Below are 72,089 nucleotides of genomic sequence, written 5' to 3'. Positions count from 1 at the left end.
ACATGAAGGAGCAACGCCAAGAGGAGCTCCATGAAGAATCATCTCAAAGTGAGACGGAAGAAGGTTGGACCGATAGCACTTCAGAAGAAGAAAGTAGCGGCAGCATTACTGAAGAGGAGTCTTCCATCGAAGTCATGGGGGTAAGGTTTAAGCCAAGCAACCAAGAGACCTCTTGTCAAGGCTTGGAGGAGGTAGGTCCTCAAGAGAACGAAGGTGATCAAGATGAAGGGATGCTGGAAGGTATGCTATCAACAACACTTACAAAGGATGAAAGAGAGGAGTTCAAATGTGTGCTAAGGAAGTTTCCTAGGCTTTTTGCTAAAGACTACACCGATGTGCGTGGAGTAGATGCTGTTCAACACAAAATTGAGTTGAAGCCAGAGGCCACACCTAAGGCTCAGAAGCTACGAAGGCTAGGAGTCATCAAGGAGCAGGCTTTACTCAAGGAGGTAAGAAAGCTTCTAGCAGCAGGGTTCATTTATCCAGTGGAGAATTCAGAGTGGTCTCTCTGTTGTTGTCACTCCTAAGAAGAACGGCAAGTGGAGGGTGTGTGTGGATTACCGTCCCCTCAATGAGGCAACAAAGAGAGATCACTTTCCCCTCCCATTCTAGGATGAGATACTAAATGAGGTAGCTGGTCATGAGAAGTACACTGTGTGCGATGGTTACTCAGGTTACTTTCAAATAGGGATTGCACTGGAGGATCAATTGAAAACAACCTTTATCACTCCTTGGGGTTGTTATGCTTTTAGAGTCATGCCATTTGGTCTGACAAATGCTCCTGCAACATTCCAACGTTTCATGAATATGGTGTTTCAAGCATTCTTTGGAAAGTCAATTAGGGTGTTCATTGATGATTTCTGTATTTATAGCTCAAAATCATTGCATCTACAAAGGGTAGAAGAAGGTTTAAAGAAGCTCTACGACATGGGAGGTCAACTCAACCCCGACAAGTGCCATATAGGTGAGGATGAAGTAATCTTGCTTGGTCATAAAGTTTCTTACAAAGGCATTGAAGTGGATCCTTCGAAGGCAAAGGCTCTTATTGAGCTACCATCACCCAAGAGTCTTAAGGAGGTCATCTCATTCATTCAAAAGGTGAAGTATATGTCACGCTTCATTCACTTAGCCTCGGAGTTACTTCACCCTTTGCAAAAGTTGACACAACAAGTAGAATTTGCATGGTCTGATGAGCTTGAAGAGTACTTTTGTAACATTAAAGTCATTTTGTCAGAGCTACCAACACTCATGCCTCCTTGTTGGGAGTACACATTCTTTGTTAGCTCTAGTGCTGGGAAAGAAACAATTGGTGCTGTGTTGCTACAACAAGATCCCCACAGTACAAGGATGCGACCTATCTACTTTGCTAGTAGGGTCATGAATGCTTTGGAGAGAGACTACACAGAAGCAGAACTCATGATGCTTTCTCTCATGTTTGCGGTGAGAAAGTTTAGATCCTACCTGCTACCAAAACCTTTTGTAATTCTCACTGCAGAAAATTTGTTCCCTTGGGTGTCATCTCAAATGAATCTTAGTACTAGGATCTCAAAGTGGATTATGGAGTTGCAAGAGTTTCAATACTCTTTCAAGGTAGAAGATAGTGTGCGTGCACAATTGGCAGGGATTCTCACTTATAGGGTGCACGAAAAGGAGATTAAGGTGCCTGAAGTAAAGACCCTACCATTGCCACCACCAAAAAGTATTCCTAATGCTTTTACTTTGTTCTTTGATGGAGCTTTTCGTCGAGCCACAGGAAAAGCAGGGGGAGGGCTAGTGTTGCTCAACCCAAGTGGAGAGGTGGTCATGAAAGAGAAGTTCAATCTACCAAGTTCAGCTAGCAACAATGAAGCAGAATATGACACTCTACTTCATGGTTTGAAGATGTGCATTGGCCAAGGGATACAACGCCTCATGGTAAAGGGAGATGCACTTCTCATTGTTAAACAGATTTTAGGCATTTGGGCATGCAAGAATGAGAGCTTACGGACAAAAGTTCATGCCATTCGTAGATTGTTTAATCAATTTGAAGAAGTCCAACTATATCATATTCCTAGGAAACAGAATGAAGATGCTGATTTACTTGCACAACAAGCCGTTGCATGTGTAAAGGAAGAAGTGCAGGTCATCATGGTGGCGGCTGCTGTGAAGCAACCGAGATACCAGGGATTGGAGTCATTGGCTCCCATCATTGGCTACATTTTGGAGGGTGAGTTTCCACCAGACTTCACAAAAGCTCAGAAGAGGAGACTCATGAAGAAGGCAAGCGTATATCTCTTCCTAGAAGGCTCCCTCTATCAAAGAGGGAAGGATCAAGCGTGCAGACGAGTACCAACTATCACGGAAATTCCAGCCATTCTAAAAGGTTTGCATGAAGAGGCATGTGGTGGTCATTTTGCCCAAGAATTAACTGTGAAGAAGATTTTGCTTTCGGGGTATGTTTGGCCAAGTTTGCATGTGGATGTTCAACATTGGTGTAAAAGTTGTCACACTTGTCAGATAAATGGAAATAGAAGGTTGGTGCATGGCCCGAGGCAAATAGTGCTTGCAAATGGACCCTTTGAAAAGTGGGGCATTGATGCTATGGGTCCTCTGCCTAGGACAAAAAATGGTAAACTCTACATTCTAGTGGCTGTAGACTATATGACTAGGTGGGTGGAAGCACAAAGTGTGGAAAAGGTAAATGAGAAGACAGTGAGCAAATTCGTCTACACTCACATTTGTTGTAGATTTGGCACACCTTTGGAGATTGTTTCTGATAATGGTCCAGGGTTTAGAAAAGGATTGCTCACAGAAGTTTGTGAAGAGCTTCACATTCTACATCGTCATAGCACACCATACTACCCACAGTCAAATGGTTTGGTGGAGAAGGCTAATGGTGTCATTGCAGGAATCATTAGAAAGATGGTGCAAAACAAGACAAAATTATGGGATGACTTCTTGGATGGTGCCTTGTGGGCGTATCGAACCACATATAGGGAAGCCACGGAGTTCACACCATTTCACTTGGTCTATGGTCAAGATGCTTTACAGCCAATTGAGCTAAACATTCCAACAATGCGACTTCATGGAAAATCAGCACAAGATGATCAAGAGGTATGGATGGATCGACTTCTTACGTTAGTGGAGCTTGAGTGGAAAAGAGAAGCAGCATACGAGTGCTACAAGAGGAAAGCCACACAAGCGAAAGAAACGCACGACAAGAAACTGAAGGACAAAGGCATCAAGGAAGGAGAGCTTGTGCTAAGGTATGACAATCGACTTGACAATCGTTTTGATGCCAAGTTTGAAACAAGATGGCAAGGGCCATACATAGTCAAGAAGGCTTTCAATTCAAGTTACTATCAGCTTATGGACTTGAATGGTAAAGAGCACTCCAGGAAAGTAAACGGGTATCGCTTGAAGCCCTATTTGAGTCGCCTTCTACCAAAGGATCTACCAAAGATCTGTCCAAAGGCCGCTGTCTTATGTAAGTATTGTTACATGAAGCATGAGTGTAACTCCATCCAAAATTCTGAGGGGCTAAACAATGAAGATCTCGTCAAGGACTCTGAAGCACTCTCTTTGGAAAAGATGCTCTATGATGGTACATAAATATACCATCATCCAGGGGGAGGGCTAATGATAGCCGTTTTTTCGGCTCTTTGTAATTGCCACAGTGAGTTACCTCACCCTACCAAAATCACCCAAACACTGTGGCTATCCCTACCATTTCACTGTACATAGGCGTGCGTGAGTCACGGGACTTTTCCCATATCTTCTTAAAAACCCTCAGCTAGCTAGTCACTGGGCTAGGTGAGCCAAAAAAAATATAAAAAATAAAAAAATAAAAGTATATTATGGCCTCTTTGTGTGTAAATATTTCATTGTATATATGGCCTAAATATAGGGATTTTTTATAATTATTTTGGTATTTTATTTAAATATTTCTACTTAGGTGTGTGTTTTATTAAACCTATGTACACCTTCTTTCATCCTCTTACACCATAATTTTATTTTTTTGCCAATATGTACATACTCTAACCTCATATTTTTCCTTTATACAAATCACTCCCACATTTTCACCCTCACCCTCGTGAAAACAAAAAATTGATTTCTACTCATTGGTTACTTTTATTATATTATTTACTTGCATACATTTTCCTCTTTCACCCAAAATAATTCAAGGAGGGACCATATCATATGATTCCAATATCTTTCCATATCCATAACTCCTCCATATTTTTATTATTATTTTTACTCATTATTCTAACACCATGTGCTCATTGAGCTAAAGTCCATGAATAGTCCATACACTAGTCCCACCATGTATATATTTCTTATTTCACCAATAATCCTCCTCCATGCATGGGTCAAGGGCAACTTGAATGCTTTGTATTATAATATGACAAAGGAGGGGCTCACTCTTGGATGCATTGTACAAATTCAACAAAGGAGGGGACCACTAAAAGACTTTTGCAGGCCTAAAAAACAGGCTTTTTGGTGAGAATTTTGGCACCTATCTCCACTCCGAATTTGGAGCAGTGGTCAAAAGAGAAAATGTAGCCCACGCTCTGAATAATCACCCCAAATTTTTTCATGATTTTTGGAGCTACCAGCTGTGAGCTATGATTTTTTTAGTGGACCCCAGTTTTCCCATGCTATGCAGCCACACTCTCTCTTCCACTTTATCATTTTCCTCTTTCACACACACTTCTCCACTCATCATCCCCATCTCTCTCACCACTCCTCTCTGCACACTACTCACCTTCTCCTCAACCTTGAAGAATAAGAGAAACCATGGTGAACTCATACCTCCCACACACAATTCCATTCCAAAATTGACCACCTAGTCTCATTTTTCCTCCTCCAAATTACCCATATCTATCAAAAAACCACAAAATTCAGCCTCTTCTCTTAAAAGACAGCATCATGGTGGTTGATTACTCAGCTTCAATTACCTTGTCTCTCAAGGAAGGTCAAGAGTGGAGAAAAAATGTACCGTCAAAGCTAGTGGACCGTCAACAAGCGTCAAAATTGGCCCTACTCAAGACACTTGGAGCATCAACCTTGTAAGAAATCCACCTTTTCTTACCTCTTAAGAGTTTTTCTTCCTTATTTGTATCCTACATGGATACTCCCATTGTAAATATTCAATTCCGTTTGTAAATTAATACTAACTCCACTAACACTAACCCACTATGAAAAGTCCTATCACCTCCATTTCTCTCCTCTCTCTTTCCCCACCAACTTCTTGATAATTCCAAGCAAAAGAAATTAGATAAATTGCTGAAAATCTAACCCAACCATGGTTAGAGGAGTAACCCTAGTCTTCAAAATTGCTATAAAAGGAGGGTGTAGCTAGCATAAAAGGGGGGAGCCATAAGCAAGAGCACTATGCTATAGCTTGAGAAGCCAAGTTCAACCTCTCTAGAAGGAGCTATTGAGTGGAAGCTCATTGTCTTATGCATGTGCATGTGTTGTAATAGGGGATTAGCAAGGGAAATCTATGCCATTGTAAGAGAGAGAGTGATCATTCAATTGAGAGTAGGAAATCTATCATTTCTCCTACTAGTGTAAGCCCAACATTCGCTGAATCAAGGAGGGTGGATTTGGACTAAGCTTGGATACTTTGTCTCCCTTCCAACGTGAAGTAATGGACAACAATGATGTGTAAGTGTCTTGGTGTTTTTTTTGGTTAAGTTCTTGATAGCTTGTCTCTGGTGTTGTCATCAATCTAGCCATAAATCCCACATACTATAAGAGGGCGACAGGGTGGAGAGGACTCCCCTGGCCTTAAGACAGTGATTGGGGTGGCTTTTCTTGTGATGTGTTGTGGTGAAATTTACGCAAGCTATGTTGAACAAGTACTAATCTCACTTTGATTTGTCATGACAGATTTGTAAGAAGGTATTAATGCAACAAGCACCCCCTCCCCCTTTCTCTCTCTTTCTTAAATATATAGTTGTGTTTGCTTGATCATTGCCGATACGTTTCAAAGCAGCCCGAGCACTATCTCTCTCTCTCTCTCTCTCTCTCTCTCTCTCTCTCTCTCTCTCTCTCTCTCTCTCTCATGTTTTAGTGTGTGAGAGTATTCCATTGGTGTTAGGGTTAGTGTAAATTCCTTGCTTGTTTGTGGGTTGCTCTAATGATTCTCCTCTTTTGCGTCCTAGTTCGCTCTTAAACTAGGTGGTGCCCCTTGTGTAGTTGGGATTTGGCGGTGGGTTTGTTGTTTTGGTTTGTGTTGTGTTGTGCCCCAGCCCCATTGAGCAGCACGGGAGCCTTGAAGGGTGTCTAGAGTCCACTCTTCTTGTTGCCCGCCCCGGACCGCCTCAATGCCATACTGCCAATGGAATTTATATTACCAACACTAAGGGCAGATAAGGATCTTGAGTGGACTGGACATGAACTATCAGAGAGGCTCAAATATTTAGAAAATCTGGACGAGCAAAGGTTAACAGCTCTAGCTCACATCTATGCACCAAAGCAAAAACAAAAACAGTTTTTAGATTCCCATCTAGTCACAAAAATCTTCAAAAAAGGGGACTTAGTTTTAGTCACTCCCTTAAACAGCACATTCCCAAGTTTAAGAAAAAGGAAAATGAACCGTTTATCATTGAATACATATCTGCAAGTGTAGCAGTTAATTTGTCTACCCTAGATGGTGAACCATTGTCTAATTGGATTAGTGGATGCCGTTAGAAGTACAATTTGCCACTAACCAATGAATTGCTAGAAAAGATGCATGCAGCAAAACAGAGAAAGATGAAACAATAGCAGGTCATTGATGAAGCACAAGAGAAAGCTCGGCTTCGAGCACTTAAAAGGAAAGCTACTCTCAACAATCAAAAAATACTTATTCCCATCAACACTTTGGAACTAGATGAACGACTATGGGAAATAAAGAAGGATGCAGTGTCAATGGATGATGAATGGTTAGATGGAATGGACCTTTGCATCAAATTACAGCTGAACAATAATAGTACAAATGCATTGGTCGATTCAGGAGCTCGAGTAAATGCAATTTGTTATTCCACATACAAGAAAGCAATGGATTAGTCTTTGACATCAGGAATATCGGCTATTAAAGGATGCAGCAAGAACCCAACACCGGCATTGGGAGTAGTCAACTTAAATGTGATAGTACATGGGTGTTCATGCCCTGATCATTTTGTATGCTTACCTGATGAACACATGAATGAAACAATGATTCTTGGAATTTCATGGATGCGGACGTACAATGCACTGAGCATTTTGTATGCTTACCTGATGAACACATGAATGAAACAATGATTCTTGGAATTTCATGGATGCGGACGTAAAATGCAATACCAGATTGGAATACCAATCAACTCAAGCTATCACCTAAAGGTGGACAACTCATTGTTCCAATTGCACCAAGCAAAGAGGAATGGAAAAGAAATTACCAGCAGAACAAACCACAAAGCAATCAATCTTCTCCATCCTACAGACAAGAAGATGCTACAAGTAGCATGCAAGGAGTCAGGCATATCTAGGTACCAAAAACACAACTTAAGGACAAGCCTTTTCAAATTTGGGTGCCCAAAACATCCTCTATTGTACCAAAGATGGTTCCAAGGTTCATAACACAAAGAAGAGAATCTTCGAGTAGGGAACCTAAAACAAGATGGATTTAGAGGAAAAAGGAGCACTTATCTTCTCCATAAACTGTAAAACCGATGAAGAAGTGGAGCGTTAAGTCTCAAAACACTCAACCCCCAACATTTCATAATAGAAAAACCAAGATACCAATGAAGATTTAAAGCTCAAAAACCATCATTATTGATATCGAAAGCTCAGGAAGTCAGCATGCCAAAGAATCCTGATGGTAGAATAAAGCAAAGAGCACACAAGCTACAAGATTAGCTCTTTGGAAGCCAGCAACAAAAAACCTTGACCTCAGAAACCCTTGAGTTAATTACTCAAGACCCAACTCTTGCACAACATAATGGTTTGAATTGCATTGATCTTCAAAGCATGGTAGAGCCAACCAAGTCTATGCATAGACACGATTGTTCAACCCATGCACACAGTCGTCCGAGAGTACGCCATCGACAGGAGGGGTGGAAGGGAACCATGTAATTAAGGGCAATGTTTGAAGAGGGAGGAAAAAGTTGGATGTTAACATGTGATTTTTTTGCAAGATTACCTAATAATGCCCTTACAAAATCATCAACAGGGGAAATTTAACTGATAACATCTCCCTGATGAGTGTAAAGATAGTATATATAATATCAAAAAATAGTCTTTTTTGTTATTTTTATCGTATTAAGACTATAAAATGGAGAAGTCCACCAAAAAACAATAAAGCAATGTTTTTCAATGGATTTCTCTAATTATTGAATTTTTACTTTGCTTTTTTAGAGCATTTGATTATTTTCTTTGATTTTTTCAATAAACAAATCAAAAATTAATAATAAATAGCAAATGAGCTCAGATGAAGAAATTGAAGATACACTGATGATCAGAATGACAAGGTGTACATGCAGAAAAAATTTCAATTGAATCGACAGATAGAAGCGGGAAGACTAAATTAGGTTGCCAAAGCCTAGTTTTGCAAATTCTTGCAGAATGGGCTTACGGAATCCGATTGAAGAAATTTTTGAGTGTAACATAGATTTCACGACCTAGTTGGACTCACAGGGGAATTTGGGAAAAAATAGTTTGAGAAGTCCGAGTAGAGATATCCAAGGTAGGCCAAAATCACCTCATTTCCACTAGTCACTATTGGAGGAGAGAGCTTTCTGCCTTCTTCGCACACGGTTTTCGGAGTCTACAATCGTCCGTTTACAATGCCTTCTCACACGAGACATGAGGGGTAAGTTCTAAGCTTATCAATGAAAAATTCTATATGGCCGGGTAGCAAGTCTAGGCTCAGGAAAAAAACCTAGAAACCCAGTTGTGCACGAAGTCCTACGACACAAAATTGACCATAGAGGCCTGTCAGCTCACCCAAATTGGACGAGACTTGAATTGTAGCATGTCCCTATATAATAGAACACTTCTATATCACCAGATGACCATTTGGCAGGGGTTGGGGGGTCCCAAGTAGATAATCTAGGTTTTTGCCATATACTAGAATTGGATTCTAACTCCATAGGCATCTTATAGACTGGGTCTATACACAATGTACCTAGATGGTTTCATGGAAACAGCCAAGGCAAGCTCTCAAAGAGTAGAAAACATCTCAAAGGCTACACAACATCAAATTTGACATATGAAGTCAAACTGACTCCAAAGGGGTCAAAACTGGATGGGTAGCATCAGGATTATGTAGTGGACAAGTCCATAGCTTCAAAAGTGACTAACCAACTCCACATGCCATCTAGTCACAAAAATTGGAATTTCAGAGTCAACAAGAGCACGAAGGGATCCTGACACGACTGAGCATTACCAAATTCATTTTAGGACTTGTTTTAGATGTACTAAATATGTTTAGGTCATCAAATTGTCAATTCTTGCAAAACAAACGACTGTTGTAAATAATCGCGATTATTTTCTTTTTTGCTTGTTTGGCTTGGAATTGATCTTCTCACTTCATCCATCACTTGTACACATCCATTACATGCCACATGTCAAGTATGAGCCAAAATGATAAAGAAAAACTTTGGAATTGTCAAAAAAATCACCAAAGTCTTTTCAACCCAATTTTTGAGTTATCTGTCACATTTTTTGATCCAAATCACCCCATATTTCATACACTGACTCTACATCATGCCTAGAACCAAATTGCAACAAAAAATGTACAAATTGATGAAAAGTTAATAATCACAATTATTTACTTTTTTGCCAAAATGGACACAATTTGCAACTTTGACCTTATAGGACCCAAAATCATGATGTCCCAAGACCACTAATCAAGTTTGAGCAAGTTTGGATCTCAAAAACTCAAAATCGCTCTTGATCTACTGTCTGAGAGTCTGAAAGCCTAAATCTGACACCATTTCCACCCAATGCACTCAAATGAGCCCACACTTTACTCAAAGAACCTAAATGCCATATGTTTCAAGCCTATGAAATCAAAAATGCAAAAATTTAGAAAAAATCCCAGCTGTAAATAATCGCTATTATTTACTTGTGTTGCAATTTTTGCCTGAACTATATGATTTTGATCTCTACATGTTTTTATGCATCTATGCATGCTCCAAAATTGTTTTGAAGAAAAATGGACATCATTTGTCAGCAATTCAGAATCAGGGCATTTCAGAGCGGAATTGCAGAATTCTCTAACTTTGACACTATATTCACTTAACAGGAGCAATGCAAGCGGCAGAGAAGGCAAAGAAAAGGGTGTCCTAGAAAGAAAAGTTGCAAGAGATGCCACCATACCAATTAGATACAAGCTCAGTTAAGACAGCAAAGGCAACTTACTTGTCTAAAGAACAACTCGAAGAAAACAACACAACAGTTTTCACTAGCAGATTCAAGAGAAAAGAAGGACACCAAGTTGAATTGCAAATGCTATCGAAGGAGGTATATGATGTAGTGGCAAAGCCAGACACCAAGGAAGCCAACATAAGTCTAGGCCTAAGAGATTTCTACGACCAAGAACCATGCAGCATGGATTTCCAAAAGACATATGAATTACTATCCTCAATCAAGGAAGATGGGTCGACCCAAATCACTGATTAATCAAGGAAAAAAGTTGAAGTGGTAAACACTAAAGAGATAGTGGCCAAGGCACTGAATCTGCCAACAGAAGGTATGATGATGCGGGCCATGCGGGCCAGAGATAGAAAGATAGCAAGTACTTTTACCGAAGATACTGCTGCTACCACGTTTTTCGATCTCATCCAAAGGCAAGTGGAGAAACCAGCTCACCTATACCATCAACATTTCCACTTCCTATCAAATAGATTGCCACGGTACACAACTCCAAACCATGCGATTACGCCTACCTTCACTCAAGTATTAAAGTTGACAACCATGCATGCAATTGATCATGTGTAGTATGTGCTTACAACACTGAAAGGCACAAAGAAAGAAGGCAAGATCACAGCAATTCATACACGGCACAAAGACCCTTCTCAGAGTTGTCCTGACGTTAACTAACCATGGCTAGGGAACTGAACTGTATCTGGGCACTCCATAAGTGCTGACAAGAATAGCATATCATGCTATTGGAATGGCCGGCAATTTGCCACCAGCCCCAGATCAGAACACCTGGATTGTGTCAGCTCAACCTTCTCCAAGAACCACTCGATCAACAAAGAGAGTGTACAAGTCAGATGAGGTATCTGTAGAAAGTTCCCATGAAGCTCATAGTAGTGAAAGCTCGGACAACAAAGAAAGAAAAGCAAGGATTGAAGAAAGAGATATAAGGGGACCAAGAACCAAGAACCCTGCAAGGAAAGTAACAAAGGATCCCAAAGATTTCCTTGAGCGGATGTATACGGAAGTAGAAGCCTTAAAGCTGAAGGAATCTCAAGAAGATAACAGGAAATCAAAGGAAGAAGCGGCCGAGCAACAGAGACAAGTGGAAGTTGTTGAACAAAGTGAGTCACATCATGACCACAAGGAGATGTCTCCAAGACCCACTTCACCAACTACAGAACAAGAAGACGAGCCCGTGCTGAGTCCAAGGTCTTCACCAAAAGATAAGTCCAATGAAGACAATGAAGCAAAAGAAAAGAAGAGCCTGAACAACAGGCAGAAGCAAGTTTTGAAGAGCCAAAGGGAACAAAAAAGACTAAAGCTGGACATTCTACAACAACACAACCAAAATCAGCCAAGGCATCTGTAAAGCCTCAAGGAGGAGAAGTAGAACCACCTCCACGGCCACAAGCAGAAGCTACAACACCAACAAAAGATCCACAACGTGAAACGGTCCAAACCTCTCAACAACCCTAGGTCAAGCCTGAAGATTGGGAAACAAATGATGAAGTTATCATGCAAGTGAATGAATATGCCAAGCAAATGCAGCTAATGATAGATAAGATGCGAACAACAGCACTTAGCCGCAGTGCTAAGGCTAAAGAGCTAGAGCTAGTCATTGATGCTCTACAAAGAGAGCTGGATGACCAAATGAACATCATTGTAGATCTTCAAAGATAGATCAAAGAGATGAAAAATGAAGCATAACAACACCAGATTGTAAGGAGAAGCAGCAAGAAGAGATGGAAGACCTACGAGAGCTTCTGACTAAATTATCCGATGTATGAAAAAGCAAAGATCAACAACTGACAAAAGTAACCAATGAACTTCAAACCACTACTCTGTCAGTACAAAAGATCAAGTGCAACGCGATGTAGCTAATGCTTCTTTGCAGTACTCTGAGCAACGGATCAATGATCAAGCACCATTTTTAAGACAAATAAGAGAAAACCCTGTTGTCGCCTCAATCAACGGAACAAATGAAGTCTAAAAGAGTTTAGAAAAGAGTAACAAGGACCTTGAGCCAAAGCTGAAGCTTGAACAATTGCAAAGACGAGACCTTGCATTGATGAGGGTCAAAAGAGAAGAGTAATTGCTCAAAGAAATAAAAGAATTGAAGAGAGTCAATCAGCTGTTAAGAGAGGGACAAACTGAAACTCAAGATGAGGTAGGAACCTCTGAACAACCAACCATTGATATACCTCAGTCTCTTTTACTAATATGGAAACACAACCATCAAAAGGGCTAGCAGGAGAGTTGGATTTTCAAGTACCACTCACTGAAGCCGAGCAAGTGCCCATGGTCCATCTTTCTAAAGCTGAGGAAGAATTTCACTTCACCAAGAGTGAGCCAAAACACCTCCAACCTACCTAGCCACACATAGGTTGAGGCCGTTTCGCCTCCCTCCATGAACTCGAGCTCTGAAAGGATCCCAAATACCAGTAGGTGGTAGGGTATCAACACCAACCATACCAGTTTAAAAGTGCCATGCCTCCTCGATACCCAGCATTGGGTGTTTAGACAAATCCAAGGCAAGATCCCCGACGCGTTAGCCATATAGGTCATTCAATCCCTGACGCACTAACCATGTAGATGAGACTAACAAAAAAAAGAAGACCTAGGAAACACTCTCGATCCAGCAAAGCCCCAGGTCAACGACCCTTTTATCTAAGGCTAAGCGATGTACATGATCATAGTCTTGTAGTGACATTTCCATGAGAAACATAACACATGATTCCAATCACAATAGCATCTTCTATATGCACAAACAATCTTTTCCAAGCAGACAAACTATATAGGGTCTCTAGTCTTATATGTCAACCATAAACCATCCAATTCACTTCATGATCCAATCCCAAAACCATAAACCATAACCCAATCACATCACATGGGTGAGCACTCCACCCAAATCGGGGTGAGGCACAACCAATCTTGCATAACTACTTCAGAACATAACATGGCTGTAAAAATTTTGACAACATTTTGACAGCATAACCATATCCAAAAAAAAATATCCAAGAGCCACAACGGATTCCACAATCAAAATCATAATTATAATCCATGAGGGATCTCAGCCCTTTACCATAAACCATATTCACACTCAACCAACTCCCGCACTTGGAGTTTGACATATCCACTGCCACCAAACCAAGACCACAGAGATGGCCCTTAAGACATGAACCTTTTATGCATAAAATAAGTCTAACCAGCAACTAAACATGATATCAAAATCCAATTTTGACAACATCCAATCATGCATAATCGATGCATCATACTTGCACTTCATCCCTCTAGCACATAGAGCTAGTTTTGACCTAGAAAGGTGGGAAGCAATTATACACATACACATGAGGCATACAAATCTATCCGTGAGGTTCCATACATCATATGATATCATTCCATCAACATAAACATGATGCAAAACAACTCCAAATTTTATGTCGGCCATAAACCATAACTCCATATATATGCAAAAAAATAACTTTTTGCCATTTTTGGGTGCATACATAACATGAAAATGAAAGTGTTTGACCTCAAACCAATGCATCAAGCTCAGATCCATAATATAAACTAACACCTTATAACATCAAACAGTAACATCTCATGAAACAAACAGTAAAACAAAAAGAAAGCCACTTTATTCACATCTCCCTGTACGGTTCAGATTGACTAACCATATACCCTCACATAAGTTTATGGACATCTAATACTTGTTGAAATAAAATCACCAAAATAAACCATAAATCATACATAAACAGCTTGGTCAACTCACAACGCCATATGGTACTCCCCCTTGGTAGCACCCCTACACGCCTAGGTGAAACTGATTATGGAATAGTTAATAACCTGCATTCTCGAAGTGATAACGAAGACTTAAATAAATTTATCAAATATTTTAAATTGGTTAAGTGGGTTTTCTCATTCAGTGAATCTATTTAGTGGTCCTCCAAGGAGAGTGGGGTCCAAAAATTTGAGTAAGTGTAGTAGGCAGCAAGCTGTGACCAAAACTCTTAGCTCGTGTGTGATTTTCACATGACACCCAAGAGAATTTTTTTTCTAAATGATGTGTTTTATCTCCAGTTTATAGGGTTTGGGCTGATTCATAATGTTTTGTGAGTTACAACCAAAGCAGTGTTCCTATCGCTTACGTGACGTGAAACGAAAAGCGCTTTTTATGTACACACGTGACCATAAACACATTGTGTGCATAAATCAGCATGTTTAACATGATGAAATAATTATGGAGAAAATTCATACACACTTGGAAAGTCCATACATGCACTCGTATATGAAAAAGCAACCATCGAGAGGGTATCTACTCAGAAAAACGACATAGAGAGAGACGTGTTGGATATGGAGTTTAGAGCTTCTCACCATGCTTTAGAATTAATTAGGGGTGTTCAAAAAGCTTCTTGCTTTGCCGCAAGAGAGCGGTGATAAGATCTACATAGAGGTTTTCACCACGAGAGATTTCGGAGAACGCGTACACTGTGAAACGAGAGAGGAGATAGTAAGCAAGTAGAGAGAGAGTATTCTTCTTCTTCTTCTTCTTCTTTCCATAAATGAGAGAGAAGATCTTATGAAGATGGTGATGAAGAGATTACACCACTCTATATAATAGGTATGTATTGCCTTACGGTAGTAGACACAATTGACGACACTGAAAACTGAGCAGTCCCTGCCAATTTACAAGCACTCCAGCAAGCTAGAGTGATGCCCAAGCCAAAAACTAGCGCTACCTCTTCTGTCTGGATTAGTTGCAAGCTTTTGGGCACTTTACTAAAAACATGGCATAACTTTTAACAGTCAACTCTCCCACTTACCATTCAATGTTTACAGTAAAATTGACTAATTGAATAGTATCCGGGCAACTAACGAAACCGTGACTAGACTACGTCGCATCGTGATGCCCCAACATAATTATGATTTTTTCGTACTGCCCCGGCGTATTTATGGTATTTCTTTCTATCAAAATAATTACCGTAAAAATCTCGTTTAATCTTGTATTTTCTCCAGGTGGACGTTTTTAAATCTGACGGAGACTAGAAATAATATTTTATGATTAGGTCATCTTAAAAAGTACATTGCTTTCAAAAATGCCAAAAAGCACGAAAAGCTAAAAATAGCATAAAAAATCATTTTAAAAAAGTAAAATTTTCTAAAATAGAGCCACAGGTTTCCCTCGTCTCACTGAAATAACAAAGCAGACTCGTTTTTCACTAAAAATCATGAAAAGCTAAAAATAGCGTAAAAATCACTCGAAAAGCAAATTTTACAAAATTGAACCATATCTTCCCTAAAACTCGTAGATTAAGGATCCGTCCCTATTTTTTTGTAAAAAAGCACCTAAAGGCATGCAAAAGCTTTAAAAAACATTTTTTTCTAAAACTGAACCAATCGTCCGTCTAACCTATTGGTTCACAAAAACGACCTTGCTTGTCACTTTAGAACCTTACAATACTGTCAAACAAGCATTTTTAAATCAAAATCTGGTAAAAAGGACATTGAAATCTATTTTTCTTATTTTTAAAAGAGACCCAAAATTTAAGGATCTTATATTTTTGTTCAGACCCTTCTGGTTTGGGAGCATACTGGCATTGAGGTGTAACATGGTCGTATTTGCCACAAGTATAGCAATTTAGACTCCTTTTACCAAAGTTAGCTCTTCCTCTATCTTGGACGGTATCCCTGCATACCTGCCTCTGGCCCCTCCAACACTCATGTTGATCTCATTTTTCTTGGAGCCACTTGCCCCTTCATTCTTTACTGGTTATGGATTCTTCAGTGCGATCATAGATAAGTCCTTGCCTTTCTTGAAGCGATGAATCCTTATCCCACAATTGTTCCACACATGTCCAAAAGCTTTACGATCAACAATTTGCTTGGATATTTCTTCCAGGTTCTTTGTTTTACTCTAAGATTTATCATTCCAGTCAATGTCCGATGAACTACAACTAGAGGTAGTCTCAGACTCTTCAGTAGTCATCTCAAACCACTGGAATTTCTTCTGCTCTTATGTCCCTTTTTCCTTTTTTTATGTTGTTCCAATTTTAAAGCTCGTTGTACCAAATCATTGAATTTCTTTGTTGGGGCCGAAACCTCTTGTTCCCTTAGATTTTTACTTTTGAATCCGCTAAATAACATAGATCTTATTCACTTTTCGGATGGAGGTTCATGTAGCTATCTGGTCATATCTTTAACCTTCTCGACGTAGCATCAAACTTACAATTTCTCTTGTTTTATTTTGTACAGTTCGCACAAAATATTTTCATCTCCTCTATTATCTCGATATTCAAGCTCTAATGCTTGGATCAGCTTATTGTATGTTCGGAGTTGGTAGGCCGAATAATGGTAGTACCATTTTTGAGTTGCGTCCTTCAATGTTTGAGGAAAGTAGTTCCCCCATTCATCTTTATCAATGTTTTTGAGCTCTGCATACTCTTGGAAGGCTTGAATCTAAACAACTACATCATTTTTCTTAAACATTGGAAAAGTGATTTTTAAATCAGTAGATCTTTCATGGTGTATAGCCTTGTCTTTCAAATTTGAGCTATGCTCCCTGGATTTCTTGCTATATTGATCAGTGTCTGTTTCCACTAGTCAAAATCGTCCATTTCAAGTATTATATCTAGGTCTAGTTTCCCTCAGACTTCTTGTGTCTTGACATGTGACTCCCTCTGTTACCTTCACTCTCATCAGTGTGCTTTTTGGTTCTATAACCCTTGACCTTCTTCCGAGACTCAATAGATCAAGAGAGTCTTGTTGCCCTCTTCAATTGTCGACGCCTGGACCCTTTCAAGTGTTGAAAGTCCTCCTACTTCCTAGTCTCCTACTGATCCAAGTTCACATCAATTTTATTACCAACCTCTATGTCAATGTCAAAGCCTTGCTCTGACTCTCCTACATTGGGTTGACACAATTTTGGTTCTCCATGAATCTAGTTGATGGCCTTCTGTTGCCACGGTAACTCATCTTGGTGGCATGAATGCAAGCAAGTAACCCAAAACCAACTGGAAGAGTGATTCACTTGTCAAGAGAAATTTGACTCAAGCCATTTTGATCACCACAAATATAGAATGAGGTGGTCTCTTTACACAGTTATTTCAGGTTGCATTAGAGTAGTTAAGTCAGTTGAGACAAGAAGACTTCAGACAACAAATCAGACAAAGATACTGATACTAAAATGGAAATGACAATAGTAATTGAAATGGAAATGACACATAGACTAGAACTGGAACTGAAACTAGATTATATTCAGATAAGTACCACTGGAGAAAAGTACATTATGAGCCAAAGGATTGGTCTGATCTTATAGGCAAAAGAGTAGAAGAGCACTGTACAATAGCGTGTCACTTCTTAAGTCTTTTACCTCCACAAATCATAGCCCATCAAGTGAAGTAATGGCCCCTATTTATAGGTGTCGATCATGTTGGGTCTCTGACTGACTGCCCATTGTGCAGTTACTACAGTACTGGCTCAGTAATTACGAGTTTAGTCCCCCAGTCAGAATTCTTGCCTACGGACTATCTCATTGTACTTTCTTTAAGGCTCTACTTTCCTACTAACACCTTTGGTAAGGGAACATAAAGGTTTTTTACTTTTTTTTTGTGGGCACTCTTTAAGGGGAGGCCTTTAATGTAGAACCCATTTGTGGCTCTCCCTCTCTTGCAAGTTGTTTGGTTAGGCTATCCTTAAGGAGAGGGTAGTTGAGAAAGCTAGTTATCTCCATGTTTTCTTGTATGGAAACTCACTCTTTGCCGATCTCTTCTTTGTACAGCTCGCTCCACCCATAAAGGAAGCCCTAGAATTCCTCCTTTGATCACATGTGATATCCACATTTCATTAGCCCTCAATGTCTATATAAAGCACACAATTGAATTGAGTGATGGCCTTTTGCATTACCTCCATTGTGAAAAGTTTTTTAACTTCATTGAGCATGAGAAGTGATCGCTAGCATGGAATATCCACCCTGCACCTACACTTTCTATCAAGTGAAGAGCACTACATCTAGCATATCTGCTGAGAATAACATCCCCACCTAGTACACTATGATGCAATAACATGCTCCATCTCCAAATCTCATCATGAACTTTCTTCCTCTTGACAATGGAGCAAAAGCTAGCAATGCACATATAGGAACATTTATCTAGAAGAATGCCCTCATGCTACATTTTTTTCTTACACTCTTGAGCTTGTGGGACTCTTCCATTTTGTGCTCATCTTGCAAAGGAGCCTCAGTCTCATGTTTTTGAAGGATGCGTGCTCCTCCCTCCAATTGTCTTTGTAAAGATCAATATAAAAGAAATACACCAAGGGATGCCTAGTTAGGGGCCATTTCACCTAGTAGTGGAACTTCACCACCCCGTCTCTCATCTCAAGTGTAAAGTAATTTTCAAGTGCCACAAGTCTTAAAAGTCATTTTTAGTTGTTATTTGTTGTCAGCGCATGGTGCTTTTCTACTTACATTGGTATCTACTCATTTGCACCAGGCTAAGATCATGATAGTTACGATTGGCCAAGACACCATCAAAAATCCAACACCTATTCAAGAATCCAATTGTGACAGTGGGGATTCACTTATTCAAAGCAGTTTAAAGCATTTTTTCCCTTTCCCAATTGGCAGTGCAGCCTGCAATCAATATAGTACATGGGATGATACAACAATTATTGTGTATGTCCTGTAATGCTTATGCTTTTTGACGCTCACCACACAATGCATGTGGCCCTGTCCATACAAAGTATTTTGTGTGGTCAAATCAAAAATCTGGACCCAAAATGACGAATCAGATCAAATTGAAAGTGTCCCACTGAAACTATCTCGTAGGGTGGTAGACTTTGTCTTTCACCCAAAACCTTATTTTAATCTTTAGGACACATAGAAACTTTGCAAATAAAAACCTGTAGTAATGGGAATTGACACTTCAAACACACATGGCTTGGAAGCTAGAGCACTACCAAGAAGAAGCTGACACATATTGGCTCCAGAGACTCGCGTCCCTTTTGACATTTGTTTATTTTTAGTGTGAAGAAATGATCCGATCACTTTTACCTAGCTCCCATCAAGCTGTTTGGACCTGTCCATGGTTGTAATTGTAGGTTTTTGACCCAATTTTGCTAGCATAAAGATGCAAAATCCCTTTAGGTCAAAAGTACATGTGAGGTCCCTGCCCCTTTTTGAGAGGAGCGGAGTACCTTTGATAGGTCTCCAATCCTGAAAAAGAAAAACCAACGGACATTGCCTTAGCTACTACGTAGCCACAGGCATGAATCGTTAGTTAAGGATTGGTCCTATCTCGCTATGAGGAGCGTGACCACCATAACCCTATCTAAAAACTATCTATAATCAATTATACCTAAAAGTATAATCTTAGAGTGACCAACCTGTGCGCTTTTTTCCCCATGTTTCAGAAGCACAGCCGCCAAGGTTTGTCTCTTTTAAGATTTATGACTTCAAAAAATAATTTCTAGTCTGGAAAGTTACCCGACTCATCGGGTCCACCCGTCCATAGAATGATACCGTCGGGGTATCATTCTCCCACTTTCCACACCACACTCACCCTTCTTTTGTTATCTAATTACTACCACACTGTTTAAACATACATGTTCCTTTACTTTATTTATGATACTGGTTCGTTAAAACAGCCCTTCAAACAGTATTACAAACAATAGTCAAACAAGAAGTTGTCCAATTTTAAACCAACAACCCTTGGATTAGGTTCACTCAAGAATCTCTACTGGTGCTATTATGTCCGATCAGTATATACATTATTTATAAAAACCCTTGTCCTCATGAGCGTCCCATACCGCTCGACAAGTACTCGTTGTGCTAATCTAGACGTACTCCCGCCACAGCAACAACGGTGCCAATCTGGGCGTCATCCTCACGCCACGGCAAAACAAAACTGTAGTATCCAGTTGGGCCAATCTGGTTGTACTCCCACCACAGCATCAGCGGTGCCATCCTGGGCGTCATCTCACGCCTCGGCAACTGCCACATAATGCCAGCGCTAATAAGTAGAGAGACTTGAGAGAAACCATACCGAAGTTTTTGGACAAACATTCTTTCCTATAGCAACCAGTTTAACTGGACATTCTTTCCTACTTTTCAAACATATGCCGAGTTTCTTGGGGTTAAGCCCCTTGGTTTCGGTCCGTGTTTTCTTTTCATAAGGTAAATAATATATTCCTATGGTCTCGCATATGCAATGATGCATAACTTGAAACTGCAATACTAACCTGTACCATAGCTCCGATTGGTCCGATTGGTGGAGACATAACATGTTCCATAGGAGTTCCACCGTTACTTGTACCGGCTTCATGATCATTAGTGCCTTGGGTTCGAGCACGCTTTGGAGCCATTTTTTTGTACTACACTTATGTTATACACTTAGAACTTTAAATTGGTCAATTTCCCTAGTAATCTCTTGTTTCCAAAGAGAGTCTGTAATTTGAACCCTCGCCAACTCGGATTCACACTTAGTGTTGTTCTTCTATATCTAATTTCTATACATCACATATTTGCTAATCATAATTAATCAAAAATTAAGTGTGTAAACTACGAGTGAAAGTTTAGGACTGCATTACTTTTATGCATGACATTTCTAATCCAATTCTAACTTCCATTTCTATACTTCAACTAAATCAATTTTTAGTATTATTCAAAATTCTACTTAATCTAATTGTTGACAATAAAATTGTTGAATGATAATTTCATCATGTATAATAAGAATATGATGAGTTCTCTTATGTATTAACTTTCAATTAACTATGCATAAGTTAATGGTGAAGATGTACTAACTAGAGAGAGTAGGTATACTTAGAGAGATTAGAGTAAGAGAAAACATACACACGCATCTTTTCTAAAGTTAATTGAATCTTACTAATCCATTAGAAAGATTAGAGTAAAAGAGAACACACACACATCCTTTTCTAAGAGAAAACATACACACACATCTTTTCTAAAGTTAATTGAATCTTACTAATCTATTAGAGAGATTAGAGTAAGAGATAGCACACACACACACACATATCCTTCTTAAAACTAATTGAATTTTACTAATCTATTAGAAAATTAGAGTAAGAGATAGCAAACACACATCATTCTTGAAGTTAATTGAATCTTACTAATCTATTAGAGAAATTAGAGTAAGAGATAGCACGCACACACACATATCCTTCTTAAAACTAATTGAATTTTACTAATCTATTAGAAAAATTAGAGTAAGAGATAGCAAACACACATCATTCTTGAAGTTAATTGAATCTTACTAATCTATTAGAGAAATTAGAGTAAGAGATAGCACGCACACACATAGCTAATTGAATCTTACTAATCTATTAGAGAGATTAGAGTAAGAGATAGCACACATACACACATATCCTTCTTAAAACTAATTGAATCTTACTAATCTATTAGAGAGATTAGAGTAAGAGATATCACACACACACACACACACATATCCTTCTTAAAACTAATTGAATCTGTTAGAGAAATTAGAGTAAGAGATAGCACGCATACACACATATCCTTCTTAAAACTAATTGAATCTTACTAATCTATTAGAGAGATTAGAGTAGGATATAGCACACATACATCATTCCTAAAGTTAATTGAATGCTCAATTAATACTCACCTTATTAGTCCACTAGAGTTTTTGCTCTCTTAGTGGTTTGTGGACGCCTTCTCTCTAAGAGAAGTGGCAGCACTTCGTGAGCACTATAGAGTCAATCTCTATGTCTAAAGTGTGAGCATGGATGCTCTATTTATAGCAAAAAAGAAAACGTCCAACTTTTTTTTTCCCAAAAAAAAAATTTTTTTTAATTTTTTTTTTCTAAAAATCATACCCGCGTTTTTGGTACCCTTGTGGTACCCATCAGCTTGACCAATTTGTCATTATCATCAAAAGATAAGGCCACACAGCCCCCCCTCATTAAGATTAGTCAAGACTAGCCTCTCCTTTTCATGTGACAGTGTGTCCCACTTTGTCCCCTCCTATGTGAGTCCAGGTGAGTCCATGTGCCTTCATTTGTCATCCCTGTGTATTCTTTTGTCTTTATAATTATTTTATTTATTTCCTTAATGATAATTTACTTTACATTTTTAAGTTAAACTTTAGAGTCTTATATTAACTTTACAGTAGCAAAAGAAAATTCTACAATCAGTAAATAAGTCTTGCAATAAGTTAGTTAATGATTCATATAGCTAAACATGTCATAATTTTGTAGCGTAAATTTTAAATTCTAAGTTTTCTCGGCCTATGATTCATAATTTGAACTCGAATATCTTAAACAATGAGTGATGGTTAAAAAAAATTCAAATGCGTAATAGAACTTGTGTGAAATTCGAAAGTAGAGACCTTACAGTACACGTCTAGGACGCTTTTCGCCGCATTCTGGAAGCTTTATAGTGAGTTGCAGGTCAATTTCAACGTGCTATAATATTTTGTTTTTCCACTGTTAGGTGTCTACAGTCTTGTACACACATCCCAAGGCCTTTCTAAGGATCCCTTGGCGATTTCTTTCAGTTTAGGTGTGAAACCCTAAACCTGCAGAAAAACACAGCAGACTGTAATTCTCTCTTTTGGACCGTTTCAAGCAAAGCGAGCACGTCTACGTGTGTCTCAGATGCTTTCACATGCAAGGGACAATTCCCCTTCAAATTGGATGAGTTTTCACACAAAAAAACCTCCCATTTTGCAATCATTCGCGATGGGACTGCGCGTACTTGTGGGGGATTAGCAATTAGTTAATCTGGTACCTGTTCAGAAGGCTCTTGTCTTGGCAAATGCGCATAAACATTCAGAATTGTGCATGGTCAATTGAGTAGCCCATCTAGTGGGGCCTTACCATATGTGCCAAAGGGGAGAAAGAGATACGCAAGAGAAAATCATCTCGTTGCATAAGACAAGGGGAGAAGGCAAGCTTTCCATTAAAGCTATGATCACATGCACCCACTACTCATCCACTCACTGTAAGTCATAGTGAGATGCACATTGGCCTCCTCTCTCAATTTGGGCGCCCCCTCTTGCTGATGCTTTTGGAAAATTACTCTAGAGCCGCCATGTGTCCCTTATGCCTCTTTTGAGTTAATTTCCTCGTACCCACCAACTTATAAGTGTAGCAAAGGGGGCCTAAATGACTTTGAGCTGAGCCTAGAACCCTTTTACTGCTCGGATTCCAGTGCCGACTGGCCTGACCATCTTGTGACGACCTACCCTTCCTAATTGCGGTGAAACTCTCGATCGTCGTTCATTTCACATTGGCCACACAATGTCCGGCCATTTGTGACTTCAAAAAGAGGGTCCCAAAAATTAAATACAAATCATTGGAAAGAAACCAAAAAATAAGGTTAGCATTTGCCACGTCCTCGTGATAGTAATTAGCAGTTTCCACATCCTTGTGACATACCCCCCTCTTGAAATAAAAAACGTCCTTGATTGCATGCCATATACATGCCATTGATGATCTTGTGTTGTTAGCACGCTTTTATCATCGCATGTACCCACAAGAAAGTTCATAACACATAGATACAAATGACTTAATGAAACCTTCATGCTCTTTTCATTTCCATCTGTGATAGAAGTCATCATAATACCTTTAACACTTGAAGAGCAATGCACACTTCTTGCATTGAATCCGTATGTACATTTGATATGCTAGCTCCATCATTACCCCTCCTTTGAACATGTTGGGTTGGGGCATACATAGGCTGTAACCCAAAGGCCTCAAGGTAAAGCTGCAATACATTTGGTGACTCTGAGAGTTCATGCTCTTTCATCCACTTTGCATCCATAAGTGGATAGTTCTTGAACTTTATCAAATAACGTCTTGCAACCCGTCCCTTAACTTTTCTTTCTTTATGTGCCAAAATCTGCTCAAGTACCAAGATCTCATCAAGTTCATTGACTTTTGGTTGATCTTCTTGTGGCATATCTTCTGGTACATCACAAAGGGTCTTAGAAGACTCATGTGCAACGCATTATGAATCTTCCAAGTGTCATGCAATTTTAGCCTATAAGCAACATCGTTGATCTTATCCCCAGGGGACTCACTCTCTATAGAAAAGGACATGCCACCTACGAGCGTAGAGTCTTGGAGAACCCCCTATTTACGACTCATGTGAAGTAAAAATGACCCCATTTTTACACTTATACGACATGTAGCTACTAAAATTACTTTTCCCCTAACTTATATATAAGGTTTGGTATAACTTCTCACCTTCAAGTTTAAAAAAACCAAACTTCACGTTGTACAAGTTACAATTTTAAAGTCAATGCCTTAATCATATTGGCTTGTATTGTCTTTATAGGGGCATGCAATCGGGTAACCACATGCAATTCACTAGCAAAAAAATTGTCTTATTTACCATCAAAAAGGCCCGATTCATATGTCCATACGTATGTTATAAATCTCTGCCACTATCCTAAACACCCTATTCCCCCTTGAAGTATATATCCCAACCCTTCTCCCTTATTTTTAGTAATGAAGGAGAAATTATTAGGGGGCTACCCCTAACTTATATGCTTATCTAAACTCCCAAAGAAACCCCTTTCTTTGCACTTATGTGGTACGATAATTTTCTCATTGTGAATCCCCCGGGATCTTATCGAGTACTTGAAAAGGCCCATAGTAACGCATATTGAGCTTCAAAAACAGCCTTTCCTTGCCCTTCATCTTCTTTAACCTTGTCTTTTCAAATCGTAAAAGTACCTAATTACCAGGTGAAAACAAAAATTTACGATGGTGACAATTAGCAGCCCTTTTCTGCTTTGCTTGAGTCTTCTCCAAGGCAACTTTGATTTTCTTATATATTTCATCCATGTTTTCAACATATCGATCTGCCTCAAAGATCTTGTCCTTTGTATGCAAAATGGGAGGAATCTTTTTGCCACCTTTAACAATCTTAAAAGATGCCTTGCATGTAGACAAATGCACCATATTGTTGTACACTTACTCAAGCATAGGTAAATAACGTTCCACTTGCCCTTATTATCTGACACATAACATTTCAGCATATCCAAGACAGTAGAATTAGCCTCTTTTGATTTTCCATCTATTTGTGGGTGAAACGCATTCGAGAACTTGAGTGTAGTGCTGATGTTATCAATCCTCTCCAAAAAAAACTTTTCATTTGAGGATCCCGATCATTGACAATTGACTGTGGCATACCATGGTACTTAAACACATTGTACATGAACAACCATGCCATCTGGTCAGATTTTATCTTCTTCCTGACATGAATGAAATGGGCTTGTTTGTTGAACGTGCAAATAATGGTTCATATTCCATCATTCCCTGTCGGCGTTCTTGGAAGCAATGCTTTCACATGACTTATCCGGAATCGGCAATGGGCGTAATAACCCTGGTGCCTTTTTCTCGTCAAACTTGACCTTCTGAAAAATCACGCATGCTCGCACAAACGCATCCACATATCTCCTCAAATTAGGACAATAAAAGAATGTCTCTACCGCTTTCAATGTCGCATCAATTCCATGATGCCCTACATATGGCGGGACATGACTTTCTACCATGACCTTATGTCGCAATGGCCTAGTAACACAAAGTCTACCATGCATCATCATAAAAGTGTCTCTGAGGAGGTAGTGCTCATGACGTTGCCCATCTTGCAACTGTTCAAAGATCCTTGAAAAATCTTCATGAGTATCTTATTTTTCCTTCATGTCATCAAGCTCATGATGATAAGAAATCGATACAACTAAAATTTGTGGCTTTCTTATAATGCATCATCCACAACATTCTTCTTGCCTTCCACCTGTATAATCTGAAAGTGGAACATAGAAATAATGTTTGCCCATCACATATGGTTTTCGGATAGCTTTGACTGTGTCAACAAGTATTGCAAGGTTTCATGATATGTCTGGACAACAAAATCAGCACCTAATAGGTAGTGATTCCACCAGCTAGAGAGCGCATGAATGCTGACCAATAGCTCTTTCTCATAGATTTGCATAGTATTTTCTGGCCCCTGCAAGATTTTTCTCTCGTAAGCTACTACCCAACCATCTTGCATCAGCAATGCTCCAATGCTATTGCCACATGCGTCACATTGGACTACAAATGACTTCTTCAGATCTGGTAGAACAATCATGGGGTCTGAAGTCAACTTTTCCTTTAAGAGATTGAAAGCTGAAATCTCTTTTTGGATCATCTGAAAGTGACCTCTTTCTTTTGCAAAGCATGAGAGGTGAAGCTATCTCTACAAAATTCCTGATAAACCTTCTATAGTATGAACATAATCCCAAGAAGTTTCGTACATCGTGCACATTCTTCAAGTCTAGCCATGTCTTAATAGCTTCAACCTTTGTGGGATCAAGAAGTTTCATACATCATGCACAGTCTTCAAGTCTAGCCATGTCTTAATAGCTTTAACCTTTGTGGGACCCATTTGGACACCATCCTTTGACACTGTGTCCAAGAAAGTGGATCTCTTCCAATAAGAATTCACTTTTCTTAGGATTGACAAGTAGGTTGTGATTGAGTAACTCTTCAAACACAATGACCAAGTGATACCTATACTCCTCTTCATTCTTTGAATAGACTATCATGTCATCAAAGAATGTGCCAACAAACTTTTGATGCGAGCGGAAAATCATGTCCATCATCCTATTGAACATAGCACGAGCATTTGTTAGACCAAATGGCATCACTAGGAACTCATAGAGACCAAATGTCATCCTAAACGCTGTTACCATATACATGTGGTAGTGATGTGTGTGAACACACTAGCCGGGGCATTTTTTCCCTCTTTAGGAGGTTTTTTTCCCCGTGCATCGTATATACGCCCATCACTCTAGGGCTATCTATCTTTCCATTGCACACTAAGTAACACACTCTCTATTGTGTGCCTTGAGCTTCCTTCGTCTTCTCCAAGCTGTGTGTGTTTCTCTGCAACCCTAATTCCAACAATTGGTATCAGAGCAGGTCACGTCCTCCCGGGCTTAATCACTTTCTCCGATTTCAGTGAGCTTTGGCGAGCGTTCGCAGGTCGACACATATTTTGGGAGAGCTCAAAGAGCTTGGTTTGCTCAGAATTTTGATTTGGGCTCATTTCGGCCTCCGTTTCCACTGCGGGCAGTACTGCACAGGCTATTTCGTCATTTTGTGCAGATTTTCTATCAGTGCCGTTTTCTGCATAACAGGTGCCTTATAGTCTTCTACGGTTTGTGCTATATAGCACAAGTTGTTCCCGCTCCATTTCTCTTATTTTCGGGCAGTTTTCACATCAGGTGCAGCATTTACCATGGCTGACAACAACAACACAGATGTGTTCAAGATGTTTGCTGCTGAGGACAGGTTGGATGGGGACAACTACCCTATGTGGGCTTATATGATGCAACATGTTCTTGTATCAAAAGGTGTCTGGAACATTGTGCAGGGCATTGATGTACGTCCTGGTTCTGAAGATGTAGGCGATGTTGAGGATGTTGCAGGTCTTGCTGCAAGGATTGCAGCTGTTAGAGTTGTTTTGCCTACGGCAGAACAAGCTCGTTGGGATGTTAAGGATGCGCAGGCTCATGCATTGATTGCGTTGTCTATGAAGTGCACCATTATTCCTCACATCCGTTCAGCAAAATCTGCAAAACAGGCTTGGGATATTCTAGCAGGTCTTTATGCAAGCCGCAATGAAGCTAAAATTACTTTGCTGCGTAAAGAGCTAGAGTCGAAGATTATGCATGAGGAAGATGATATGGACACTTTCCTTGCTAGTGTCAAGGATATCAATGAGCAACTCATTTCTGCAGGTGAAGTCATTTCGGACAGTTCCCTTGTGCAGACTGTTCTTGATGCCTTACCAGATTCCTACCAGACTTTTGCTAGTACTTGGAGACTGATGACCCAAGGAAATCCTGAAGTTGTCAAGTTTGATGCATTATGCACATTGCTGTTGCAAGAGTCACTTTCTAGAAAAAACAGGACTAGGCAGCGTGCAGTTGAACAGGCTTTTATTGCTTCTCAAAGAAAGGGTGGTAACAGTAATGCAGCCACTTCTTATGGTTCTGCTGCGAGTGGCAAAAATTCTGTTCCTAATGCTTCTGCTGGCAGCACTTCGTCTGGCAATTCTGGTGATAAGGGCAAAAAGAAGATGCGTTGCCATTATTGTAAAGCCAATGATCACTTGATCAAGTCGTGTCCTAAGTTGAAGGCCAAAGAGGCTAAGAAGAAAGAGGGTGGTTCCACTGCAAATGCTGGTTCCACTACAAATGCAGCCATTGTTGAGTCTTCTGTGAAAGGAGATTGTGATGCTGATGTTGATGCAGAATGGGCTTTTAGCGCAGAGTGCACTTACAATCCTGCTGTCCATGATGCATGCTTGTCAATTGCTGCAGATTCACATGTGTGGTATTTTGACAGTGGTGCTACAAAGCACATTACCTCACATCGTGAATTGTTTACCTCTCTCGAGTCTGTCCCTCATGGGAATTCAGTCACTTGTGCCAACAACGCCTCTTATCCAGTTCAGGGAGTTGGAAAGATTGTGCTCACTGCTGCTAATGGCAGTTCCTTCACACTTGTTGATGCACTTTATGTACCTGGGATCAAGAAGAATCTCTTGTCTGTATCCGCACTTGCTAGACTTGGACTTGTAGTCAAATTTGTGGATGACAGATGTACAGTTCATGATCTCAGTTTTGGTGATGAAATTGTTGCATCTGGGCTTTTGTGCCGTGGGCTGTATAAGCTCACTTTGTATGACAAGTGTGGACAAAATTTTGCAAATGCTGTTGCAGATTCAAGGGCTATTTCAGATGCAAAACTTTGGCATGCACGTTTTGGTCATCTGAATTTTGCCAGTTTGCTGCGTTTGCAGAAATCTGATATGGTTGCTTCTTTGCCGCCTCTTGAAGCACCTGTCAAACATGTTTGTGAAGGCTGTATTCTGGGTAAAATGCAGCGTTCTAAGTTTCCAAAGGATGGTTCAGTTAGGGCCACATGCAGGTTGCAGCTTGTGCATAGTGATGTTTGTGGGCCCATGCAAACTCCGTCCTTGGGCAATTACCTGTACTTCGTGACTTTCATTGATGATTACTCCAGGCATGCATGGGTATATCCGCTTAAAGCGAAGTCCGAAGTTTTTATGTGCTTCAAACAATTTTTGGCTATGGCTGAAAATGTATCAAAATGTACTATGGGCACCCTCCGTTCCGATCGAGGGGGGGAGTATATGTCTCATGAATTTAATGCATTTCTGGCTAGTCGTGGGATAAAACACCAATGTACAGTGCCTTATACACCTCAGCAAAATGGTGTTGCTGAGAGGAAAAACAGGTCACTAACGGAAATGGCACGATGTATGGTCAAAAGTCAAGCTTTGCCGCATTCTTTTTGGCTTGAGGCCATCATGTGTGCCACTTATGTACTTAGCAGGTGTCCTACGAAAGCTTTGCAGTCTATTACTCCATATGAAGCATGGCATGATAGAAAACCTTCTATTGAGCACATGCGTGTTTTTGGCTGTTTGGCATATGCTTTGGTGCCACAAGTGCAGCGCAGAAAATTGGATGATAAGGCTGTCAAATGTATTTTTGTTGGTTATAGTGCTGAAAGCAAAGGTTACAGGTTGTATCATTCGCAAACAAAACGTATTCTGGTTTCACGGGATGTAGTGTTTGTGGAAGACTCTGTTCAGCCCTTGCTGTCATGTACTAGAGACAGTAATGTAAGCTCACAGGACATTTATGACACTTTGTTGCCTCTTTTCAGTGGTGGAAATACGAATGTAAGTTCCAATGAGGCAAATGTACAGCCTATGGGGGTTTCTGAAAATGTTTTAGAACAGCCTATTACTGATGCAGATGTACATGATGTACTTGATGAGGAAAGGGCTGAAAATGAGCAGGCTAGAGGTATGCCAAAATGGCTGGTGCACACTTTGCGTGACAGTAAATTGGATGCACCTTTATCTACTCGTACTCGTTCAGGCTCTTGCCATGAATCTTATGCATCAGATTGTTATGCTTTGGCTGTGTCTAGTTTACATGATGTTGAGGAGCCTCTGTCTTTTGATGAAGCACAGAATTCAGAAAATTGGATTGCTGCCATGAAATCAAAATATGATGCACTTATAGAGAATAACACATGGACTTTATGTGATTTGCCTCCTGGCAAAAAGGCCATTGGTACGAAGTGGGTTTACAAGTTGAAACGCAAGCCAGATGGTGAGATCGATCGCCATAAGGCTCGACTTGTTGCAAAGGGTTATGCACAACAAAAAGGCATAGATTATGAAGAGACTTTTGCTCCCACTTGTCGTATGACTACTGTGCGTTTTCTATGTGCATTGGCAGCTCATTTTGGTTGGGATGTACATCAATCAGACATTGTTACTGCTTTCTTGAATGGTGACATATTTGAGGAAGTTTATGTAACGCAGCCTCGCGGTTTTGTCATAAAAGGACAAGAGGACAAAGTGTGCAAATGTAAGAAGGCTTTGTATGGGTTGAAGCAATCTCCTCGTGCTTGGTATGAGAAAGCTGACACTCATTTGGTTAAACGAGGCTTTCGTAACAGTCCAACAGAAAGCACATTGTATGTAAAGCGTGAGGATGATGTATTTCTCATTGTGGTTCTTTATGTTGATGATTTGCTGATCACTGGACCAAATGAGAGACATATTGCTGAATTTAAGGCTGATTTGAATGCTACTTTCAAGATTAAAGATTTGGGGCTGTTGCATCATTACTTGGGTATACAGTTTAAGCAGTGTGATGGTGGTATTGCCTTGTGTCAGAAAAGTTACATAGAGACATTGCTATGTAAGTTTGGACTTGAGGATTGCAAACCTATTGCCACTCCCATGGAAACAGGTTTGAAGTTGAGTCTACATGATGTTGGCGATCCTGCTGATGTCACTCTTTACCAAACTGCTATTGGCTGCCTCATTTATGTATGCAACACGAGGCCAGATATTCAGTTTGCAGTCTCGCAGGTCAGCAGATTTATGCATAGCCCAGGGTCTAAGCATTGGCAGGCTGTCAAGAGGATTTTCCGCTACCTTAGTGGCACTTTACATCTTGGCTTGTTTTATCCCAAGGGGGGATCATTGCCGCCAGACTTACATGCTTTTTCGGACTCAGATTGGGCTGGTTGTTTTGACACGCGAGTGTCCACAAGTGGTTTTTGTTTCATGCTTGGCAGTTCATGTATATCATGGTAGCAAGAAGCAACCTACTGTGGCCACTTCGAGTTGTGAGGCTGAGTACAGGGCAGTCTTCACAGCTACGGTTGAGTGTGTATGGCTCAGACGCCTTATGGCTGACTTGGGTGTTGGACAGGACACTGCCAACACTATCTACACTGACAGTCAGAGCGCATTGGCAGTTGCGAGGAACCCAGTTTTTCATGCTCGCACAAAGCACATTGAGGTGCATTACCACTATGTCAGGGAGAGGCTCTCAACAGGAGAGATCAGCTTGGCTTATGTGCCAACACAGGACAACCTTGCAGATCTTTTCACAAAGGCATTGTCTCGTGAGAAGCTTGAAGCTTTCCGCAAAGCTTTGGGCTTACTCCCCTTTGTGGACTGATCCTGTCCTCAAGGCATGGCACTTCCCTTTACTCATGTGCCAGCTCTCGTTCATCGCATCACTCCAGGGGGGATTTGCTACCATATACATGTGGTAGTGATGTGTGTGAACACAATAGGACCGCCGGGGCATTTTTTCCCTCTTTAGGAGGTTTTTTCCCCCGTGCATTGTATATACGCCCATCACTCTACGGCTATCTATCTTTCCATTGCACACTAAGTAACACACTCTCTATTGTGTGCCTTGAGCTTCCTTCGTCTTCTCCAAGCTGTGTGTGTTTCTGTGCAACCCTAATTCCAACAAACGCAATCTTGTGCACATCCTCTGGCCTTATACAAATTTGATGGTACCCACTCTTAAGGTCCATCCTCTTGAAAATTGCAACACCCTCTAAACGGTTAAGAATATCATCAATCCTTGGGATAGGAAACATGTTCTTGATGGTATTCTTATTCAACGCATGGTAGTCAATACACATGCACCAAGAGCCAGCCTTCTTCTGCACTAGGAGCACTGGGAGCTAAAGAACTAGGTTGAATCAGTCCCTTCTCTAAAAGCTCCTCAACCTCCCTTCTCTAAAAGATCCTCAACATGGCCCATAACCTCTTTATGTCGAGCCGCACTAACCTTGTAGGAAGGTCTGTTTGGTGAGCCTTGGCATAAATCTATCGTATGGTCTTCAGGCCTCTCGGGCAGCAATTCTGACGGTAATGAATCAGAAAAACAGTCATTAAACTCTAGCAAAAATGTTGACCTTTCTTTATCTAACACAGATAAATATGACTGACAAGTATCTGAAACATCACCCGCAAAATCAAGTACGCAGAAAGATGATTCTTAATTATAGAAGTAATAGCCGAAGTAGATACAATAGGGACAGACTCCCCTTTGTTGAGCTTTACATCCAAAACATGAGTTTTGCCCCTATGCTGAAGGGTGATCTTTTTGTCACAAACATCCAGCATGCCATGTGTCTGGAACATCTACGGAATTCCCAACAGTGCATCGCACCCTTGAAATGGCATGATATAGAACTCTTCTATGTTCACATATGACTAAATATGCAGACGAAGCTTTCCAGTGATGGACGTAACACACTCTGAGTGGTCAGGACATGCCAACCCTGCCTTTGTCATGTTTCCCATCTCTTCAGCTCGGATGCCCAGCTTCATAGCTAACTCTGGTGAAATAAAGTTCGCTTTGGCACCTAGATCAAAGAAAATAAGTGTCGTCTGATCTCTGACTTTACCCCATGTTCTGCATAACTCGCTAGCATCCGTGCTTGGCCTGTCACCCACTATGTCTAGCACTAAACCTATCGTGGTCTTGGGCTTATTCCCTTTCTTGTCCTCTTTATCATCTAAGTCAGTTGGTCTTTTCCTTTGTGGATAATCTGAGTAAAGTGATCCGGTTGCTCACATATAAAGAATTTATTCTTACCCATCAAGACCTTTTCCTCGAGCGACTTACACACAAAAGGCCTCCTTTTCTGTTTCTTTGCTTGCGCTTTAGAAGTTCCGGTTGAGTCCTTATCCTTGTTGACCTTTTTTGACCCTGTGATGCTTCAAGAGCTGTTTTCACAAATGGCTTCTTTGTTGAATTTTTCTTTTGCTGGCCCCCTTTCACGTTGCCTGGAAACCCACTTTCCTCTCCCTTCAACAAGGCAAGTCCAACGTTGGCAACTTCTATAAGCTGAGTGAGTAGCCACTTTGTTCTTTATACAGTAATCTTGAAGCCCTTTAGACAGCCCACAACAATACTTCTCAATCTGCTCTATCAATGGCACAAATTTGTAGGAGGTTATTGAGAGAAACACTTCACAAAACCTTCGATTGTACTCCTATAGGCTCTTGCAAGTAGCCGCAGTGAGTGGGTACCAATCTGTAATGACATCGGCTTCATATTCATTTGACAGCCACACATATGCGAACATTTTCTTGAAGTATTCCCATTTGGCGGGTGCCTATCCTTGCATCAACAATGTCGTCCACCATGTAAGCACATTGTGATGCTGTATAGAAAAACCAGCCATGCCAAAATTTCCCTGTGGCATCCCAAACTAGCCATGATTGCTCTGAAAGCCTTGCTGCATGCCAATATTACCATACATGGGGTTTGGCATTATGCCTTGCATACCCCCAAACACTATTAATAGTATATATTGTTGCATTCCAAGCGCATAACTAGCCATACATTGAAACACAGATCCAGTCCGAAACACACAGGATGTACCGTGGGTGGTGGAAAAACTAGATGTATATCCTGGAAAGTGGTTTTCTGTCCATTTAATGCAACATGTTGACTTTGAAAGGTGGCAAGTTGAACTAGCAAAACCTATGGAATTGGCGTCCTAACCACCTGTTCATGGACGAAAGGACCTTGTCTTGGAGCCCCCGACTCCACAATGTGCAAGTGCTCCCTATCCTATTGTGGCACATGAAGTACCTGGGCTTGAGCTTCATCGGACTCTATTGGTTGTGTGAGTTGCCTTGTCTGCTATGGCATTGGTGACGTTTGCAAAAACTCCATAAACCTTAGGTCCTACAGCCGTCGAGAAAACACTTTCACAACGGCAACCAACTGAGTCATGGATGCATCATCTTCAAGTTGCCTAGTCATAAAGCCTTGCACTGGTGGAGCATTCACATCAACAAGAGGTACAGACAGACGCGGCCGTGAACTCTCGCCAACCTCAAACACTGTAAGAGTTGTCTGTCTGTCTTGTGAAGAGGAACCCTCTTTCATGATGCCTTTCCCTTTGTCGACCATAGTGTAATCCCGCGTTCATGTATTGTGTGTCTTCACTGCAAACCAACCAAGGCTCACTTCTTGAGGAAAAAGTGATTCTATCGACGACAGAACCATGAAAACCGGCCCGTAGGACAATTCACCCGAAACCTTATTTTAAACTTTAGGACACAGAGAAACTTTGCAAATAAAAACCTGTAAAGATAATTGACACTTCAAACACACACGGTTTGGAAGCTAGAGCGCTACCAAGTAGACACTGACACCTATTGGCCCCAAAGACTGGCGCCCCTTTCAATATTTCTTTATTCTTAGTGTAGAAAAACGATCCGATCACTTTCACCTTAACTCCCATCAAGCTGTCCAAATCCGTCTATGACTATAATTGCAAGTTTTTGACCCAATTTCACCAACGTAATGGTGCAAAATCCCTATAAGTCAAAAGTGCACGCCTAGGATGCTTTTCCCTGCATTCTAGAAGCTTTGCGGTGAGTTACAGGTCAATTTCAATGTGCTGTAATTTTTTGTTTTGCAATTGTTAGGTGCCTACAATTTTGTACACGCATCGCAAGGCCTTTCCGAAGCTCCCTTGGCGATTCCTTGCAATTTAGGTACAAAATCCTAAACCTGCACAAAAAAAACACAACAAGCTGTAATTCTCTCTTTTGGACCGTTTCGAGCAAAGCAAACATATCAACGCGTGTCTCAAATGATTCCGCACGCAATGGGACAGTTCCCCTTCGAATCGGACGAGTTTTCACATGAGAAAACTCTCTGATTACGCAATGCTTCGCGATGGAAGTATGTGTACCTGTGGGGGATTAGCTCTTGCCTTGGCAAACGTGCATAAATCCTCAGAACTATACATGGTCAACTTGAGTAGCCCATCTAGTGGGGCATTACCATATATGCCAAAGGGGAGAGAGAGAGACACCCAAGAGCAAGTCATCGCGTTGCATGAGACAAGGGGAGAAGGCAAGCTTTCCATTAAAGCTATGATCACCTGCACCCACTATTCATCCACACACTGTAAGTCACAGTGAGTTGCAAATCAGCCTCCTCTCTCCATTTGGACACCCCCTCTTGCTAATGCTTCTGGCAAATCGCTCTGGAGCCGCCATGTGTCCCTTATGTCTCTTTTAAGTTAATTTCCGAGTACCCACTGACTTATAAGTGTAGCGAGGGGGCCCAAATGACTTTGAGCTGAGCCTAGACACCCTTTTACTACTCGGATTCCAGTGTCGACTAGTCCGCCGACCATCTTGTGACGACCTACCCTTCCTTATTGCAGGTGAAACTCTAGACCGTCGACGTTTCACACAAGCCACGCAATGTCCGGCCATTTGTGACTTGAAAAAGAGGGTCTTAAAAATTAAATAAAAATCATCGAAAAGAAACCAACAACTAAGGTTAGCAATTGCCACGTCCTCGTGACAATAATTAGCAGTTGCCATGTCCTTGTGACACCCGCCATGCATCCACAAGACAACATTAGGAGAAGAGAGCAGCTTCTCTAGGCCACTTCAGGCCTGCCCATGACACCACACTTTGCATACTTGCTGATGAGACGCGTACCTTGCATACATGTCCACAAGAGCAGTCCCTGTCTTGCTATCCTTGGGTTGCATTCGCTTAAAGTTAAGACATTGTGAGCAGTCAATAGGACTGGATTAGATTCTCTAATCCTCATCACAAATGATCAACTATTGGAGTTAATTCTAACCTGATACTATTGATCAGCCTCATCTACAACTATCTGCATATAAATTTTCCAATGAGACAAATGTTTAAGCTTCGCTTTGGTTTAAACAAAGGGCATTTTCAAAAGCCCACATACCAAGATCTACATTACCCAACTTCTTACAAGAACTTAATACACTGCTCCATGTCACCAGGTTAGGATGAAATGGCATCTGCTCCAATAGCATCTGGACTTTTTCAAGCTGACCAGCACGCCCCAGAAGATCCACCATGCAGTTAAAATGTTCAATTGTAAAGAAAACCACTCGCTCCCTATTGAGAACTTCAAAGCACTGCTGACATTCATATATAAGGCCAGAATGATTACATACTGTAAGGACACTAACAACAGTGGTCGCATTTGGTACCACACCATCTTGTCTCATCCTCTTAAGCATATCCGAAACATGGTCACTCTCTCCTTGACTCGCATAGCCTGCGACAAGAACATTCCACGATACACAATCTTTATGCGGAAGATCATCAAACACTTCCCTAGCTTCAACAAGGGAGCCACACTTTGCATACATATCTACTAACGTGTTCGAAATAAAGAGGTCCACCTCTAGTTCCTCTTCACTTATGCAAGTATGCAATCCTCTGCCGTTGTCTAAGCTCCCTAAGCTGCTACATGCCTTCAAGCAAGACACATAAGTAACTTCATCGGGAAGCAAGCCTTGTATCTGCATTTGTTGTAAGCAATTGAGGGCTTCCTCCACATCTCCATGCTCAACATAACCACATATCAGCATGTTCCATGAAACCACATTTTGCTTTGTGACTGCATTACATAAGCTGCGTGCTTCTGCATGCAAGCCACACTTGGCATATAAGTCTACCAATAAATCAACAACAGTACCATCCCTTTCAAAGCCCCTTTTGATGATTTCACAATGCACATCCTGGCCAAAACTTACAGCGCTGGAAGTGCCACAGGCCTTCAAAATTGAGCCAAATGTGATAATGTCAGGTACAACACCATCAATACTGATACTTTCGATGCAATCAAATGCTTCCCCTTTGTATCCATGTTCAGCATAGCCCCAGAGGAGAGCATTGTAAGAGAGATCATCTTTGACAGATAATGCCTCAAATGCGACCTGGGCATCCAAAAGGAAGCCACACTTGGCATACATATCCACAACACTGCTGCCAAGAGAAAGATATTGATCAAGACCTTCCTTGGTCATCCTGGCATGTAAGGCTTGGCCCTTGGAGATCGCTTTTATACTGCCAGATGCTTTCAAGCAGCAAATATAAGTAGCAGTATTTGGAGAAATGCTGTTTGATTGCATGTCCTCAAAAATCTCCAATGCATCTGCACCAAACCCATTCTCACAGAAACCATCTATTCGAGCAGTCCATGAGGCTACATCACGCACTGGCAATCTATCAAATGAATGACATGCTTCTACAAGCAAACCACATTTGGCAAGCATATCTACCAAAGTGTTTCCCACAAACAAGTCAGAATCATATCCTTTTTTGACAATCTCTGCATGTAATTCTTGGCCCCGGATTGTGTTGCCTATGAGGGAACACGCTCTCAAGCTGCACATCAAAGAAACGTCATCTGGAGACACACAATCCTGCTCCATATGTTGCAAACACATAAGAGCCTCATCAGCAGCCTCATGTTCAATAAACCCTGCAATTAAGGCATTCCAAGAAATTACATCTCGAGAAGGCAATTCTTCTAGTACATCTAATGCTTCAAGGAATAATCCAGCTTGTGCATAAAAATCAATCAAAGAATTGCCAACAAACAGATCTAATTCAAACCCATCTGTGACAATCTGTAAGTGCACATCGTGACCTCTTGCTTGGTCATTATAGTTGATAACAGCCTTTAAACCACCAATATATGTCATAGCATCCTGACATAATCCTTTGCACTGCATTTGATCTAAACAAGATAATGCCTTTTCATTAAACCCATGCTCTGCATACCCTATAAGGAGAGCAGTCCATGCCACCACAGTCTTTTCTGGTAGCTTCTTGAATACATCTTCTGCCTCTATCAGAGCTCCACATTTCATATACATGTCCACCAAACTGTTACCAGCAAAAACTGCAATGTCCAACCCTCGCTTGACCATCTCGGTGTGTATGCATTGGCCCCTCTTGATATCTCCAGCAGAGCCACAGGATTTCAAGCTGCAGACATATGTTACTGGATCTGGTGATAAACCCTCAAGTTGCATTTGGTCTAATAAATTAAGTAGCTCCTGGCCAGGCTTTGTATCTGCATAGGCTGCAATAAGAGCATTCCAAGAGTATTCATTTCGGCCCAGAATTCTTTTGAACACTGCCTCAGCTTCTGGAACAAAACCACACTTTCCATAAAAATACACCAGTGTGCTTCCAATGTAAAGATCCGTTTCAAACCCATAGTTTACTATATCAGCATACACTTTATGACCAATCTGTAAAGCCCGTGCGCTTCCAAAGCCTTTCAAGATGCACAAATAAGTAACAGCATTTGGAGATGTGCCTTCTAACTGCATTTTTTCTAGGCATCTGAGTGCTTCCATGCATGCACCATGTTCCGCATACCCTGCAATCAAGGCCGTCCATGCGACAACATCGCGATCTAGCAAGCTTTCAAACTCCTTCCTAGCTTGCTTGGTGAAACCACATTTTGCATACATGTCCACCAAAGCAGTGCCAACAAGAGGGTCTGCATGAAGCCCCTCTTTGACAACCAAAACATGTACTTTTTGGCCTTCATCTATGCTTCTTAGCCTCGCGCAAGACCTCAGCAATTCCTGCAGGGTATGTCTCTGCATCGAAAACAGCGGGAGGAAACTACATATGGGCAGAATGATACATGTCTTTTGTCAGCCATGGCCATGGACTGCGCTTTTTCGTTGTCAGCCATGGCCATTGATGCACCTACACAAGCGTCGTCTGTATAAGTGCATTGCGCAACCCTGTCCTATGTAGCGGAGTGTGAGTGTGCAAGACATCAGCACGGTTGTATCCCACTCAGCGGACGCAAGCGTCCTAGTAGACGGGTTCGTTGCTCTCACGTGTCTAAATTTTTTGGGAGAAAGGCAGAATTTGAATAACTGAAAAGTAAAAAAGAACGTACAAAGACCCTCCCCCTCACGAAGGGGGAAGGTGGCCCCAATTTACAAGATTAAATCATATCCAATGCATCTTTCATTCGACATCTTGTGGCTGAATAAAACTTGGCGATCTTCACCCTCCATTGCTACCACCTGGTGGAATTTTGCATATCAGTTATTACAGACTTGTCATAGTCAAATGCTTCAAAAGTTTCCTTGCAAAGAGCCTCAATTGCTTTCTTAAGCTCAAAGTAGAGAAAGTGAGGGTGTTGAGGGGGGGGACAATTGTACACAATAGCATTCCTGTTGAGCCAGCTAATCCATAAAATTATTCCAATCCATACATTCCAGAGAGGAACATCAAAATCTTTACAGTTTCCTAGCAAAAGATCTTTGGCCTCAATAGGCATTAGTTTGCAAAGAATTCCACATTTCTGAACCTTGGTCAGAATTGCCTTACTGACTCTACACGTGAAAAAGAGATAGGGGATGTCTTCTACATCCTGTGTACATCTTAAGCATGTCCCGTCAGTGATTCCCACCTTGAGAGCTTTGCTGCCACACCATACCCCCTAATGCACAATTAACCATAGAAGGGCACCACGCTTGACTGCAATTGGGTAAGACCAAACACATAGAAATCTGTAAGTCCAATGTTTGCAGCTCCACTGTTGCTTTCATTTCTTGTTGAGAATTTTCTTTAACCCATCCTCTACTCCAGTCTTTGGCTTGAATTGTTGATGTGTTTGCCTAGAAATCCTACTAGTTTCAGCTTTGTGGAGACCACCTTTAGGAAGACGGTGTAGATGAGCTAGGGCCTCATGCAATCTTGCCAAGCACCATAAATTCTCCTCTTTGATGTTGAACCCATCCCCAAGCATCTGAACATATTTCATACAGCAATGGGGCAATTGGGTAGCTCTGTCTAATAAATCTCAATAGAGAAATAGAGTCAGCCAATTCACCATTAACTATACTTTTGGCAAAGGCATTCGCGAATAAAATTTGAATGAATTTTATAAGCCTCTTGCCAAAACCAATGTCATACATAGATTAAAAAATAAAGTCCCAGTCAATTCTGTCATCAGCCTGTCAAAATCAATTTTAAAAGAAATAGCTCAGTATCCTTTGCATGCTCAATGGACTCCCACAAAGTGATTATGGCACCCAGTATATATCTCCCCTTTATAAAGCCCTTTTGTTCAGGTAGAATGATAGAGTGCATAATGGGACTTAGTCTTCTTGCTAGGGCTAGGGCAAAGACCTTATAAAAAAGAGTCAGGCAGGTAATTGGTCTCCAATTACCTAAGTCCTCCTTGACCCCCCTTTTTATGGATTAGTTTGATAACACCATTATCAATAGAGGAAGGTAGAGCTCTTATTGCCAAGGCTTCTTTCCATACTTGCATAAGGTGAGGGATAAGGAAATCTTTATATTGTTGATAGAATTCATTTGGTAGACCATCCAACCCAAGAGATTTGCCAGGCTTCAAAGCATCTATAGTTCTTCCCATCTCCCCTCAATGAGAGGTTGGTCCATTTTTTTTTAATCATGGATGGTTGTACCATCCTTTTTCGAATTTTGGCTATTGTAGCTCTAGCTGTGGTTGAACAACCCCTCTTTTGAGGGGAGATGAGAAATGTCACTATAGTAGGCCCTAGTAGCCTCAACATTTTCCTTGTGAGATTTGACAATTTCCCCATTATGGTTTTCTAAAAAGGGGATAAAGTCTTTGATTTTTTTTCTCTTGAGAAGCTTAAACATATTTTTGTCAAGAGAGTCTATTTTCGCTACCAAGAAATCCTTGGTCCACTATAGAGAAGCCTTTCTAGCTAGCAGCTCTTCTTTTTTGAGTTCTTCTTTTAACTCTAAAAGGGCAGGGGAAGGAGGACAATTAGGTTGGACATTAGTCTCTAATTTAGAGAAAAAAAATTTATCATCATCCTTTTGTGATGTCTTATAGCCCTAGCCCTAGCCCTATTTTTAAAGTTTGTACGAGACTTTTGAGTGTCCTTCACAACTTGGTCCCACGTTTTGAAGGCTAAAGTGTGAGAGCTAAAGACACTATCAAATATTTCTTTTACCTTTAACTTTACACATTTAATGGAGAGCAAAGACGGGTCTATGTGAGGCCATCCAGCCTTGTACATGTGTGCCTCTTTAATGAACTCAAACATATAAGTAGGTGAGTCATCAAACATAACCATAGACTTCTTTCCAACAATGAAATTGCCAAAAGTCCCGCATAATATCAGAGTTCATATAAATTCTATCCAATCTTGCAGTTCTATAGAAATCACCTTGCTATTTATTGGTCCATATAAGACATGTGCCTTGAGAGATGTTGTAAGATCCACAATTTTTGGGTCTCTTCTAAAAATAAGAAAAATGGCTTTCAATATCTATTTTGCCAAATTTTTACTTAAGATGCTTGATTGACTGTATTGGAAAGTTCTAAAGTAAAAAGCAAGGTCGTTTCCATATTCTAGTAGGTTAGATAAACGTTTGGTACAGGTTTGAAAAAATCCGTTATTTTTAGCTTTTTCATGCTTTTTATGCTTTTAAGTGCTTTTTTTGCAAAAAGCAAGGTCGGATGCTTAATCTACGTGTTCCAGGGAAGCTATAGTTCAATTTTGTAAAAATTTGAGTGCTTTTCACACTATTTATAACTTTTCATGATTTTTAGTGCTTTTTAGTGAAAAGTGAGCCTGCTTTCTTATTCTAGTGGACAAGGGGAACCCGTGGTTCAAATTTAGATTTTTCTTTTTTTTGCTTTTAACGCTATTTTATGATTTTCGTGCTTTTTGGCATTTTTGAAAAACAATGTGTTTTTTATGATGACCTAAACATAAAAATATTGGCCAAGCGAGATTTTTACAGGAATTATTTTTTATAAAAAGTGGTACCATAAATACGCCTAGGTAGTACGGAAAAGTCATAATTATGCTGGGACATTACGGTACGGCATAGTCTAGCTACAATTTTCATTAGTTGGCCAGATACTGCTCACATGGTCAATTTTTCGGTCGAAATTGAATGGTAAGTGGGAGAGTTGACCACCAAAAGAAAAGGCTTGTTTTTAGCAAAGTTTCTAAAAGCTTGCAACTATTCCTGGCTCAAAAACTAGTGCTAGTTTTCTGCTTGGGACACACTCTAGCTAGCTGCAGAGCCTATAAATTCACCTACAAGCCTCAGTTTTCCTCCGGAAGCTTTCGTAGCAAATACCTCTACGTAGATCTCATCACCGCCCTCTTGCGGCAAAGCAAGAAGCCTTTCAACAGCCCCTAATTGATTCTAAAGCACGATGAAAAGCTTTAAACGCCATAGCCATCATCTCTCTCTCTCTCTCTCTCTCTCTCTCTCTCTCTCTCTCTCTCTCTCTCTCTCTCTCTCTCTCTATGTCGTTTTTCTGAGAAGTCACCCGTTCGGTGATTGTTTTTTCGCATACAATTGCATGTATGGATCAACCAAGTACATACGAAGTTGCCCCATGATTATTTTGTCATGTTTAACACGTCGATTTATGCACATGATCCGTTTATGATCATGTGCGTGCATAAAAAGTGCTTTTTATTTCACGTCATAGAGACGGTAGGGACACTATTGTGGTCATAAATCACAAACCATTATGAATCAGCCTGAACCCTATATGCCAGAGATAAAACAAATCATTTAAAACATTTTTTTCTCTAAGGTGTCATGTGAAAAACACGCACGAGCTAATAGATATGGTCAAAAAATAGTTTGCTGCCTACTAAACCAAATTTTTTAGATTCCAGACTCCTTGGAGAACCACTATATAGATTCACCGGATGGGCAAACCCACTTAAACAATTGTAAAGCTTGATGATACTTGATGATAAATGAATTTAGGTCTCCATTATCACTTCGGAAATGCGAGTTATTAATCACTCTATAACCGGTTTTACCTACATGTATAGGGGTGCTACCTGGGGGGGGGTACCATATGACGTTGTGAGTTGACAGAGCTGTTTTTATACGTTTTATGGTTTGTTTTGGTGAGTTGATCTCAACTATTAGATGGCCATAAACTTATGTGAGAGTATATGGTTAAACATCCCGAACCACATAGGCAAATATGATTAAAGCGACTTTCTTTTGGGGTTACTGTTTATTGTGTGAGCACCATATGGTCAAAGTGATGTGATAGAGTTATAGTCTATATTATGGAGCTGAACTTTATGCATTGGTTTGAGGTCAAATACTTTCATTTGCATATTTTGCATTCTCCCAAAAATATTTAAAAATTGTTTTTTGCATATGTGTGAAGTTATGGTTTACGGTTGACCTAAAGGTCGTAGCTGTTTTGCATCATGTTTATGGTTATGGAATGTTATCATATGATATATGGAAACTCATGTATGGATGTGGATGCCTCATATGCATGGTGATGACTGGTTTTCACCTTGCTAGGTCAAAACTAGCTCTATGTGCTAGAGAGGTGAAGTGCAAATGTGATGCATCAACTTTGCATGGTTGGATGTTGTCCAAATTGGATTTTTATATCATGATTAGTTGCTGGTCAGACTCTTTTTATGCATGAAATAATCACTTCTTAAGAGTCATGTAACGTTTAATGGCCTAATAACTTATGTGTAGCAGAAATTAGCATGAACATAGTGGGCATTTCATTAGAATGGATTCCTAATGAGAATTACAAGAGTGCTTGGGTGGAGAGAGCAAAAAAAATCATAACACCTAGTTAGATAGCATCAACAATACTTTCAAAAGAGAGAGAAATTAAGCAATTGACAACAGTTGAGGACCGGATTTGCATGGAGCCACTCCCCCCTCCAAAAAGCTTTGTATTATGGTTTCTCCCTTCAAGAGAGACATTGTACAATACAATTCTTTGTGTTCCTTCAAGACTAGCTAGTGCAATGAAGATGAAAGCTTCATGCACCAAGCAAAAAACTTAGCAAACACAACTTTAATTATCCCCAGTCTCAGACCCAAGAGCTCACACACCTTCAAAGATGGTGAGAGCTAGCAGGGTATGAGAGTAGATTGAGAGGAAGAAGGAGTATCTTACGAGAAAGATGTACATCTCCTCACATAATCACTCATATTAGCATAGCTTAGCTTAGTAATTAGCTTGGTAGAGGAGATGAGCATGCATTGAAGCTTGGCTCTTGGTTGGATTTGCATCCACATGCTAAGAGTGTGTCGATGTAGGCTTCTATCTCACAAGGTTGGAGTAGGTGATGAGCTCTCCACTAAAGCTTGGGCAGAGATAGTCTTCTTTACTTCTCACCTAGGCTGTGTGAGAGTGTGTGTTTGATAATGCCTTGCAAAAATCATCCCCCTCTCTCTCTTGGGCGAGCCCTCTTGCTATTTGCTCTTGCTATCTCCCCATTGGCCCTCCCCAAGTCAAGCCAATGATTATTAAGCAACATAAGTGATAGCCTTTTGACATGTGTCCCCCTTTCCCCTTTTGTGAGAGCTTTAGGTAATTTAATAATTAAACTAAACTCTCATTGGACCCCTTTGCCTCCTGGACAATAGGAATCAGGCAAGCCATTGGGCTGCTGAATGCTCATTAGACCCCTTGGGAGACTGTCCAATAGTCTTCTAGACGACTTAATTCTCATTGGTTCTTTTATTAAGTGTTTTTAAATTAATTAAACTAGATTTATTGTAGCCTAATTCTCATTAGTCCACGTCCAAGGCCATCCAATAGGAATTGGGTACACCTTTTGGGCATCTAGCCTAGGGAGCTGACATGTGTCCCTCATTCCCTTTGTGTAAAGGGAGCTTGTGTGTGTGTGCGTGTGTGTGTGTGTGTGTGTGTGTGTGTGTGTGGCTTTCTCTCTCATCCCCTAGAAGAAAGGCTCGCCCCCTCCCATGTAGGGATATGCAAGGCTTTTTGGTCACACACAAAGCATCCAATTTCCCCTAGGGTTGACCTTTGGACACAACCTTTGAATTTTGGAACCTTAGCATTTTGGAAGTCTTAATGTGTTGAACCTTAGGGTCTTTTTAGTCCATTGTTTCACATGGCTCTTTTGCAGATGGCCCCCCCTTTGGATCCCTATTTTCCCTCCTTTGGATCCCTACTGTGGCCGGTCTGCTAGCTTAACCAATATTCTATCTTTTTCTCCCTTGGCACTTCCCCATATTAAATGATCAGTTTAACATGAGAAAATCATTTAGGAGAATTAGATATTGATTATTATTACATTACGTCTCTCTTGAAATCATAGTCGTCCTCGACTATGGTGTAGAGAAGATAAAGCATATTCATGAGTCCTTTTCTTAGCGGGTAGAGGATCCCTATGTTACTCTACGACATCATTCCACAATGGATGACTAGTCCATTTGGTGCTTGAGAGCCTGAGGCTACCGCAATCATGTCTGCACATTAGTTCTCTCAGTCTTCCATAGTAGAGTGACAAGCTCTACTTGGTGTTTGGGAGATGTCGTCTCCACAAACTTGATCTAAGCATGCATACTACTTAATTTTTGTGCACAATAAATAAAAAGAGAGTCTTATAAGACAAAAAAAACTTTAACATAAAGTTTATTCTCTCTTAAAACTTGAAATATTACCTGGAGGTGTTGCTTGTGTTCATCTAATGAATTATAGTAGATGATAATATCATCAAAGAACACTCCAGTGAAGGTTCGACGAGGCCTGAACAGCTTCTCCATCAAGCGGTTGAATGTGGCTAGTGCATTGGTCAAGCCAAAAGGCATGACAATGTATTCGTAAAGACCAAATGTGGTGTGAAATGCTATCTTTACAATGTCTTGATCAACTATCCTTATTTGATGATAGCCACTTTTTAGGTCAATCCTACTGAAGTAGGTCGATCCTTGTAGCTTATCAAATAGGTCTTCTACCTTTGGAATGAGAAACCTATTCTTGATAGTGATCCTATTTAGTGCTCTATAGTCGACACACATACGATATGTGCCGTCTTTCTTTTGCACTAATAGCACAGGTGAGCAAAATGGAGATGAGCTAGGCCATCTAGGCCTAACCATGACCTTGTCAACTAACTCATGCACTTGCCGCATAATCTCCTCTTGTTGAGCTTGAGAAACTCTATAAGGAGGTTTATTAGGCGGTGAACTTCCTGGAAGAAGTTCAATTGCATGGTCAGCATTGCCTCGTTTAGGAGGTAGCTCACAAGGGATGTTGTCAATAAAAACATCTTGAAACCCCTTGAGAAAATTGGATAACTCTAATTTCTTTTGGTTGCTTTTATTTTCTTTTGCTAAATCATTAGGTTCATTTTGAGAATCTTTAACAAAAATCATGTACACGGAAATAGAGCTCTTTATTGACTTGTTGAAAGATGGTGTATGTACAATGGGGATAGTGTTACCCATTTCCTTAGCATCTATATACATGTCTTTTTCCCTGAACTTAAAGGAGATTCTCCTTTCAGGAAATTTAACATTGGCAGCCAGGCGGTCAAACCATGGTGCCCCTAGGATTACATCCTCATGCTTGAGAAGAGAGATAAAGAAGTCCTCTTTGTCCACATAGCTTTGAACATGAAGCCTCAATTTCCCGATTAAGGGAGTGACTGAAGCTTCTTGCTCCTTGAAAGCACTGTCTGCGGGTAGGACATCTCCCATATCGTAGTCTTGTATGCCTAGCTTGGTGGCCAACTATGTAGATATAAAATTGTGAGTAGAACCACGGTCAAAGAGAATAAAAGCATCATGTTCTCTTACCTTTCCCCAAGCATGGCATAGAGGAGATCCTTTGTGGTGAGTTTGGTGAGTCTCCTCCTCTTGGATTTCAACCAAGGAAGCTCTAGGAGAATCTTGGCGGTTGTTCTTTTGGGGACAAGCGCGGTACGCATGCCCTTGTTCGCCGCACTTGAAACACCGGTTATCCTTGCGATAACGCTCAAGCTCTTCAGGAGAGAGTTTGTTCTTACCTTTGTAAACTCCCTTCTCTTTAGCTTTGTTGGAGTTTCCCTTAGGAGACTTTTGGACATTGTCCTTCCCCTTAGGCTCGTTGGAACCCTTGTTTTCCGTGGGCTTATTATTTCTTTTAGCCCCCTTTTGGAAATTGATTCGAGAGGCCACCATAGTATGGTGTATTACCGCCGATATGGTACGTGGCCGTTGGGAGTTGACATACTCCGCCATTTCTTCGGTTAAGCCCGCACAAAATTGTTGCTTTTGCTCTCCAAAATCCAACTTTTTGAAGACAGTGGCTTTGAGTTGTAGGTCCCAAAATTTGTCTACATATTTGTGGATGGATTCATAGGGAGAGAGCTTTAAGCTTTGACATTCGGTGAGTACTTTGTCTTTGGCATCGGTGGCCAAAAACTGCTTCATAATGGAAGCTCTTAAAGCTTTCCATGTTCGTGGAGCTTCACCGTTGGCTCGTAGGCTAGACCACCATTGCTTGGCGGACTTTTGAAAGTGCATAGCTACATGGCGTAGCTTAGAGGACTCCGTGAAGCCCTCATCTCCAAACGCCGCGTCGAACTGTTGGATAAAGGATAAGACTTTGTCCGTAGCACCAAAGGTACCATCATAGGTAAGGAAATAGATGCTCTTCCCTCCCTCTTTGAATTTCTTCAACTTGGACGACCTCTTCCATGTGGCATAGGATTTCCTATGGCCTCTTCTTTTTGATGGTTCAAAGGTTGCACCATCACTTTCTTCAGAAGGTGAAGAATTTGAAGAAGGTGGAGAAGAGGGTGACCTCTTTCTCGCCTTTTTCTTGTCTTGATCTTCGTTGTCTTCACCATCACTTTCATAAGAGGAAGAGGATGAAGAAGATGAAGAGGGGGTGTCCTCTTTCTTGCCTTTTTCTTCTCTTGCTTTTTATCATCCCTCTTTGAATTATGGCGTGGAGAAGAGTGTGATGGTCTTCTCTGCTTTGGTGGTGATGGAGAGCGTTTAGCCCGCCATCTTCGTGGAGCCATCTTCACCAAGGTGGCGGGAGACTCACTTCTTTCTTGTTCCTTCGGTGGAGGCTCTTGAGTTCTCCTTTGGGAAGGAGATGCATCATCAAGAAGTAAATTCTTGAGCCTTTCGTATGGATTCTCTTCTTCTTCCCGAATTGGAGAGAGACCTCTTTTGGTAGTCTCACAAAGAGGCTTCCTAGGTGTTCTCTCGTCATGGTGATGAGCTTGGAGAATCCCGTGAGCACGGAGCTGCCGTTGCACTTCGCTTTGGAGAGATGGATTTCCCATGGCTTGTTGAAGCCTAGAAACAAGATAGTTAACAAGCATCGGAGCATCATTAATAGCTTGCTCATTAGCAAAATCAAAGTTATCAACATTAATTTCACTCTCTTTACTATTGTCAGCCATTCTAATAACTTTTAGGTGTAAACTTTTTAGGTTTACTTTGGCACTTCAAGCCCTAGTTGTTACTCCTCTTTACCCCTTTAGAAAAAGCACTCAAGCTACTGTACCCGCGGCTCGAATACCATTAATTGCAAGGAATAGAAGAGAGGGTCGTTCAAAACCAAAACAGCACCGGCTCCTGTCAAGCTTCTAATAGCTCGATAGTGGTTAAGCCATAGGAAATCCCCTTAGGACTCCACTATTAAGACCATAGCTCTCGACGATGATGCCCCGTTAACTGCACGAAGGTAGGCGCACTCCAAGGCTGAAAAATCCCTATTCTACTTACTCACAGGCAATTAATAATACCAACCATTTATAGCTAGCTTGAGGACCTCCCTTCTTGAGCAAGAAAAGACAAACCTTGTGCTCTGATACCAATGTAACATTTAATGGCCTAATAACTCATGTGTAGCGGAAATTAGCATAAACATAGTGGGCATTTCATTAGAATGGATTCCTAATGAGAATTACAAGAGTGCTTGGGTGGAGAGAGCAACAAAAATCATAACACCTAGTTAGATAGCATCAACAAACTTTCAAAAGATAGAGAAATTAAGCAATTGACAACAGTTGAGGACCGGATTTTCATGGAGCCGGTCCCCCCTCCAAAAGGCTTTGTATTATGGTTTCTCCCTTCAAGAGAGACATTGTACAATACAATTCTTTGTGTTCCTTCAAGACTAGCTAGTGCAATGAAGATGAAAGCTTCATGCACCAAGCAAAACACTTAGCAAACACAACTTTAATTATCCCCGGTCTCAGACCCAAGAGCTCACACACCTTCAAAGATGGTGAGAGCTAGCAGGGTATGAGAGTAGATTGAGAGGAAGAAGGAGTATCTTACGAGAAAGATATACATCTCCTCACATAATCACTCATATTAGCATAGCTTAGCTTAGTAATTAGATTGGTAGAGGAGATGAGCATGCATTGAAGCTTGGCTCTTGGTTAGATTTGCATCCACATGCCAAGAGTGTGTCGATGTAGGCTTCTATCTCACAAGCTTGGAGTAGGTGATGAGCTCTCCATTAAAGCTTGGGAAGAGATAGTGTTCTTTACTTCTCACCTAGGCTGTGTGAGAGTGTGTGTGTGATAATGCCTTGCAAAAATCAGCCCCCTCTCTTTCTTGGGCGAGCCCTCTTTCTATTTGCTCTTGCTATCTCCCCATTGGCCCTCCCCAAGTCAAGCCAATGATTATTAAGCAACATAAGTGATAGCCTTTTGACATGTTTCCCCCTTTCCCCTTTTGTGAGAGCTTTAGGTAATTTAATAATTAAACTAAACTCTCATTGGACCCCTTTGCCTCCTGGCCAATAGGAATCAGGCAAGCCATTGGGCTGTTGAATGCTCATTGGACCCCTTGGGAGACTGTCCAATAGTCTTCTAGAGGACTTAATTGTCATTGGTTCTTTTATAAAGTGTTTTTAAATTAATTAAACTAGATTTACTCTAGCCTAATTCTCATTGGTCCACCTCCAAGGCCATCGAATAGGAATTGGGTACACCTTGTGGGCATCTGGCGTAGGGAGCTGACATGTGTCCCTCATTCTTTTGTGTAAAGGGAGCTTGTGTGTGTGTGTGTGTGTGTGTGTGTGTGGATTTCTCTCTCATCCCCTAGAAGAAAGGCTCGCCCCCTCCCATGTAGGGATATGCAAGACTTTTTGGTCACACACAAAGCATCCAATTTCCCCTAGGGTTGACCTTTGGACACAACCTTTGAATTTTGGAACCTTAGCATTTTGGAAGTCTTAATGGGCTGAACCTTAGGGTCTTTTTAGCCCATTGTTTCACATGGCTCTTTTGCAGATGGCCCCCCCTTTGGAACCCTATTTTCCCTCCTTTGGATCCCTACTGTGGCCGATCTGCTAGCTTAACCAATATTCTAGCTTTTTCTCCCCTGGCACTTCCCCATATTAAATGATCAGTTTAACATGAGAAAATCATTTAGGAGAATTAGATATTGATTATTATGACAAGTCACATGTGTGTGGGCTCCGATTGATTGCAGGGGATGTGTTAAACTCCAAGTGTGGGAGTTGGTTCAATGTCATTATGATTTATGATTAAGGGGTGAGATTCACTTATGGGTTATGGTTTAGATTTTATGATGGAAGCCGGTGTGGCTTATGGTTTTTTTTTCTAGATTTGGTTATGCTCCCGAAATTTTTGTAGTCGTGTTATGTTCTACAGTGGTTATGCAGGATTGGTCGTGCCTCACCCAAATAGGGTAGAGTGCTCACCCATGTGATGTGATTGGATTATGGTTTTATGGTTTTTGGATTGGATCAAGAAGTGATCAAGATGGTTTATGGTAGACGTATAAGAGTAGGGACCTTGTACAGTCTATCTGCTTGGAAAGGATTGTTTGTGCATATGGAAAGTGCTATTGTGATTGGACTCATGTGTTATGCTTTTCATGGCAGCGTCACTAGACTAGGATCAACTACATTGCTTAGCCTTAGACTAAAGGGTCGTTGACCTAGGGCTTTGTTGGATCGGGGGTTTTACCTAGGTCTTCTTCTTTTTTGTTAGGCTCATCTACATGGTTAGTGCCTCGGGGGTTGAATGACCTACACGGCTAACGCGTGGGATTTTGCCTTGGCTTTGCCTAAATACCCGGTGATGGGTATCAAAGAGGCATGGCGCCTAAACTAGTATGGTTGGTGTTGATACCCTACCACCTACTGGTACTTGAGATCCTTTTAGAGCTCGAGTTCATGGAGGGAGGCGAAGCGACCTCAGCCTATGTCTAACTCAAGTAGGTTGGAGGTGTTCTGGCTCGCTCCCGGCGAAGTGAAATTCTCTCTATCTATAGTAGAGTGGAAGTGGATGGGTGGACCGATCGATCCCTACACAGGGTCTGGTGCTCTGCTAGTTATTTGTCATGAATTTTTTGATGTTATGGTATACACAAATTTTGTCATTGCATTAATACATGGTTGTTTGTTCCATTTAGATGTCATGTCTCTGTGCACTCTATTTCACCCTCCACTATATTCTCTCTCTCTCTCTCTCTCTCTCTCTCTCTCTCTCTTTTCGCAACGCGGTGTACTCATATTTCACCCTCCACAATGTTGAGTATGCTTTCATTCACAACACCCATTCAGGGGTAGCACTAGTCACTAGGTACCTCTGGATGCAGTCCGGCTCATGGTCTAAACTCCATGCTTGGTCGGGTGCTAAGAACTCCTCCCCTATGCAAATGCTTCTGCAACTGTGATGTATATAGAAAATTATATAAAGGTGTAAATTGTATATTTTGAGCATAGACCCCCGAGAAGGGGTATCTCTCACCTAGTATCAGAGCCAATGCTTAAGGTTATGGGGATAGCCTAAAGCGTGATACTAGTCGAGTTACTTATGCATTGTGCACGCATTCATGCATGTTGTTTGAGAAAGGATATTGTATTCATGATGCATCTATAAGAAGTGGCATTTTGGTTGGTGGTACTTGTTTGACTTGTCTTCTTGAGTGGAAGTGTTTGGTTTGAGTTATGATAAAGTGGTTGAAGTGTTCAATAATGGCAATGTAATTTTATCTGAATGTTTGTAGTAACAAATGGCTCCCAGAGTGACGTCCGAATGCTTTAGCCAAGGGAATGATGTTTTGGGCATAGTGTTCAACAATATGGCGAAAGGATTGTCCAGTGATGAACAGAAACTCTTTTACTTAGAAATCGGGACCAAAGTCTTTGGCATGCCAAGAAGCACAACTTGTTGGAAGAGTGTTGACCGTAGTTACCTTACTTGTAACCAAGAACCCTTCCGTCAACTCTTCTTTGATATTGATGACAGTCCAAGAGATTTGTTTGCCAACTTTAGACTACTTCAACTCAGAATATGGTTAGGCCTAGAAGACATGTTCTACTACTTGGTGATGTGTTCCCAAATGTTACGGATGGACGAAGTCACTAAGAAGTTTGAAGCTCTTGCAACCATCATAGGAAAAGAAAAGTTAGTGGATAACTACAGACCACATTGTCGCATGGGAGGTTTTAGAGAATACCCTGTTATGAGAGTTAAAATAATATTTAGAGAATTAGCTCCAAGACACCCATAATATTGTAATGAAATCATAAAGATCAAATTTTGATTACTAGAATAAGCATAGACTCAGTTTTGGTTTACATGTGTAGTGAGTTTTCTCTCTCATTGTCTTGTTTTAGATGGATCTTGTTAATTGACTTGATGAACTCTCGAGTGATTTTTCACAAAGAATCTTTTTCAATTGTGCAGATGGATTCGGTCTTCATTGGGGAATTGAAGTGACTCGAGTTTCAAGGGGGACTAGAGATTACCTTGTACCCAACACCTACGTAGCATGGGAGTTATATGTTGAAGCTCAGCCTGAACATTAAACACAAGTGCTTGAGAGGTTCATGACCAACCCATAGCTTTGGGTGAAGGAAAAGATATAAGAAGGCGATGTTAAAGTGCAAGGATATGTTCTTTACCTTAACTTATGCTCTCTTTTGAACATACCGAGTCGTGAATTTATACTTAGTAAGAAGGCCCTTGTGCTAAACCAAAGATACGGCTTTTGTGAGAAGGTCATAATCAAAGTGTGAAAGAAGTCAAATGGCGGCAACCAATTCTATTATGTACCCCAGAATTGGTTTAATAGAGTCTATGGACCTATTCTCAAATACAACGGTCACAATGTTACCATTACCTTTGATGACTACGAGAAACCAAGGTGCATTAGTGACTTTGCCGGAGCACAACCAATAGTAGTGAAGTCGAGTAGATACTTCTACAAAAATGATATAAATGCACGGCATGCTCATGTAAACTGCTTTAATGGATTATCACCCAAGGATGTATCACGGGGGGAAGAATGGTACAAAAAGAAAGACATGACTTTTAGTGCACAAGTTAAAGTGTTGAACTTTGACACCCAAAATGTGAACAAGTATAAGGGTAGTATGACCCTCTAATCTTTTTTGCATTTGTTTTTGTGAGAATCTCATTAGATCCTCTTAGGTTTTTGAAGGTCAAAAGGGGGGATACGGCACGTGGAAGAGAGGGAGTGAGTTATGTACAAGGCTAGCGTCTCCAAAGCTTAAATAACCAACTCAAATTATAGTTTTATCATATACAGATAGGATGGCGCGTGGAGAGAGAGAGAGAGAGAGAGAGAGAGAGAGAGAGGGGGGGGGGGGGGGGGGGGGGGGGGGGGGGGGGGGGGGGAGGGGTGGAACGGAATGGAGGGCCGGCGACATCTAGCATTAGCGATGTTTACACTTGCTGTGCGAGGGTTGCAGTGCAGGGACTCGCAGTTGTAGTCGAGGTGAGCGTGGGGCAGATGGAGACGCCGTACGCATGCAACCCATGTATGCATGGGCCTCCTACTCTTTTGCAACAATACTCAGTTCGGAAGCAACTGCGACGAAACCATTTCGAAAGGGGGTCTTGATCAGGGGCTCTATCCCTCTTGTGTTGTCATCTCTCTGCCGCAATGACCCAGATTAGTGCAAGCTGCAGATCGAGTGCAACGTAGCTCTTGGCGTGAGTATGCAAGGAAGCAAGGCTGTCGTCTGCCAACTGGAATGCGGATGAGACTACGTCCATGTTGTGGGATGGCGTTGCGCAAGGCATTCTGAGGCAAAGGCACGCATACTTGGAACGGCGACGACGTGAGACAGAGGGGAGGCGGGGGCCGTAGCTATGTGCCTCGTAGCAACCATCGTGGGAACGAGCCAATGAGGCACTTTCGCTTTTGCAAATGGGAGGGTGGAAAGAATCTTCAAAGCTAATTAATTAATGGATGGTGAAAGGACCCAGTATGACCCAGAAATCCATTTAGGACCACAATTGTAAGAACCAAGAATTGGTTCATAGGACCCTTTCATATTTATGTACCTCCCTAAAAACACTATGTACCTTTTTTGGTCTTTTGCGGTTATAAAAATTTTATTTTGATATAACACATATTGTTTTGAGGATATAATATTTGAGTTTTGAGTCTTGGTTTTCATCATTCTAACAAAAATCAGTGATGGGGCGTGTGTGTAGATGACTGATCATTTACCTCGAGGGATATGGGTGGATATACTATCTCTCCTTATGGTGGAAGAGCATTTCCAAACTAGAGTGGAAGTGCAAAGGCTTGTCACTACCACGCATAATGGGGGAGAAAAGAAAAGACTAATGTTTACGGATTTCATTGTACCAAATACCTTCCGAGCTTGGTATCATTATGTTTCAAGGAACCCCGAGTTTAGACCCCTTGAGCACAAACCTCGCATGTATCGAGTGGATACAAATCCAAGTTGGAAATGGAGATTTGTTGTTACTAATCGAATATTGTACATAAATGCTTATGAACTTATCCTAACACCGACAAAAGAAACATGGATGGCCAAAAACATAATTCCTTTAGTAACTTGGCTATGGGATGCTTTGACATTGTTATGTTTAATGTATGGGAATGGCAATGCGAAAACAATGACCGACATTCCTTTAGCCCAGTACCTTGGAAGTTATTCTTTGACTTATTTGGGAAGTCACTAATCTACAATCCTCGCAATGTAAAAATTTTATACAATTCCTACAACAGACCTCAGTTCCTTGCAGATTGTGCGAACATACAAAGCTCAGTGGGCTGGGACACACCGGCTGTGTTTTCAAGAGAATCTGCTTTCTTCAATGACTACTTCGGGTACATGAAGGCAATTATTCACACCGAAATGGGAATACCTGTAACAAACAAATCTCTTACTCAAGAATGGTATGACTCACATGCCAATGAAGAGATGTTGCAGCCAAAGATCATAAAGGATTATTGGAGTCAACCATCAGACATACTCAAGGAATGGAACAACTATACTCCATTGGTGGAAGGATTTCACAATGGACATTACAGAGTGCATTATGTTAAAGCCACTAGGATTTATTAGAAACTTTCGAGACACCTTGTAGACTTTCTAAAACCCAAAGTTTTGTGATATAGAAATTGGGTTAAATTAGACATTATTCTTTCTTCTATTTCCTTCTCATCTTATCTATAAACGTCTATTCTATTTGATTTAAGGACTTCGAACCGAATATAATATTTTACTAAGCGTGACCTCGGTTGATATGGTGCAGTAAGTTACCATGCCTCCTAGAGGAAATGCGGCTGCTGCTAACGCAAATGTACCCATTGTTCCTCAACACACCATCATCGATAGAGACATCGATGTCTGGGGCATTCACCATGGAAAACTTACCGCACCACGTAAGTGAAAGGGAGGGGGGTTTTTTTACAAGCTACATAAACGTATAAGTTAGGGGTAGGCCCCCAATAATTTATCTCCAAGCTTAAAAATAAGGGAGGGGGGTATCATATTTGGGGGGGGGGGGGGGTGCACACATACTAATCCCTATACTTTTCTTTGTTTTATCATGTTCTAGATGCTTGAAGATCTAGCCTATAGCTTTTATACTATCTTGAACCGAAACTGAAGGCCACATGTCAGTGCTCGAAACAAACCTCGTTTTAGTATATTTCCACATACAAATTTTAAAATTTACCTCTTGAAATTAATTATGTGGGTTCTGGAAACTTTTAAAAAAAAGCCTATTGGGTTTTTTAAGTGTATGCAAAAGAAGAGGAAATAAACTACCTTTTGAATATACAAGGATAAGATAAATATAAGGAAAATAAAAAAGTTATATAGTTTTTTTAGAATTTTAAAGTGCATTATGTTCTTGAAGTGAGGAATAGGACTAAGGATAGTGGGAATGGGGAATCAGGATGCCTTAATCAAGTTAATGTAAATTTTAAAGACTTTACTGTTGCTATTAGGTTTAGCTAACGTTCAAATCTAAATAAACATTATTTTTGGTTGGCAGGGCTCCCTCCCCTTAGTGTCATCCCGACTCTTTAAAATTTGCCTTGTGAGCTTGTGACTTGTGCGCGTTGTCTATGAGTCCCCTCTCACTCTCTTCCTCTCTCTCAACATTTGTGGCATACGTGACACAAGCTCTGTCAGGTTTTCTCATCCCGTATCTTCAAAGATTTCCTTTGTGAGTTTGTGAGTGCTGAGCAGTGAGAACCTTAGAGCATGTCACATTGTCTCTCTTGGCTGACTCTAACCAAGAAGTATGAGAAACACAACAAAAGGTAATTTGACTATAGATAATTACCTTGCTGGCACCTTGTAAAGTGGACCATTGATCCTTATGGGTGGGATCGTATGGGACCCCTTCCCATTGTCCAAATGTGCACAATTGCCATGTGTGAGTGCCGAGGTTAGCCATTGCCGCCAATGCAGCCCACTCTTAAACTCTCGCCTCTGTTTAAAAAGTTCCATTTCTTGCTTTCTAATCTCTATGGGTTGCCCCTCTTGTGAGCTTTAGTATTCAACTTCGTCGTACACACCCATTTTGCGTCTTTCCCTTGACACAGATAAAGTTGCTCTCTCCCTCATCAAGGATCGCTACACTTGCATCCTTAGGGTTTCCCAAAAGCTTCACCCCGGGATGCGTCCCCCCCCATCTCCACATACCTGCAAAGACGACCTCTACATTTGGATTACTTCTAAATTTGAATTTTCACAGATTTTCTATGCTCTCGTTTATGAAGGAGTTGACACACACATCACAACTTCACGACACATTCCCAAATGAAAAAAGGGTCTTTTTTTCCATATAATTTACCACGTTCAAGGGGGGGAAAACCTTCAAATTTTCTTTTCCATTTAGCAAAGCTACTAGTAAAATACACCTATGTTGGAAAATGTAATTTGCAGCTGACAGAAGGAGGATGACGATGATAAGGCATGCATCCCATTTATATGTTTGATAAGAGTGCGTTGCTAGAAGGCGGAACCACAAGTCAGCATTACGAACTCTATGCAGTTGAGTCGAACTCTCCAGCTTCTGTAGCCCGACAGTGATTTCCATTTCTAGCCAAGCTGCACCTTCCTGTCCTTAAATGCTGAAAAACTCACGGGAGGGAGAGAGAGAGAGAGAGAGAGAGAGAGAGAGAGAGAGAGAGAGAGAGAGAGAGAGAGAGAGAGAGAGAGAGAGAGAGAGAGAGAGAGAGAGAGAGAGAGAGAGAGAGAGAGAGCCTGCCCGTGCCTTGCCTTGCTTCTGCATGCGAGGGTCTCGTTGCCAGTCTAGTCCACACACACACACACACACACACACACAGGCTTAGAGTAGCCCCATCCCCCCCACACAAAAAGAGAGAGAGAGAGAGAGAGAGAGAGAGAGAGAGAGAGAGAGAGAGAGAGGAGCACCCTCCCACAGCTCTCACCAGCTCCATCCACGACAGTTGTCAGCACTTGAATCGGCCCACATGCAAGATGTCTCCTACACTCTTATCCTCCAACAATCCTCTCTATCCCCTCTCTTTTCCAGATGGAAAGTGCGAAATAGAGGGATTTGGTGAGATTTCCTTCAAAACGAAATGGGCACCACCCTACTCTGCTCACTAACAAAAAAAGTTGCTTGGTGTGGCTTGCCCTCAAATACTCAGTACTGCCCTCTCTCAATGGTCTGCTGCTCGTGGTATCATATGCCAACAGCTCGCAGAAGCTTGCACAACAGCCCTCAGCGGTTGGGTAGCCCCAGGCTCGGAAGGGCACCAAGGTCTCTCTGTCTTGTTTTTAATTATGTACATCTCCTAATGGTCAATTTGCAGGCCTCGTGATTTCATCACTTTTTTGGCTTGCCCAAAGGGCTAAGGCCATAGTGACGTGTTCCCTTTTTGGCATGCTCAAAGGGCAAAGGCTATATAGACGCTTTCTTTTTGGCCTGCCCAAAGGGCTAAGGCCATAGTGATGTGTTCCCTTTTTGTTACTGAAAAATCTCATATGTAAATTTTTTTATAACAAAGAATGAAAATTTTGATCGGTGAGTGCTATAGTGAGCACTCATGAGAAAGTTAAGAGTGACAGTGAGTGGGTGACAATATCACGTTTTCTCTCAAAAAGATATTGAGATAAGATTCTTTCCAAGATTAGTTTATTGAATGTGCTCGAAATTAGAGTCTGCCTCCTCTTTTCTCGTGCAACCACCTCCATGACCAAGTCACCAAGTGTCCCGTTTGTAAAAATTCAAATGGTTTTCAGTATTTGGTTTCGTAATTTCGTGAATCATGCAGATAATGTCGAGCGAATGATGGAAGGGGTAGTCCCGAGGAGGGGGGCAGACTGTTTCCCACTCGAGGAGTATCTTTAATCTTTAATCTCGTGTTGAGGTGCACTGTCTCGCGTTGAGAACTTGAGTAGTTTGCACCATTGCATGAGGTGCTTCTCGTGTCGATCGTCGCCCTCAATTTCATGAAGCCGGGGGGATGCATGCAAAGCATGAGCGGTAGGAGTAGTATTAGCAGCAAATGGAGCTGTGCATGTAGGAACACTAGGCAATGTGGCGGTAAATGGTCCGCGAGGGAAATGGTTCATGAGGTAAATGGTCTTGCTGTTAAATCTATTAGCAAGAGAGAAACTAAACCTGACTATTCACGCAAGGGCTGAGCCAGCACATTCTATAACATGCCTAATCGTTGTATAAGCAGGAGTAGTACGCCAATGGATTATGGGGCAGCTGCCTTCAACTTCCAGGTTATATTCTCTCGAGTCTCGCAGTCTCCATTTCTAGATAGGGGGCCTGGGCCTCGGCCAAAGTTTCCTACAAGTTCTACCAGTTGTTGGCGCTGACGCTCCTAATCCTATATAACCAATCTTGTACCAATGCTCTCGCCTCTAGTGAAGGGGATCGGGGAGCACCACAGACGGAGAGTGAGAGAGAGAGAAGGAGACACACACACGATGTGGGTGGGGAGACTCCAAAGAGTGAGCAACCCCCTATACACTTATGCTATGTATAAGGTATACAAGTCAGTGGGCGCCCAGACTCTGGGCGGCCGGGTAAGGCACAGACGCCTATACCCCAACAACCTCCCACTTAAAGGCGACTGTGTCTTTAAGCAAGGGAACCTAGTCTAAAGACTACAAAAGGTGAGAGAAAACCGCTCTCAACCGATACCCACTGGCTGGCTGTGATCGTGTGCATCCGGCTGTCCTGCTCCCGTGTAAGTCCATACACCACCAGACGTACCGCACACGTATTGCAAGTATGTACGCAATACCTGCATATCTCCCTCGTGCACTATGCCATCATCAGTCAACAAACGACTGACAACCCCAATTGCAAATGCTCCCACTGGAGCTGCGATATCCGGTCTCAAGATCAACATCTCATACATGAGACCACCAAATGCCGATGCAATGCTAGTGGGCCCTGCTAGCTCTACGGATCATGCATCAACATATATATCCCTGGCAATAGGCATCTCTGACTGACAAGGCGTGTCAGCCACATGCATCTCCTGACTGTCTGCAAAAGACGCATCAACCTGTCGTGAAACCTCAGAGCAAACCAGCTGCTTTAGGTGTCTGCTGGAAGACATATCCCGCACAACTATATCCCCATGCTCACTGTGGAGCATAGAAAGGAATGACTGCATAATCACTGACATCTCAGCCTCCTCTGCAATCATCCACTGCAAACATGACCACTCAATCTGCTGTGACTCACTAGAGCTCTCATGCTCTAACTCCGTATGCATAGACTCTTGCACAAAGTCCTCCTGTCGTGACTCACTAGAGCAAGACCGCTCTACCTGTCTATCCTGCATAGAAGTATCTTGCACAATTGACTCTCTGCTTTGCTCAGTCACTAGCAAAGCATGCATGTCTGACTCTGTCACCTCTCTGTGTGACTGCTCAAGTCGTGCCCCAATTGTGTACACAACGAGCTCACTACTCTGCACTCCATGCAAAGCATCCTGCAACCCATAAGCAAAAGAGACTCGCCTGCTCTCTCGCTGTGTGCATGGCTATAACAAGATTGAGACTCGACCATCTCGCACCAGTACTACGTGCAATGGGTACCATGTGCCAACTCTAGCACCTCTCGCAATCATTAGCGAACCCAAATGCAACACAAAAGATCGCTCAAGCAGCGATACCCGACATCCACTATACTGTAACTGTCTGACTGAGATCAAATCCCGTCTCAAATCTGGCACATAACGCACATGACACAGGGTAAATCTCATACCACTGGGCAAGGACAAACATACGTCTCCTGCACCCTCAATGTCATACACAACACCATCAGCCATGTGCACACAACCAAGTCTCCCACTAGAAAACGTGCTAAACCACTCACGATGCGACGTGACATGGAAAGTAACATCTGAATCTAGTAACCAATGTGAAGACAATGTGTAATCCGATATGCAATCCGTAGACATAAGATCGTCTGAAGACAAGCTAGATGTAAATGTGACATCGCCGTCACAAGCATACTCAGTAACCACCGTACTGATCTCACTAGCATCTGTCATGCCCAAATCTGCATCACGCATATGTCGCCTTCGTTGTCTCAAACGCCTGAAACATCGACGCCTAATGTGCCCTCTATGTCCACAATGCCAACATGTCAAGTCTCTATGCCATCGAGACTTGCGTGTGGGATCAATCTCTCCCATGGACATAGAAGTGGGACTAGACTTCCCTGTAGACATGGATGTCGCGTACATAGCATGTAAACTCTGCCATAAAGCATGAGTTGTAGTCTTTCTCAAGACCTGCCAGTCAACAGACTCAGCCAGATGCAAACGAATCGTAGACATGGCTAACTCATCAAGATCCTGCCAATCATCATCACGCATAGAATTGGGCTTCGCCGATAAACCATGCAAGGGTTTATCCTGCCCCAAATCCGCCAATGCAACAAGCATATGCTCCTTCCAAGCAACAAAATCTGCACCATCAAACTGTGTCAGACCATAACGCTTGAAGTCAAATGAAAAATCAGCCATAATGCTCGCAAAAGAGCAACCAACAATGAGTAGCAAATGTCAACCAAATCAGCCCTAAACTGGCTCGAATCGCATCAACAAAAGTCTGCAAATATGGCTGCAAATCAGCCCCAAAACAGCCCCAAAGTTCAGCTCTTAAACAGCTGCATAAACAAGTCACAAACGTGTCCCAGATCAGCCTACAACTGAGCCATACATGGACACCTGCAAAGAGGAAACAATGGCTGAAAATTCAGCGCCCAAATAAGCCCTCAAACCTGCCTGTAAACTTGTAAACCTGTAGCTGAATCCTGCTGAAAAACCTCAAGCCATTAGTGCTCGAATTTGGCTACCTAGCTCGTAGCCACACAAACATACATCACAATACTCACTCCTGTGAGTGTGCCAAGATAACTGTACGCCTGTCAAACCCGTGAGCTAATCACCAAGCCCACAATGTGCGGTATCGATGCATACACACGCACAAATCTCCCACCTGCAGAGAACACTGCACGCAAATGCTGAGTGCAACCCGTAATCTCTACCTAGATCGCATAAATGATACGCATAAAACTCCTGGGAAATTTCGCCAGAGTTTCGTCAGTAAAACGGCCACAAAACCAGTAACCAAACTGATTGCACGCTCAAAACCATGAGCAACCAAAGCGCATCAAACCGTACTCCAAATGTATGCACCAATCTCCACACTTTGCATACATCATTGCAAACACCTGCAAATCTAGTACACAAATATCTGCTCTATTTGTGACTGCCAAAAAACATGCTCAAGGCATACATTGCCGAGCTCAAAATGCAATCACATTAGTCTCCGTGAGCATCAAACCACATAAGGCATACATCGTATCCTCCCACCTGTGAGGAAACTTGCAGCAAATATCACTCTCACATCTGAGAGCAAACCATGTGTGGAATCCTCGACACACAAAAAACAACTGCTGCTGCAGAAAATTCAGCGTTCATAATTTTAAAACTATGATATGACGAGCGCGTCTGGAGCGTGCCAAAACCCCAAGGTAGACTCCTTGATCACATGTATCCGAGTCCGGGTGTGAAAGCTATGCCAAAAAACCTCCGTTTCGACCCAAAAACGCAGCCTAAACTGCCAAAAGAGGGCTAAAAAATGCAGCTCCTCAACCGTAGCTCGAATGAGGTTTCTGATGGCTCGAATGTCTTCGAAAGGGGGGTAGACCACCAGAACACCTGGTGGAAACGCTCTCGGAAAACTGAATTTGCCGATGCCGAAGTTGAAACCCTGTTTGCACTCTTGAAAGTGCGCGCGCGCGGACGCGATTTCAGGAATGAAACTTGCTCTCCGCTGTCGTCGTGACTGTGCACACACACGCTCCCTCTGCACCTACGCTCTGATACCAATTGAAGGGGATCGGGGAGCACCACAGACGGAGAGTGAGAGAGAGAGAAGGAGACACACACACGATGTGGGTGGGGAGACTCCAAAGAGTGAGCAGCCCCCTATACACTTATGCTATGTATAAGGTATACAAGTCAGTGGGCGCCCAGACTTTGGGCGGCCGGGCAAGGCACAGACGCCTATACCCCAACATCTAGCACCCCTGCCCTGCGGTAATAAATTAGGGTAATATTAGGGCCTGCTACACCAGGGGGATCAATATTCTGGTTGCTTTTCTTTTCCCTACTTAAAAGTCCCCTCTGTCTTTTGCGGTCTCTTCTTGCAGGGTTCATCGACAATAATCTCTCTCTCTCTCTCTCTCTCTCTCTCTCTCTCTCTCTCTCTCTCTCTCTCTCTCTCTCTCTCTCTCTCTCTCTCTCTCTCTCTCTCTCTCTCTCTCTCTCTTTTGCTGTTGTGCTCTCTATGTCTCACACAAGAACATGTGTCAGTTTATAAAAGACATTTCAAGTGCGCATTCTCATGTACTCTTCGCCCAAGCGTCTCCCTCCCCTAACAAATGTCTATAACAAGACACTACTAGCTCTTCAATCTCTCCCTCAAGATCAAGATCAACCCTTAGTACCCTGTGTAACAGGAGTCTTCAACAGTTAAAGACCTCTCTGTGTGTGCATGCCCGCTTTCCGGAAATTATATCTCATTTTCAATTTTTATCTACCCAGACTAGAGCCTGCGTAGGAACTATTCCCCAATTTAATTAAATGGCGCATCACACTGATAAGACCACAATGATAGAGACACTCAGCCTATGACACATCACACCCAACTAAACCAACGCTCTAATGCCTGCTTGTTTGCCTCTTGTAGGCTTGGGATGGATGGGCTATGTTCAGGGGGATAACAATACAAGTTGTATAGCTTTAGCTGAGCTCAGCCTTCACATCAAGAAGTGTGGGCCAAGGTTGTAAAGGGTTGCAGCAAACCCTACCACGCTACTTTATTTGGGCAAGTATTTTACAGAAGTAACCCTATTGGTGATAGTTATTCACTCTTTAAATATTTGCATTTTCCTAAATTGTATGTTGGTTCTTTTATTGGCATGGTACGGGTCTGCAGGTTGGTTACTTGGGACGCACCTTATTTCTTCATTAGCGGCAGGCAAGTCTTGGTGGACTGAAATCTTGAGTGACGAAACAAGCAGGTGGTGGTGGTGTCGGATAAAGGGAAGCACATGGCTCCAAGGCTCAGGCTGTAGCTAGTTCTCATTGTTCGCAATGCCATCCCAATAACGTATAGCAAATATATTTCACAAAGCAATTCAAACTAATGTGAGTGCTTAGATGATAGATGATGCTTTGCAGGAGTAGCCTTTGTGGCCTCTTAGTGATGCATTGCAGTCTTGTGCAAACCTTGTTGGGTAGTTTGTAGTATGTTAATATGCATAGGAAAATATTTTTGTAGGATGATTGAGGTGAATGGATCATTCCAAGCGGCTTCATACTGGACTTTTGATTTGTAATGAAAACATGCTAGTCACAAGAATCCAACTCAGGTTCCATATGCATTATGTTGAAGGTTGTTGGTGGTAGAGTTGTTTTGTGATGTCTTTTTGCGTAAGCTGTAAAAGATAAGTCTTCTTCGTAGCAGAATAAGAACCCGTTCTTTTGCATGGGTGTAGGTCCAAGAGCGCTTTGATGTGGATATCAAAAAACTACCTGAGCAAATTGATGCTATGACCTACAGTAAGTTCTCATTTTTAAGATGATGTGCTGTTCTTTACCTTTCGAAGTGAATAAAGCCCTTCTGTTTCTTTGGATGATGATCATCTTTTATGTACTTGCAGTGCCATCATAGAAGATGCCGTTGGTTTTCACTGAGCTTCACTATGTGGAGAGGAGCAGAGCAACCTTGTTAAGTGCCTCAAATTTGTTTTGGTGGAGTTGTTTCCTGAGTTGGAGGAAAGTGATCGTTGAGGTGTCTGCTTGGAATAATGTTGTTTCCTTTTCAAAGCCTATTTACTTGAGTGAATCTGGAATGATTCAAATATCTGAAAAGCAGCTCTAGTCTTCAGCATGGCTGGGGTCATTTGTGCTTCGAGGCACATGCTTATTGGCTTTGTGCCTAAGTAACTTGTAGAAAAGGTCAATTATTGGCAGAGTAGATTTTAAGGGTTCCTAACATGCTTAGCCTTAATTAGTGGTAGTTTTTGTTATCTGCTATTGTGCCACTTGAGAGAGTGTTAAGCTTCTGCCTTATGTTGACCTTCAGTGTTTAATCAAAAATTAACTCATGTCAGGCATCAAGTTAAAAGACATGGTTATCATTGTATTGAGAAAATATTTTGTAATTTTTTTAACAAATCAGTTCATGTCTGCTGTGGAGTTAAGACATGGATAATGTATTCTAGGAGAACTTCATTGATATCGAAGCCCAGGATGTGTTTACTTAAAAGGGACAAGTTTGTTCTGCTGTTAAATATGCCATTTGTGAAGGCTTCACAATATCTATGTTTACAGCACACACAGATGACATCATACATAACAGGTATTTGCAAAAAAATGTGATGAATTGTCTTTCAATTCAGGTAGATGTATCTTGCATATATATGTAGAAAAAATGTCAATTGTACACAGAATTTTGAATTTAAAAGGTTTAGACTGAACTGTTGTCTTAATCATTAATAGCAGTGAGCAGTGGGTTGTTGAAAGTGGCATGCAATGAATGCTACTGTCATGAAAATGTTGAATAATTGAACAATCTACTACATAAATGAAAGTGAATTTTTTTAGTTAAAACTTTGGAGAATGGGAATCTTACACACACACACACACACATACACACCTACTCTTCCTCTCCATCACCTTGTTCCCATGGCATCTTGGTGGCCCCTAAACAACCACCTCAACCTCCCAAAGCACTCCCTTGTCACCAACAAAATGCTCTCAGCCTTCCTCCTTTGCTCCTCTCCCAGAATCTCAATAAGGTCCCCGTCCTTCGAGGCCTCAATTCTCCCTTTATCGGCTGCTGACTTGGCACCCCTTTGTGAGCCCTCTGTAAATTTCCCATGAGGTTGTGCAAGGTCTGGAGCAGGGCCCACATCACCTCAAACATTTGGTCATTGGAATACAATGGTGGAGGTGTCGCATCCCAACTCCTTGGGCTTTCTCCCACCCCCTTCTCCCCTTCCATTGTTGCTGTTGTTGCTCATATGGATTCTGGGCCTGCTGCTTCTTGATCATTGTCATTGTCAATATTGGATAGCTCAAGCTCACTCAAGTGTTATCACTAATAGTAACTTGCATCATCCTCTACTTCAGCATAGTCACAATCGGAAAAATTGGTATCCTATATCAATATTAGCATATCCCAAAATTTGGCGAAAATGCAAGTATCTGGTTATACTTGGCTTCCAAGCTTAGAATTAGGGGAGGGAGGGAGGTTTGAAAGATCTATCATCTAAGAAAGGGAGACAAGCAAAGTAGAGCACTGGTGATTTTCGCAAAGGGTTTGATAATCAGGGCTTCTTACACTCAAGCTGCATGATGTTTCCATTCCTTGACTAGTTTTACTCGGTTAGATCATGTGAGGCATAAATTTTATATGTAAGATAGGGGTATGATATTTTTCAACATTGATTGCCGTATAAGTATAGAAAGGGGGGTCATATTCCCTAGTATGAGTCGTATATAGGGGTTTTATTAAAGTTGTCCGCTCGCAGGTGGCATCCTGTATGTATATAGAGTGAATCCCCCGGGCATCGATGCTATGCTTCGCAAGTCTCAGCCCGGGAATTTTAGTGGGGGAGGCAAAGATGTAGGCAAAGTATTTGAAGATTGGATTGAGCGCATGGATGAATTCTTTGATTTGGCTCGTTTGTCAGCAGTAAACAAAGCTAAGATCGCTAAGTTCAATCTAGAGAAAATAGCCAAGCATTGGTGGAGAGACCATTACACATAGAACAATGTTGATCCTAATGTTGCAACTTGGGATTATCTTAAGACTCGACTTAAGAAGAACTATCAGAATAAAGTCTTTCATTCAAACTTTATGAATGAGTTTCTTGTTTGTACTCAAGGGACTAGAGACCTAGAATCATACTATCAACATTTCTTAACTCTTGTCAAGTATGCTCCAGTAGGGATGACTCAAGAGGTCAGGTAGCTCGTTTCGTGTCAGGGCTACATAATCCTATGAAGACTAGACTTCAGAGTCTTCATCTTATCAATTTTACAGATGTCATTGATATAGGAAAACCCATTGAAATAGAGTTATCTACTACCAAAAAGAGGAAACCAAAACATGTTCCTGTTTGTGAAATCAAAAGACCTCGTCCCGAGGAGGAACAAAGATCTGGAAATCCACAGCAAAGAAGAGAGAACTTATTACGTATGAAAGCTAGACAAGATCATTTATGCTACACTTGTCTTGAAGCTGGTCATCCGGAATTTCGGAAACTTTAGACCCAAACCATTGGCAGTTCAGAGGAACTTCAATCAACATAACTTTAACCAAAACCAGAGACAACCTCAAAACGAGGGGAATTTTAGACCATGTAATCCACCTTTTATATCGGAATGGACCGCTTGCCAATAATAACAGCAATGGAAATGTTAATCGTCAGGAGGAGGAAAATCAAAGACCTCAAGGAAGATCTCAAGCTAACAGAACTCAAGGGGCTAGAGGTAAATGAAATAAGACAAACGCGTACGTTCATGCTGCAATTGAGCATCAGGGAGTGAATGAATAATTTTTAGTTATTCAAACCCCAATGGAGTATCAAGGTAACCATTTTACCTTATTTATTGATTCAAGGAGTACACATTCTTTCATATCTCCTAAGTGCATCAGAAACGTCATTTTGCCTGAACACCCTGATACAGGCCTTATAGTAAACTTAACTACGGGTAGGAAGGTTAGATCTTTTACTTCAGTGGGTAACTTGAATTTTGTTTTAAATGTTCATAATACTTCTGCAAACTTCAGAGTCTTACCCATAGAAATCTACAATGGAATCCTAGGCATGGATTGGCTTAAAGCCAGCCAATGATTCTCACATACACTGTAAAGACGCTTCATTGAATTTTCAAAATGATCAAAACTCTAGAGTTACAGTTACTGGAAATGGAAGAAGCCTAAGCTCAAACTAGTGAACTTTACCAAACTCATGAAAAATGGAAAGAATTTATGTAATAAAGCTTAACCCTGAAGAGAAGAAGATAGATTCACGTGAACCCAAATGGATAACAGAATTTGATGATGTATTTCCCGAGGAACTTTATCAATTACCACTCAAGCGTGATGTTGATCATGCAATAGAGCTTACTCTAGGATCTCAACTAGTTGCTCATAGACCTTACAAAATGTCAGTACCTGAATCTGCGGAACTCAAGGAGCAATTAACTCAACTTCTTGAACAAGGCTTCATTTGACCCAACGTTTCTCCATGGAGTACTCCTGTTCTCTTTAAACGAAATAAGGATGGTACTTTACATATTTGTATTGATTATTGTGGATTGAACCAAGTAACCGTTAAGAATAAGTATGCAATACCAAGGATTGATGAACTGCTTGACCGATTACATGGAGCTTCTATCTTCACAAAGATTGATCTTAAGTCACGATATTACCAAATCCAAATCAAGGAGGAGGACATACCACAGACCGGATTTAATACTTGTTTGGATATTATGAATTTACAGTTATGCCTTTTGGACTTACTAATGCTCCTGCAACTTTTAATCGTCTTATGATCGACGCGTTTCAAGAGCAACTTGATGATTTTGTTCTTGTCTTCTTTGATGATATCCTGGTTTACTCAAGAAACATAGAAGAACACGAACGATATGTGCGGCGAGTACTTGAACTTCTCCTCAAAATTAACTTTAGGCCAAACGTAGCAAATGCACCTTCTTCACTGACAAGGTGAAATATTTGGGATTTATTGTATCCAAAGATGGTGTTTCTACTGATCCAAGTAAGATCAAAGCTGTTATAGCTTGGCCTACACCAAAATCAGTACGAGAAGTGTGGCTTTCTTGGTTTAACAGGATGGTATTGTACATTTATTGAAGGTTATGCTAAGATTGCATCTCCATTGACTAATACGCTTAAGAAGGCTAAAGTGTTTACTTGAAATGAACGTGCTCAAGCTAGTTTTGAGAAACTCAAAGAAGCTTTGGTGAATGCTCCCATACTACAGCTTTTAGACTTCTCAAAGACATTCACTGTGCTCATTGATGCAAGTGGACAAGCAATTGGTGTCATTTTGTTTCAAGAAGGAAAACCAATAGCTTATGAATCTCATAAGTTACGCATACATGAGGTGAATTATTCTACACATGACTTGGAATTATTGGCCATTGTGCATGCTCTTAAAGTATGGCGACATTATCTTGTTGGAAGGAGATTTGAACTACATACCGACCATAAAAGCGTAAAGTGGATCTATACTTAACTTGATCTTAATATGCGATAACGAATATGGATGGATTTGATTATGCAAATATGATTTTGGAATCGAATATAAACCCGAGAAGGAAAATCTTGTAGTCAATACCTTAAGTAGGAAGAGTACTGTAGCGGCTGCCACAACCTCTACTACTTCTTTAATTGACCTTATTCGAGAAGGTATGAGTAATGACCCGTATTAATTAAGAATTTAATACTTGATGAACCTAAATAATCGCACAGAGAAGCATGAAAGGCAGATCAAAGGCTTTCACGTTGAAGTTGACGACCTTTACTTCGGTAACCATCTTTGTATTCCAAATCAAGATGGAATCAAACTTCAGATATTACAAAAGCTCATGATATATCTATAGCAGGACATCTAGGATACGTTAAGACTTGCTCTACTATAAGAAAGAGTTTATTTTGGCCAGGACTAAAGCGTGATGTGTTGAAATATGTTACAAGATGTTTAACATGTCAACGTATTAAAACTGAACGAATTCGATACCCTCGTAAGCTTGAGCCTATTGATGCTCCACAAATGAAGTGGGAATGCATATCCATGGATTTTATTATAGGACTTCCTACATCTCTGGGATATGACTCTACTTTTGTAGTTGTTGATATGCTTACAAAAATGATTCATTTGTTTCCAATCAAGACAATGTTTACGGTTAAGGATATAGCTCAAGTCTTCATGAAAGGTGTTTTCATGTATCACGGTTTACCTCGATGAATAATTTTTGATCGTGATGCAAAGTTCACCTCTAATTTTTAAAAAGCCTTATTCTCAACTACAGAAACCCAGTTAGCCTCTAGTACAGCTTATCATCCTCAAACTGATGGGCAGATAGAAAGAACAAATCAAATCATTGAAGACATGGTAAGAGCTTATTGTATGCACGAGCAGAGTAAATGGACTAGATATTTGTATTTGGTTGAATTTGCGTATAATTCCTCATTCCAACGTCCAATTTGGATGTCTCCTTTTCAAGCGTTGTATGGACAAGAGTGTCTTACTCCAGTCAAATGCACAGAGCCTCTCATAAGAGTTCAAGCATCCAAAGAAATGTTGGATGAAATACAAATATAAACCGATCTTATACAGTAGGATATTAAGACTATTCAAGATAGATAGAAGAGTTATGATGATCCAAAACGATCTGCCAGACTTTTTGAAGAAGGCGATATGGTATTTTTTAGGGTGAAACCCTAACGTAGTTCTTTATCAATGGGTAAGTGTAAGAAGCTAAGTGCCAGATATTGTGGACCTTTTGTAATCACAGAGCAGATTAATGATCAAGCTTACAGACTCTTGTTACCACCACACATAAAGGCACATGATGTTTTTCATGTCAGCTTACTCAAGAAGCATGTACCTGATAAAAAAAATATTCTTGATGATTCTCTATTATCTACATCTACTGATGGGACTTTGAAGTATATCCCGAAGCAATACTTCAAGCAGAACCAAGCCTCTATGTAATCGAACCATTATTGAACACCTTGTTAAATGGTCAATGTATCCTCAGAAAGATGCCACTTGGGAACGTGAAGATGTAATGAGACTAAATTATCCAGACTTCATGTCGAGGTAAGAATACCTCAAATTTTTCAAGTGTGGGAGGATGTAAGATTCTCAATTTTTGGGTCTCTTCTAAAAATAAGAAAATTAGCTTTCAATATTTATTTTGCCAAATTTTTACTTAAGATACTTGATTGACTGTATTGGAAGGTTCAAAAGTAAAAAAACAACGTCGTTTCCATATTCCAGTAGGTTAAACGGACGTTTGGTGCAGTTTTAGAAAAAAATTCTATTTTTAGCTTTTTCATGCTTTTAGGTGCTTTTTTGCAAAAAGCAAGGTCGGATTCTTAATCTTTGTGTTCCACGAAAGCTATGGTTCAATTTTATAAAAATCTTATTTTTGAGTGCTTTTCACACTATTTATAGCTTTTCATGATTTTTGGTGCTTTTTAGTGAAAAGAGCCTGTCCACTTTCTTATTCCAGTTTTGGACGAGGGAAACCTGTGGTTCAAATTTAGAAAAATTTACTTTGTTTTTCTATTTTTAGTTTTTCGTGCTTTTCAACGTTTTTGAAAAGCAATGTGCTTTTTATGATGACCTAAACATAAAAATATTTACTTTAGTCTCCGTCGGATTTAGAAATGATCACCTCGAGCAAAGACGGGACCATACGGGATTTTTACGAGAATTAGTTTTATAAAAAGTGGTACCATAATTACGTCGGGCAATACGAAAAAGTCATAATTATGTCGGGACATTACGGTAACATATAGTCTAGCTACTGTTTCCATTAGTTGACCAGATATTGCTCGGATAGTCAATTTTGCGGTAAAAATTGAATGGTAAGTGGGAGATTTGACCACCAAAAGCAAAGGCTTGTTTTTAGCAAAGTTCCTTAAAGCTTGCAGCTATTCTTGCCTTAAAAACTAGCGCTAGTTTTCTGCTTGGGACACACTCCAGGCAGCTGCAGAGCCTATAAATTCACCTGCAAGCGTTAGTTTTCAGTGCCGTTTGTTGCACCTACTACCGCAATACTATACGTATCTATTATACAGAGTGGTGTAAGCTCTTCATCACCATCTCCATAAGCTGTTCTCTCTTGGGA

General features: G+C 41.1%; 1 protein-coding gene across 1 annotated transcript; it reads right to left on the bottom strand.

The window, feature by feature from the left end:
* Positions 1–34,987: 34,987 nt before the first annotated feature.
* LOC147447922 (pentatricopeptide repeat-containing protein At3g09040, mitochondrial-like) lies at positions 34,988–39,471 on the bottom strand. The gene has a single exon (XM_086523826.1). The coding sequence runs from the start codon at positions 39,191–39,193 to the stop codon at positions 36,452–36,454; it is 2,742 nt and encodes a 913-aa protein (XP_086379952.1). The 5' UTR covers positions 39,194–39,471; the 3' UTR covers positions 34,988–36,451.
* Positions 39,472–72,089: the final 32,618 nt, after the last annotated feature.

The sequence above is a fragment of the Adiantum capillus-veneris genome, chromosome 11 (genome assembly GCF_014529385.1).
Source record: "Adiantum capillus-veneris isolate H3 chromosome 11, ASM1452938v2, whole genome shotgun sequence".
Lineage (NCBI taxonomy): Eukaryota > Viridiplantae > Streptophyta > Polypodiopsida > Polypodiales > Pteridaceae > Adiantum > Adiantum capillus-veneris.
Note: the sequence above shows the minus strand (reverse complement) of the source record. Positions and strands in the feature narration are given on the sequence as shown.

Coding starts and splice junctions, on each gene's coding strand:
- LOC147447922 (XM_086523826.1), bottom strand. CDS start 39,193: ATGCAGAGACATACCCTGCAGGAATTGCTGAGGTCTTGCGCGAGGCTA.